We start from the raw sequence: 71,689 nt of genomic DNA on the forward strand, positions 1-71,689 counted from the left end.
ACTTTTAGTCTACCAATCATGGCACAGAATATTGAGTCACTATATAGCATAATAATCTAAGCATTCAAAGGGTACACAATCATAACACAATACTTACTGGAGTTCAACATATTATAGGGTACACATCCATTGTTCACAATACATAGTGGAGTTCAAATGCATAGTTCATCCTTTTCTCACAAAAGGATGAAAAGCATATCTACTACATACATACACAGCCATACTTCACAATTAGTAGAGCCATACACTACACAACCATCATGCCCAAAAGGTCAGCATTGCCCACTAATCTCATATTCATCTTCTTCACTTCTCTAAGATGGCCTGGATCCCCTTGATCTTCTCCTTCAGCTTGTCCTCTGCCTTCATCAGCTCATCAATCTGAAGCTATAGCTGCCCCTTCTCTTCAAATGCTTTTCCTTTCCCTTAAGCAAATCAGCAACCTGAAACTTCAACTCTAGCTTATCTTCGGTGAGCTTCTCCGCAGACTTTGTGAGTTCTGCATTCTTCAACTCTAAGTTCATCTTAGCTTCACTAAGCAATTGCTTGTCTGTCATATTCTTGAACTTCAAGTTCTGTATGACTGTTGCTTGAGCTCTTGTCAGGTTCAACAGCACTTCATACTTCTGATTAAGCTTCTCAGACTATGCATCTTTCTTTGCCATCTCTACCTTCATACCAGCCACCAGTTCACTTATGCATTGCTGCTGATATGTAATGTTGGACTGCAGATATCTGAAATCCACCACCCTCTCCTCCTGGAAGCTCATAAGCTCATGCACATCTTGGACTAACTTGTCATAGTTGGCCTCCAGCTTGTTCTTCTCTTCTGTGAGATGGTGAATAGTCAAAGCACTTTCAAGATTATCACTCGCACTAGCACTCTTGCTATCTTCAACCACTTCCCACAGCTTCAACAATGCATTCTGCATTGTTGAGGGCCACTGGTGATCAACCCATTCAACAAACCCACAATTCTCACCTTCCTACAAAAAGAGCAAAAAGAGAAAAATAACAAGTTAGTTCATACCATAGGTAAATAAAGAAGAAGAGCAATAGCATTGTTTTTCCTTTCTACATTGGTAATAACAAATGCATCACTTATTCCAAATTACAGCACCACTCAACTACACTGGTAATTGTACCTACCCACTAAATAACAGCATGAGCATCCATCAATTACATCACCACTCAACTACGGAATTGAACTATATTTTGGTAATCAGCTACAAAATAAGAGCAAGCTAAAACTGCAAACTTGGTGAATTGCCAAAGCATATGCAGTACATACTATCCATTCAACTAAATATTTGTAGCATTTAGATACATAAAAGCAGGTGCATCCCAACATAAAAGTAATAGTTCACTCAATATTTAGTACCAAACAGGAGCAAAATTAACAGCAACATAATGAACAGTAGCTAAAATGCCACAACAGCTACATATAACCTGTAGAAGTCCCAGACTGAATATTTCACATGATAGCAAGAACAATCCCACTGCAAAATAACAGTACCATTGTACTTAAACTACACAAGCTATTGCTGTTGCAAAAGTGAATAATCAGCCATAACAAAATGACAGTAAAGATTCCACTGCCAACCTAAATATGCCCTAATAATCAGCCCTTGTACTGATGTTCAATATCCCACTGTCATACCAACAATAATATGACACTATCAACCTAAATATAATATCCCACTATCAGCCTACAATTCATACCGGCTTTGCACATGCTAAGAACCTTCTGCCTGTGTATGTTCCTTCAAATGCGACAAGCCTCTCAAATGTCATGCCGTGCTTCTCACATGGGGACATCATATCCAGCTCAAGCCCATGGTAATCTGGATCTTCAACGCTGAAAGGGGCCTACAGAAGCTCGTACAAACAAAATGCCCAAATCAAAACCCAGTGAAATCAACCAAATCAAAAAGGCCCAAATCTGAAACCCTAACCCTAAACCTAGCTCAAAGAAACTCACTTGGTTAAGCCCGTCCGTTGATGAGGTTGAGTGCATGTACGGCAGGCTGGACGTGTCCTCACTACTTTTGTCTTTGAAACCATGGCAGGCGGCGGCGGTCTGGTCCGGCAAAGCTGTCGGTGGCAACAAGGGCGGCGAGAGAGGAGCGAGGAGGGGGGCACGAGCAAGGAGGAACAAAGTGGAGCACGGGTCGGGCCGGTTCGAGCCGGACCACACCTATCGAGCGACGGGGCGGGTGCCAATTCCCCAGCATGGCAGCTGACGCGCAGGCCCAGGCAGTCAGTTCCAGCGTCAATACGTATAAATACGAAGTTTAGCCTGATTTGCAATGGTTCACCCCAAGCTTGGTACTAACACGTAAAAATTATCAAACTTGGTATCAATTCGCCACCACCACACCAAATGTGGTACTATCTTGTAATTAACTCACCTAAGGCTCTCCGGTGTAGTTCCTGGCTATGCCGACCCCCCCCCCTTTTTAAGACTTTCGCATATGGCATTTGCATCATTAAATTTGGAACAAGCTTTTTTCTGCAAGAAAACATGCCACATCGGCCCTTGACAAGCAGGCTCAGCTGGTCAGTTTCTGTTGGGGAACATTGCATAAAATAAAAAAAATTCCTACATTCACCAAGATCAATCTATGAGTTCATCTAGCAACGAGAGAGAGGAGTGCATCTACATACCCTTGTAGATCGCGAGCGGAAGCGTTCAAGAGAACGGGGTTGAGGGAGTCGTACTCGTCGTGATCCAAATCACCGGAGATCCTGACGCCGAACGGACGGCACCTCTGCGTTCAACACACGTACGGTCAGCGTGACGTCTCCTCCTTCTTGATCCAGCAAGGGGGAAGGAGAGGTTGGTGAAGATCCAGCAGCATGACGGCGTGGTGATGGATGCAGCAGGGTTCCGACAGGGCTTCGCCAAGCGACTACGGGAGGAGGAGGTGTAGCAAGGGGGGTAGGGAGGCGCCAGATGTCAGGGTGCGGCTGCCCTCCCACCCCCCCTCTTTATATAGGGACCCCAGGGGGGCGCCGGCCCTAGGAGATGGATCTCCTAGGGGGGGCGGCGGCCAAGGGGAGAGACTTGGCCCCCAAGGCAAGTGGAGGCGCCCCCTCCCCTAGGGTTCCCAACCCTAGGCGCAGAGGGGGGCCCGGGGGGGTGAACCAGCCCACTAGGGGCTGGTTCCCCTCCCACTTCAGCCCATGGGGCCCTCCGGGATGGGTGGCCCCACCTGGTGGACCCCCGGGACCCTTCCGGTGGTCCCGGTACAATACCGGTAACCCCCGAAACTTTCCCGATGGCCGAAAAATGACTTCCCATATATAATTCTTTACCTCCGGACCATTCCGGAACTCCTCGTGACGTCCAAGATCTCATCCGGGACTCCGAACAACTTTCGGTTTGATGCATACTAATATCTTTACAACCCTAGCGTCACCGAACCTTAAGTGTGTAGACCCTACGGGTTCGAGAGACATGCAGACATGACCGATACGGCTCTCCGGTCAATAACCAACAGTGGGATCTGGATACCCATGTTGGCTCCCACATGCTCCTCGATGATCTCATCGGATGAACCACGATGTCGAGGATTTAAGCAACCCCGTATACAATTCCCTTTGTCAATCGGTACGTTACTTGCCCGAGATTCGATCGTCGGTATCCCAATACCTCGTTCAATCTCGTTATCGGCAAGTCACTTTACTCGTACCGTAATGCATGATCCCGTGACCAGACACTTGTTCACTTTGAGCTCATTATGATGATGCATTACCGAGTGGCCCCAGAGATACCTCTCCGTCATACGGAGTGACAAATCCCAGTCTCGATCCGTGTCAACCCAACAGACACTTTCGGAGATACCTGTAGTGCACCTTTATAGTCACCTAGTTACGTTGTGACGTTTGGTACACCCAAAGCACTCCTATGGTATCCGGGAGTTACACAATCTCATGGTCTAAGGAAAGGATACTTGACATTGGAAAAGCTCTAGCAAAACGAACTACACGATCTTGTGCTATGCTTAGGATTGGGTCTTGTCCATCACATCATTCTCCTAATGATGTGATCCCGTTATCAATGACATCCAATGTCCATAGTCAGGAAACCATGACTATTTGTTGATCAACGAGCTAGTCAACTAGAGGCTCACTAGGGACATGTTGTAGTCTATGTATTCACACGTGCATTACGATTTCCGGATAATACAATTATAGCATGAATAAAAGACAATTATCATGAACAAGGAAATATAATAATAATCCTTTTATTATTGCCTCTAGGGCATATTTCCAACAGTCTCCCACTTGCACTAGAGTCAATAATCTAGTTACATTGTGATGAATCGAACACCCATAGAGTTCTGGTGTTGATCATGTTTTGCTCGCGGAAGAGGTTTAGTCAACGGATCTGCGACATTCAGATCCGTATGTACTTTGGAAATATCTATGTCTCCATCTTGAACATTTTCACGGATGGAGTTGAAACAACGCTTGATGTGCCTGGTCTTCTTGTGAAACCTGGGCTCCTTGGCAAGGGCAATAGCTCCAGTGTTGTCACAGAAGAGAGTGATTGGCCCCGACGCATTGGGTTTGACTCCTAGGTCGGTGATGAACTCCTTCATCCATATTGCGTCATGCGCTGCCTCCGAGGCTACCATGTACTCCGCTTCACATGTAGATCCCGCCACGACGCTCTGCTTGCAACTGCAACAGCTTACTGCTCCACGATTCAACATATACACGTATCCGGTTTGTGACTTAGAGTCATCCAGATCTGTGTCGAAGCTAGCGTCGACGTAACCCTTTACGACGAGCTCTTCGTCACCTCCAAAAACGAGAAACATATCCTTAGTCCTCTTCAGGTACTTCAGGATATTCTTGACCGTTGTCCAGTGTTCCTTGCCGGGATTACTTTGGTACCTTCCTACCAAACTTACGACAAGGTTTACATCAGGTCTAGTACACAGCATGGCATACATAATAGATCCTATGGCTGAGGCATAGGGGATGACACTCATCTCTTCTTTATCTTCTGCCGTGGTTGGGCATTGAGCCGAGCTCAATCTCACACCTTGCAATACTGGCAAGAACCCTTTCTTGGACTGATCCATTTTGAACTTCTTCAATATCTTATCAAGGTATGTGCTTTGTGAAAGACCTATGAGGCGTCTCGATCTATCCCTATAGATCTTGATGCCTAATATGTAAGCAGCTTCTCCAAGGTCCTTCATTGAAAAACACTTATTCAAGTAGGCCTTAATGTTGTCCAAAAGTTCTATATCATTTCCCATCAAAAGTATGTCATCTACATATAATATGGGAAATGCTACAGAGCTCCCACTCACTTTCTTGTAAACGCAGGCTTCTCCATAAGTCTGCATAAACCCAAACGCTTTGATCATCTCATCAAAGTGAATGTTCCAACTCCGAGATGCTTGCACCAGCCCATAAATGGATCGCTGGAGCTTGCATACCTTGTTAGCATTTTTAGGATTGACAAAACCTTCCGGCTGCATCATATACAGTTCTTCCTTAAGATAGTCGTTAAGGAATGCCGTTTTGACGTCCATCTGCCATATCTCATAATCATAGTATGCAGCAATTGCTAACATGATTCGGACGGACTTCAGCTTCGCTACGAGAGAGAAAGTCTCATCGTAGTCAACCCCTTGAACTTGCCGATAACCCTTAGCGACAAGTCGAGCTTTATAGATGGTAATATTACCATCCGCGTCTGTCTTCTTCTTAAAGATCCATTTGTTTTCTATCGCTCGCCGATCATCCGGCAAGTCTGTTAAAGTCCATACTTTGTTTTCATACATGGATTCTATCTCGGATTGCATGGCTTCAAGCCATTTGTTGGAATCTGGGCCCGCCATCGCTTCTTCATAGTTCGAAGGTTCACCGTTGTCTAACAACATGATTTCCAGGACAGGGTTGCCATACCACTCTGGTGTGGAACGTGTCCTTGTGGACCTATGAGGTTCAGTAGCAACTTGATCCGAAGTACCTTGATCATCATCATTAATTTCCTCTCCAGTCGGTGTAGGCACCACAGGAACATTTTCCTGAGCTGCACTACTTTCCGGTTCAAGAGGTAGTACTTCATCGAGTTCTAATTTTCTCCCACTTACTCCTTTCGAGAGAAACTCTTTTTCCAGAAAGGATCCGCTCTTGGCAACAAAGATCTTGCCTTCGGATCTAAGGTAGAAGGTATACCCAATGGTTTCCTTAGGGTATCCTATGAAGACGCATTTTTCCGACTTGGGTTTGAGCTTTTCAGGTTGAAGTTTCTTGACATAAGCATCACATCCCCAAACTTTTAGAAACAACAGCTTAGGTTTCTTCCCAAACCATAATTCATACGGTGTCGTCTCAACGGATTTAGACGGAGCCCTATTTAAAGTGAATGTAGCTGTCTCTAGAGCGTATCCCCAAAATGATAGTGGTAAATCGGTAAGAGACATCATAGATCGCACCATATCCAATAGAGTGCGATTACGACGTTCGGACACACCATTACGCTGAGGTGTTCCAGGCGGCGTGAGCTGTGAAACGATTCCACATTTCCTTAAGTGCGTACCAAATTCGTGACTTAAATATTCTCCTCCATGATCTGATCGTAAGAACTTTATTTTTCGGTCACGTTGATTCTCTACTTCATTCTGAAATTCCTTGAACTTTTCAAAGGTCTCAGACTTGTGTTTCATCAAGTAGACATACCCATATCTACTTAAGTCATTAGTGAGAGTGAGAACATAATGATATCCTCCGCGAGCCTCAACGCTCATTGGACCACACACATCAGTATGTATGATTTCCAATAAGTTGGTTGCTCGCTCCATTGTTCCAGAGAACGGAGTCTTGGTCATTTTGCCCATGAGGCATGGTTCGCATGTGTCAAATGATTCATAATCGAGAGACTCTAAAAGTCCATCAGCATGGAGCTTCTTCATGCGCTTGACACCAATGTGACCAAGGCGGCAGTGCCACAAGTATGTGGGACTATCGTTATCAACTTTACATCTTATGGTATTCACACTATGAATATGTGTAACATTACGTTCGAGATTCATTAAGAATAAACCATTGACCATCGGGGCATGACCATAAAACATATCTCTCATATAAATAGAACAACCATTATTCTTGGATTTAAATGAGTAGCCATCTCGCATTAAACGAGATCCAGATACAATGTTCATGCTCAAACTTGGCACTAAATAACAATTATTGAGGTTTAAAACTAATTCTGTGGGTAAATGTAGAGGTAGCGTGCCGACAGTGATCACATCGACCTTGGAACCATTCCCGACGCGCATCGTCACCTCGTCCTTCGCCAGTCTCTGCTTATTCCGCAGCTCCTGCTGTGAGTTACAAATATGAGCAACGACACCGGTATCAAATACCCAAGAGTTACTACGAGTACTGGTAAGGTACACATCAATTACATGTATATCAAATATACCTTTAGTGTTGCCGGCCTTTCTGGCCGCTAAGTATTTGGGGCAGTTCCGCTTCCAGTGACCCTTCCTTTTGCAATAAAAGCACTCAGTCTCAGGCTTGGGTCCATTCTTTGACTTCTTCCCGGCAACTGGCTTACCGGGCGCGGCAACATCCTTGCCGTCCTTCTTGAAGTTCTTCTTACCCTTGCCCTTCTTGAACTTGGTGGTTTTATTGACCATCAACACTTGATGTTCTTTCTTGATTTCTACCTCTGCTGACTTCAGCATTGAAAATACTTCAGGAATAGTTTTCTCCATCCCCTGCATATTGCAGTTCATCACAAAGCTCTTGTAGCTCGATGGGAGCGACTGAAGGATTCTGTCAATGACCGCCTCGTCCGGGAGGTTAATGTCCAGCTGGGATAGGCGGTTGTGCAACCCAGACATTTTGAGTATGTGCTCACTGATAGAACTATTTCCCTCCATCTTACAACTATAGAACTTGTCGGACAATTCATATCTCTCGACCCGGGCATGAGCTTGGAAAACCATTTTCAGCTCCTCGAACATCTCATATGCTCCGTGTTGCTCAAAACGCGTTTGGAGCCCCGGTTCTAAGCTGTAAAGCATGCCGCACTGAACGAGGGAGTAATCATCAGCACGTGACTGCCAAGCGTTCATAACGTCTTGGTTCTCTAGGATGGGTGCTTCACTTAGCGGTCCTTCTAGGACATATGCTTTCTTGGCAGCTATGAGGATGATCCTCAGGTTCCGGACCCAGTCCGTATAGTTGCTGCCATCATCTTTCAGCTTGGTTTTCTCTAGGAACGCTTTGAAGTTCATGTTGACATGAGCGTTGGCCATTTGATCTACAAGACATATTTTGCAAAGATTTTAGACTAAGTTCATGATAATTAAGTTCATCTAATCAAATTATTTAATGAACTCCCACTCAGATTTGACATCCCTCTAGTCATCTAAGTGTTACATGATTCGAGTCGACTAGGCCGTGTCCGATCATCACGTGAGACGGACTAGTCATCATCGGTGAACATCTCCATGTTGATCGTATCTTCCATACGACTCATGTTCGACCTTTCGGTCTCTGCGTTCCGAGGCCATGTCTGTACATGCTAGGCTCGTCAAGTTAACCTAAGTGTTTTTGCATGTGTAAAACTGTCTTACACCCGTTGTATGTGAACGTATGAATCTATCACACCCGATCATCACGTGGTGCTTCGAAACGACGAACTTTAGCAACGGCGCATAGTTAGGGGGAACACTTTGTTGAAATTATTATAAGGGATCATCTTATTTGCTACCATCATTCTAAGTAAACAAGATGCATAAACATAATAAACATCACATGCAATTATATAGTAGTGACATGATATGGCCAATATCATATAGCTCCTTTGATCTCCATCTTCGGGGCTCCATGATCATCTTCGTCACCGGCATGACACCATGATCTCCATCATCATGATCTCCATCATCGTGTCTCCATGAAGTTACTCGCCAACTTTTACTTCTACTACTATGGCTAACGGTTTAGCAATAAAGTAAAGTAATTACATGGCGTTAAATCATTGACACACAGGTCATACAATAATTAAGACAACTCCTATGGCTCCTGCCGGTTGTCATACTCATCGACATGCAAGTCGTGATTCCTATTACAAGAACATGATCTCATACATCACAATATATCATTCATCATTCATCACAACTTTTGGCCATATCACATCACAAAACAATTGCTGCAAAAACAAGTTGGACGTCCTCTAATTGTTGTTGCATCTTTTACGTGGCTGCAAAAAGGTTCTAGCAAGAACGTTTTCTTACCTACGAATAACCACAACGTGGTTTGTCAACTTCTATTTACCCTTCATAAGGACCCTTTTCATCGAATCCGCTCCAACTAAACTGGGAGAGACAGACACCCGCTAGCCATCTTATGCAACTAGTGCATGTCAGTCGATGGAACCCATCTCACGTAAGCGTACGTGTAAGGTCGGTCCGGGCCGCTTCATCCCACAATACCGCTGAAGCAAAATAAGACTAGTAGTGTCAAGAAAGTTGACAACATCTACGCCCACAACAGATTTGTGTTCTACTCATGCAATAGAGAACTACACATAGACCTAGCTCTGATACCACTGTTGGGGAACGTTGCATAAAATAAAAAATTTCCTACGTTCACCAAGATCAATCTATGAGTTCATCTAGCAATGAGAGAGAGGAGTGCATCTACATACCCTTGTAGATCGCGAGCGGAAGCGTTCAAGAGAACGGGGTTGAGGGAGTCGTACTCGTCGTGATCCAAATCACCGGAGATCCTAGCGCCGAACGGACGGCATCTCCGCATTCAACACACGTATGATCAGCGTGACGTATCCTCCTTCTTGATCCAGCAAGGGGGAAGGAGAGGTTGATGAAGATCCAGCAGCACGACGGCGTGGTGGTGGATGCAGCAGGGTTCCAGCAGGGCTTCGCCAAGCGACTACGGGAGGAGGAGGTGTAGCAAGGGGGGTAGGGAGGCGCCATATGTCAGGGTGCGGCTGCCCTCCCACCCCCCTCTTTATATAGGGACCCCAAGGGGGGCCGGCCCTAGGAGATGGGATCTCCTAGGGGGGGCGGCGGCCAAGGGGGGAGACTTGCCCCCCCCAAGGCAAGTGGAGGCGCCCCCTCCCCTAGGGTTCCCAACCCTAGGCGCAGAGGGGGGCCCAGCGGGGGGCGCACCAGCCCACTAGGGGCTGGTTTCCCTCCCACCTCAGCCCATGGGGCCCTCCGGGATGGGTGGCCCCACTCGGTGGACCCCCGGGACCCTTCCGGTGGTCTCGGTACAATACCGGTAACCCCCGAAACTTTCCCGATGGCCGAAAAACAACTTCCCATATATAATTCTTTACCTCCGGACCATTCCGGAACTCCTCGTGATGTCTGGGATCTCATCCGGGACTCCGAACAACTTTAGGTTTGCTGCATACTAATATCTTTACAACCCTAGCGTCACCGAACCTTAAGTGTGTAGACCCTACGGGTTCGGGAGACATGCAGACATGACCGAGACGGCTCTCCAGTCAATAACCAACAGCGGGATCTGGATACCCATGTTGGCTCCCACATGCTCCTCGAGGATCTCATCAGATGAACCACGATGTCGAGGATTTAAGCAACCTCGTATACAATTCCCTTTGTCAATCGGTACGTTACTTGCCCGAGATTCGATTGTCGGTATCCCAATACCTCGTTCAATCTCGTTACCGGCAAGTCACTTTACTCGTACCGTAATGCATGATCCCGTGACCAGACACTTGGTCACTTTGAGCTCATTATGATGATGCATTACCGAGTGGGCCCAGAGATACCTCTCCGTCATACGGAGTGACAAATCCCAGTCTCGATCCGTGTCAGCCCAACAGACACTTTCGGAGATATCTGTAGTGCACCTTTATAGTCACCCAGTTACGTTGTGACGTTTGGTACACCCAAAGCACTCCTATGGTATCCGGGAGTTACATGATCTCATGGTCTAAGGAAAGGATACTTGACATTGGAAAAGCTATAGCAAAACGAACTACACGATCTTGTGCTATGCTTAGGATTGGGTCTTGTCCATCACATCATTCTCCTAATGATGTGATCCCGTTATCAATGACATCCAATATCAATAGTCAGGAAACCATGACTATCTGTTGATCAACGAGCTAGTCAACTAGAGGCTCACTAGGGACATGTTGTGGTCTATGTATTCACACGTGCATTACAATTTTCGGATAATACAATTATAGCATGAATAAAAGACAATTATCATGAACAAGGAAATATAATAATAATCCTTTTATTATTGCCTCTAGGGCATATTTCCAACAATTTCACCATCAAAATACATGTTTATACGCAATTTAGATTAATTTGTGACCGCGCGCCCGAGACTTGGTACCCGCATGCAAAAAAAAGTTAAAAAAAGTGGTACCATTTCGTTGAGACTGCCCGATAATGGTACCATCATGCAATTAACTCTATTTTTGGCTATGCAACAAAACTAAAAACTAAAAGCAAAAATAAAATAAACAGGTCGTTCAGACACATGAGGCTCGCATCGCTGCACAGGCACGACCCCAGTCGTGCTTCTTTCGGCCCGATCCGCATACCTAGGACCTCTTGATGGGCCTGTTTGCCTTCCTCCTCAAGGGTAATTTGGTCATCTGACAACAAGGGGTACATTTGTAATTCCACGTGAATAATGCCCTAGGACTTAGGCCAAATTCTTTCGGCTCGATTCTGGACAATCTTGGTGTGAAAAATCAAAAGCTTAAAAGAACTCGACCTGATTGTCCAGAATCATCTGAAAATAGCTAGAATCGGTACTCCAATCGAAAATCATTAGAATCGGCACTCCAATCGAAGATCATCTAGGAAGCTTCCGGTGATTTCGGGCGCTCCCAAAAACAAAACAAAATGTTTCGATTTAGGAAAAACCTCTGTGCCTACATGCCGGCCGAATCTTCGACCGGTCGCACCATGTCGCTCGGCGTTGCAACCAGCGGTAGCTTGTGATGGAGATGACGAACCCTTGTGCTACAAACCGCTAGTTTTTGTTGCTGGAACCGACCGGGCGCAAAGCTGCAACCAAAAGCTGCCGGCGATGGAGAAGACGACCTCCCGTGCTGCAACCGGTGAATTTTTTTGCTGGAACTGGTCGACGAAAAGCTGCATCCACACATGACCACTGCTGCAACCGGACGACCATTCAAGTCGTTTTGCTGCATCGGCTTTTTGTTTTGCTACAACCGACCAAACATTTTGCTGGATCCGGTGAGTTTTCTTTTTGTTGTGATGGTCGGCATCAACGCATTTTTGCTGAAACTGGTATTGTTTTTTGTTGGGACAATTTCTGGTTTTTGCTACCACCCGTGAATATAATTTTTCTTGCTGATTTTTTTGTGGCGTTTCATGGCGGAGCTGCAACCGGCAGGAGGAAGGTGCTGAAACGGCGACGTCATGCTACGACCGGCTGGGCGAAATGCTGGAACCGGCTTGGCTGCGAGCTGCAACCGCCCATAGTAGAGCTGCAGCCGGCGATGGGAGGGGGTGGTATTACGACATGTGTGGGGACGAGCTGGAACCAGCATGCTCTGCCCCTAGGTGCAACTATCGTGTCGGCATGCTTCCCTTGAACGCCGATGCCACGGTGAGACGGCAACGCGAGGCTGCTGCCGCGCCTTGCTCACACTGGACGTGCGTGCGGCTATTTTGGCAGAGGCGAGCAGGTGGTGTTTTATCCGGCCGTTGACCAAGCATTAAGAGAGGTAGGTAAACGATTCGGGATATCAACGATGGGGGGCGACCGGCCGAAACTTTTGCCCGGCACGCCGGCGCCTAATAGTGCCCTTCGATTTAAGGTAGTACCTATACCTGGCCAAATAGGCTGTGCATGGTGGGCCGGCCCGTTAGCACGCGTGCATGGCCTGTGGTGGGCCGGCCCGACACATGGCCCGCCTAGGGCCGTGCCTGGGCCTGGAGGCTGGGGGCCCGGCACGGCCCATTTAGATTTTTTTTATTTTTATTTTTTTATTTTTACAAGGGAAATAGGCTAAAAATTAGGTGGGCTGACGGCTAAACGTGCCGATGGGCCGGCCCGTTTAATAGTAGTGCCGTGCCTGGGCCTTGGAGGTCAGCACGCGTGCCGGCCCGTGTACTAAGCGTGCCTGGGCGGGCCATGCCGTGCCTTGCCCGTTTAACTCAGGGCGGGCCGTGCCGGGCCGGGCCGGCCCATCTGGCCAGGTATAGTAGTACCCCAATTTGAGAGGCAAATTACTAAGAAACTGCCACTAGTGGCCGCCCGCACCAAACGAGTCGCACGACTCGTCCTCTCTGTTGCTCGATCCCCCAACTCCCCACACTAGGGCTCGCGCCGCCGCCGCCGCCCCGCAGCCCGCCCCGGCCTCGCCCGACTCCGCCCCGGCCGCTGGCCTCGACGCCCGCCTCGCCCGACTCCGCTCCCGACCACTGGCCTCGACGCCCGACGTCGCCTCAGGTGAGCTCTCTCCTCTCTGCCGCCGCTCTACTCTGTCTCCTAGATGGATGGATGGATGAATGGACGAACTGGATGCATGTTTCCTCTCTGATCTACCTCCTAGATGGATCGATGGATGGATGAATGGATGAATGGATGCAACTAGATTTTAGATTGGTTTCTTCTTCCTGCGCTGATCGAATTCCAATCCTGTGCATGGGCGAGTGTTCCTATGGCGTGGTAGGAGCAGAAGATGTAGTCTCCATTGCGTCCCCTCCGGCAGCCCCTCCTGGGCTCCGCCCACAAACCCTTTCCTCCTCTCAGGCCGCTGCCTCTCCCGAACCACGCGGCCCCAAACCCTAGTTTACTGCATCTACCCCTGCAATGTTTGGCCCCTCTAATCTCGTTTATGTGATCAGCGAACTTTTTTTCCCCACTTTTTTCCGGGAATGCGATCGGTGAGTTTGCGCGCTGTAATTTCCGAAATTGATATATGTAGTGTTTATTTGGGTTGTGGGGGGCAGCTGCAGACAGCAGCATGGGCTTGGAGAGTGGGGATCAGTACGATTTTCTTACAAAACTGCAATGCCCTACAAATCATTGTTGGCACTGGCCACTTGTTTGGATGCACTACATGGTGCTGGTTGTCGCAATGCAACCATCATATTTTTGCATTCTGTTGGCTGTTGATTGTTTGGATGTTGCTGCGGTTAGTGTTGGGTGTATGTTTCACTGATTGTTTGGGTGCTCTTGTAGTCTCGTGATCCCTTTACATCCTGTTGGTATGGTACTGAGATGTACCTATGTCATAGTTTAGAAATTACACATATGCATGCATTTAAATTTTATGCTGAAGTAAATGAAAGGAATGAAGGAAGGAATATGGTTGCAAACATTTTTCTTACCACAATCTTTGCAGTGGCTGTACAATGCTTGTTCTAAGAGGATGCCATAGGAAATTGGTGTGTTTAGTGATGATGAATGAAGGCATTGATTTAGTAGGTTTCTGCCGAGAGATATGGTAATGATGATGGAGTGGCAATTTAATTTGCCTGCAGATATCTAGTTTCATCTGCTTCCTGTGGTATGTGCCTGTATTTTGGTCATATTGGTAGTTCTCATCTCAGTGAGTATGTCTTCGAGTTTTTCTTATAGATAAGTATATCTATATAGCACTGACATGGACGGCCCAGTGCTTTGTCCTTTTAGGTACTCTACCCATGCAAATGCAGTTAACCATAATTTAATATCTCCGTGAAATGACCTTACATGATCCGGAAACAGATCCAGATGGGACCGGACTCCTGAAGCAAGTCGTCTATTTGGCTGGCTCCAAGGTGGAATCTGGATGTAGGGTTGAACCCGAAGCATGTAGTATCTGCCGGATCTAGAAATTCCCTGGATACTTTCTTGTATTACAAATCCAGTAGTGATCTCTAGTCGTTCTCATCTCTTCTTACACCTGAGACAGCCCATCTGAGTCGCTGCCAAGATGCCTCAAATTTTCCTTGAACAACCCATGTTTTCACACGTCTTACTTTGGGCTCATCAAACTCCTTCCTGCACATGGGAACATGGCAAGTTTTTCCTTTTCATCTAGAGTTGTCGAGAATGGCACTGTATTTACTTTGCAAGATAATCCATTACTTCTCTATTTGTTTCTAGTGGCTTATGCCCCTTTCCGGTCATTCTTTTGTCACTAAATCACATGCAATACAAACTATACTATGGTGTTGTACATCGACGAGCTGATAATAGCCTGCTACAAACATTTTCTGGTGATAGCAAACTACGGTACTGCATAAACAACTTACGAAGAACGCTGGCCACGTAGCTGATGATAAATAACAATTCGCTCTTCCTTACTCTAATCAGTGCATAAGGTTGATGTGAAATATATCTTTTGTCAATCTTGTTCACATGTCTTTTTTTTTTGTTGCTGGTATTGCCTTTCGATGTGTCACAAAATAGATGATGTTTTAGCATTGACTCGTTCTCAAATATGTATTCTTGACCATGCGTATATGTTAGTAGAAACTTGTAGTTTAATATGATGGAAATATATTTCATGAAAAATCTAATATTTCTACTTTCATCTTACCAATCTAACTATTATTTTATCTACTGCTAGTCAAAGTTAAACAAATTTGACTGCACGCTTTCTAGGAAACTATCTATTTACGAACGGAAGGAATATATCATATGTGGTCTCGTATACTAGGTTTTGCACTTGAGCAATCTTGACTTATTGTTATGGAATCCACAAATGTGTGTTTTTTTAGGTGTTAAATTTTCAGTTACTAAGAATTATTCTTAACTTCTTAAATTTGTAGGTCCTGATGCAGTAAATTTTCAGCCATATTGTTGTTTGAGAAATTGATCCAGATGTGCGCATCCGTTATCTGCTGTGAACCTTGAGTCAGAGGATACTCATTTCCAGCTGATATCACTTCACGTGAGAGCTTCGTGGTATTCTTTTGGCAGTGATTATGATGGAGTGCAACAGAGAAGAGGCTTCCATGGCCAGGGAAATTGCTGTAAAGAAGTTGGAAGATAAAGACTTCGCTGGTGCCCGAAAGATTGCACTTAAAGCTCAGATGCTATTTCCAGAGCTTGAAAATATATCTCAGCTGTTAAGTGTTTGCACTGTACACTGTGCAGCAGAGGCAAGGGTGAATGGAGAGCCGGACTGGTATGCAATCCTTCAAGTGGAGGCAACAACAGATCATGCTAACATAAGAAAGCAATACCTCAGGCTTGCCTTTTCACTCCATCCCGATAAAAACTGTTTTCCTGGTGCTGAAGCTGCTTTCAAGTTGGTTGCTGAAGCTCATTCAATATTGTGTGATCAAACAAAGCGATCTCATTATGATATCAGAAGGCAGTATGCTTCCAGAAAAGTGCCGAAGCAAGCTACACAGCAACAAAAGAAGAGTGGCACAAGCAAATGCGATGTACCTGGGTATGAACTGACTTTTTGGACCATATGTGGTCATTGTCAGATGCGATATCAGTATCACAACCATGTCCTAAACACTCTGATCCGCTGTCTGAACTGCGAAAATAATTTCTTTGCATACAAGTACAACTTGCAAGAACAGTATGTGCCGACTTCATCGAGTGTACCCACTAATTCTCAAGTTCCAACAAAGACGTTTCCAAGTCAACAAGGCCGCCGTGTGAAGCTTTCTTCTGCACAGGAAACCACAGGTCCGAATCCAAGGATGAACGCGGCCCAGTGTGACGGTTACATGAAAGGGTATAGCAGGCCAACCATGGGCGAGAAAGCTAGTCAGTCAAGAACGACAAGTGGGCAAAGTCAATTTTCAGCAATGAATCAAGAAAAACCTGCTGTACCAACTGCAAATGAACATATGGGTGGATGGTCAATACCAGATCCTCCTGATCCAAGCATCATTGGCAGACCAAAGTCAGGTAGAGCAGATGCATCTGCAGCTTCAAATGCTATGAATGTCCCTAGTCAGTCAAGAACGACAAGCGGGCAAAATCAATCTTCAGCAATGAGTCAAGAAAAACCTGCTGTACCGACTGCAAATGAACATATGGGTGGATGGTCAATACCAAATCCTCCTGATCCAAGCATCATTGACAGACCAAAGTCAGGTAGAGCAGATGCATCTGCAGCTTCAAATGCGATGAATGTCCCTGGTCCTGCGAAGCTTTCATCTACAAGTGTAAACACATATGCCAAAATAAGGATAAATGTGGCAGAACGCGATATAAAAGGGCATGACAACCCTAGTGGTGAGAAGGAAGCTAACGAGTCGTATACTACAAAGGGGAAAGTTAAAATTCCAGCAAAGACTGAAAGTAAATCTTCTGCCCAAACTGTAAACATGAAGACAGGTGTTTTTGACAGAAAGAACTCGGGTATAGAGGATGTATCTACAGTGTTAAATGCTGCAGGATCCCCCACTCTCCGGAGATCAGCTAGGAGGACACAAGATGCTGATGGCAGTAGTAGCCTCAGCTATAATAGCAAAAAGAAGCGAAGAAAGAATACTTTTCCAGCGAATGCTGACTTGAATGGGAAGCAAATATTTGATGATAATGTCACTAACGCTGACAGGCAATCTGTTCCATCTGACGTGTCTGGCAAAGTAGACATCCAAGAGGAAGCTAAAACTCCAGATATAGGTGATCAGGACAATATCAGGGCAGAAGTTACAGATACTGTTGGTCAGAGTCAACCTTGCTATTCTGTGAAGCTTTCTTTCCCTGACGCAGATTTTTTCGATTTTGAGAAGTTGAGGGATGCTAGTCTGTTTGCAACTGGTCAGATCTGGGCCCTTTATGATAACCTTGATGGCATGCCAAGATATTATGCTAGAATAAAAAGTTTGGATGCGTCCAACTTTAAAGTTCATCTCACTTGGCTGGAGCGCATTGCAATGAATGAAGCAGAGGAGAAATGGTCCGATGAAGAACTGCCCGTTGCTTGTGGAAGCTTTAGCTTAGGAACAACAGAGATATCACAAGACAGACTCATGTTTTCGCATATTGTTTCATGGACAAAAGGCAAACGAAGGAAATATGAAGTACATCCCAGTAAGGGTGAGGTCTGGGCTCTTTATAAGGGATGGAACATGCAGTGGGGATCAGATGCAGATAATCATAGATCCTATGAATATGAAGTCGTGGAAGTCCTGTCAGATTTCTCAGTTAGTGCTGGCGTTACTGTTGTCCCATTGGTCAGGATTGAAGGCTTTGTCTGTTTATTTGCGACAGTTAAGGAGAAATCTGAAATTGTGGTAGCACCAAGTGAGCTACTTCGTTTTTCTCACAGTGTTCCGTTTTATAGGACAAATGGGAATGAGAAAGTTGGTGTCCCTGGAGGTTTTCTGGAACTTGACACTGCATGTCTCCCCATTGACCTGGATGCAGCGTTTCCTTGTGTTTCTCTTCACTCCTACATGTCCCCTGGCAAGAAAGAGGGCAGCACATCCATTGATTTGAGCACTGGCAGTGCAAGCAGTAGAGGAAAACATGAACATATTTCTTCTGAGCCAAAGACATCCTTGCAGAAAAATCCCAATGGTCCTAATGCTTTAGGTGACTTCTCTGAGCAAAATAGTCCCTCCTTAGTTTATACATATCCTGATTCTGAATTCTATAACTTCGAAGAATGCCGCTCATGTGAGAAGTTTGAACGTGGACAAATATGGGCTTTATACAGTGATGTTGACAACTTTCCTAAGTTCTATGGCTGGGTAAGCAAAGTCGAGCTAGAGCCTTTCAAAGTTTATTTGACCTGGCTTGAAGCTTGTCCCCAAGCGGAGCAGGAGAAACAGTGGTTGGAGCAGGATATACCTGTCAGCTGTGGTAAATTTAAAATTCGAAACTGGACAACCATGTACGAAACAAACGATACTTTCTCTCATTTAGTATGCACCGGACATGACCCAAAGCAGCAGATTGAAATTTTTCCGCAAGTAGGTGAGATTTGGGTCATCTACATGGACTGGACACCTGACTGGACTCCCTCGAGCCCTCATGCTTGTGGATTTGGGATCGGTGAGATCATCGAGCGCACTGAAGCTAGCACAAAAGTTTCTCTTCTTACTCAAGTCAATGGTTACACAGCGGTGTTCAAGCCTGGCAAGCGAAAGAGAGTTGTGGAGATACCTACAAGGCACAATCTGAAGTTCTCTCACCGGGTGCCCTCGTTCTGTCTGACGGAAGAAAATGGCGGCAAGCTCAGCGGCTTCTATGAGCTGGATTCAGCCTCTGTTCCAGATGTCTTCCTTTACAAGCATGCCTGATGACATGCCGATGGAAAAGCTCAAACCCTGCCAATATATTCTGACTAGAATCATGTCTTATTCCGTCGTCAGTTTTTTCTACAGTACTCCCTCCGCAAAGAAATATAAGAGCGTTTAGATCACTGCTGTAGTGACCTAAACACTCTAATATTTCTTTACAGAGGGAGTACATATATATGCCGGTCAGCTTTAGTCTATTTGAAACCATGTTAGCATTCTATTGCAGACTTGCAGTGCCCTCTCTTACTGGTGGTGGTGAAGTATCAGGTAAACTATGCCTACTAGCGGGCGGAGGCGTGTGCCGTCGCGCCCGTCAGTAAAGCCTGAGACAGTCTTTGTCGGTTTCATCTATGGAAGAAAATTTAAATAGTTTGCTCGGGATAGAGTTGACGGTGTGAAAGTTCTTGATCAAAACTGTTCATTTTAGCGCAAAGTTTAGCACATCCGTTCTACTCGAGTGGTTCTTTACTGGGATTGGTCCGTGCCCTAGTTTTTTGTTTTTTTTAAACGGATTTGTGCCCTAGTTTTGGCATATGGGGAATGGCTATAGCTCATTCATCTGTTGCATTCTTAGTACCCAGCAATATGCAGTTAGTGCGTATATGCAGAGCAGGAAGCAACATCTTCAACTACCATAAGATGCTCGATTTGAAACACTTTTCACTGCATCTGCAGATTAGTTGCATCTATCTCCTTCGCTGGTCCCTGAAACTAGCAACTATTTTTTGGCAGATCTGTTGGTAATAAGGCTATCTTATTATATCAGCTATTAGGCATGGCATGGTTGGTGTATTTTGATATAATTAGCATATACTTAATTTTTTCTCTATTTAGACCCTGTAGCAGCATCATTGTTGGTTTTTTTTCTTCTTCTGGAGTAGCTGCGTCGATCGATGATTATTGAAAGAAATTTAGTGCAATATATGAGCAAAACCAAATATGAACGAGTGCAGTGTAGGAAAAATCTGCTACATCTCATACACGTGGCGCTTGCTACAAATCATCCGGCTGATGCCAGGAGAAAGTAAGCCGCCTCGCCCACCGCTCGATTAGGCTGCTTTCGATGGTTGGATTAAGACCTCGAATCGTTTTTCTTTGCAGAGACGCGTTTGTAGTAGTTAGAAAATGTGTTCACACCTCACGTGGCCGGCGCTGGTAGTAGCTAGCTAGCGCGTTGGCAGTAGCTAGCCTATGCATAACTCAGCTAGTCAAAGAAGCCGACCCTGCTTCGCACAGCATGCATCCCATGCCACCAACGCAGCAGCTCCCCTTGGCGTTGCCTGCTGCGATGGTATGAGGTGTGCTGCGATGGCCCGACGATGACACGACGAGATGCTCCGGATGCCCGTGGTGTGCTGCGATGGCATCCCAACTTCTTTCAGGATGTTGCGACTACCGCTGCGGCGATGCTACGAGGCGTGTAGTGATGACCGCCAAGTTAGCACAATGACATGGCCGCGGGTGATGCTACGAGGCGTGTTGCGACGACATACTTCGAATGTCGCGATGTGCTCCGACGGCCGCAGTGATGCTGCCACGGCATGCTTCGAGTGCCTGGTGTGCTTCGACGGCCATGACGATGCTACAAAGACGCGCTTGGTACAGTCATGGTGATGTTGAGGCCTTGTGCTTCGACAACCATGGTGATGCTACAACGGATGCCTGGCTACTTCGATGATGCTGCAATGACGTGTTTCACGGACGCGACACTGTTGTGACGACGGACGTGGCAGCTTCAAATGATGGTGTCGCGACGTGCTTCGATGGCAGCAGCGATGGTCCCGACTACTCCAGCGATGCTGCGATGAGCTGATTGGAAGCTCCACTGCAACTGCACATGGAGCTCCAACGACCCCGGCGACGCTTCATTGCAACGCCGACGAAGCTCCACTACACGGTGATGCTCCATTGCAGCGTTGGCGAAACTCAACGACACCGGCGGCGCTTTATTGCAGCACTGGGCACGGTTCATTACAAAGCAACCATTAGCTTGGTAGCTAGTGCCAAATCCTTTGATACTCGTTCGTGCTTCTCTTGAGGTTATTCGCAGGCTCACTCACGTGTAGCTAGGTGGCAAAAGAACTGCATGTAAAGTACTTCCTCCGTTTTCAATTACTTGTCTCACGTATGAATGTATCTAGATATATTTTAGTTTTAGATATGTCCATTTCAGTGAGGAGTAATTTGGAACGTAGGAAGTAGTCATTAAAAAACATGAAAATGGGTAGTCACACTCACGTGTTATGCGAGCTTCAATCTCCGTTCAACCCCACCACGCGCAAAACCTGCGACTATGGAACTCCCTCGCGCGGTGAAAGCGATGCGCTCCGCGCCGTACGATCCAGGGAGATCGGACCGTGTCGGACGCGACTTATGAAGCCAAGAAATAAGCCGGCTGTTTTTAAACCTTTTCCCTCGTATACCTTTTCTTGTTTTGCTTTGAAAGACGGACTTAAGATGGCGCTGTTTCAACAATGGCCTTGTCTGCTGGATCGTGTAGAGGATGAAGAGCCTGCAGTGTCCACTACCTAAATTTATACAAAAGTGAAGCCAGTTTTTCAGATCATTTGTTTACTTTCGTGACCATCTTATTGTGGAAACCAAAAATTCCCTTCCAAGTCCATTATAAACAGAATTTACCGAATCCCAAAAAATGTTGATGCAAGTAGAGAAATCCAACATCCTTTGTACATCATGATCTCCTTAAATAATTTGAGGTCATCGACTCGAGGAAACATCATATTTCACCAAACCTACCAAGTAAGCATGTGTACTACTCCCTTCGTATTCATAATATAAAACGTTTTTTTTGACGCATCAAAAAACGCCTTCCCATCTAATCTCATATAGCAACTCCGTAGCAATATCAATCACCATTGTAAACCCCTTGCACGAGGTAAATCTCCACCATGAAATATCAAAGCAAACTGGATGTAAGGTATTACTCTACGGAGGCACAAACCTGGGTAAAACCTTTGTGCAACCTCTGCTCTGAGACTTCCAACTGCGCTTGGAACCCTACCGAGGGATCTGGCGGTATTTTGCACCGTCAACTAGCACTCCTAGGTACTTCGCAAAAAAAAAACTAGCACTCCTAGGTACCAATATGATGTTTGGTACAAAGATTGAACACAAAGGACGAACTATGGTTTGAGATGAGATGGTGCTGGTGAAGATGATGATTCCCACAATGAGAGGAGTGTTGGTGATGATGAAGACTTCGATTTCCCCCTCTCGGAGGTAAGTTTCCCTTGTGGAATCAATCGGCCATAGAGCAAAAATGCTCTATCTCTGTTCCGCCTCGCAAACGGTGGTAGAAAATCCCAAAATTGTTCTCTTGATTTTTTTTCTAGGGTAATTAGGATTTTAGGGCCAAAGGACTTCAAGAGGAGAGCCACTAGGGGCACACAAGCTTAGGTGACGTGTCGAGTGGCTGCGCCACCTGCCCATGTGTGGTGGCTGGTGGACCACTTTTGGCATATCTTTGCTCCATAATTCATTATATATTCCAAATAATTCTTCAAAAATCCACGCTTCAGTTTGAGTTCCGGAGAATTGCTATCTCTTATGTTGTTATTTTAGGTTCAGAATTTCAGCTGCCGGCAAACTCCCTCTCTTTGTATAACTTGCATTTTAAGAGAGAAAATGCATTAGAATTGGACTATAATGTGAACTATAACACTGAAATAAGATAAACTACAATAGGAAATAATGATGCAAAATGGACGCATCAACTCCCCAAGCCTAGACTCTGATTGTTATGAAATCCATAAGCACGGCTTATTCTCCAGTAGTTTGCTTCACTACCTCCCATTTAAGATACATAAGTTGTCAGTACTTCGACCTTGCCACCTACTCTGAATTTAAGGCAGCATGTGTTAAAATACATAATTACCATTTATAAAGTCTATTTTAAGATCCATAAACCATTTTAATGGGGAGGTGGTTCTACTGAGGCAAACCACATCTAATAAGACACTAGAAAGTATATAAAGATATTGTTGCTAGACAATAAGCTTCTGAGATTGGAACCGGGATATTTAAGGATATCAAAACTCTTTTAGCAAAACAAAAGGATATCAAAATATGCGCGCGCGCACACACTCCATTATTCATGCCTACGTGATTGCACATGCATTACAATGGGGGCATAATTGTTTTAGTAGGTTGTCTACAACTGTGTTTCCGTTGAGTCAACACTTGTTCGTTTAACAAAGAAAACATAATTTTATTCGGTTTGCCAATAAAAAGGAGGGTAGTTGAGGCGCTTTTTAGGAAAACCGATAAAAGTGGCGTATCCAGTGCTGAAAGCTCCCACAAAAGGTGGGGTCTGAGGAAGGAAATATCTAAAAAACCTTATCTTTGCATAATAATTCTGCAAGGAGGACAGTTCGAAGCCAAGACCTCCAGGCCACAAGCGGAAAGACTGCCACTGCACCAGGCACGCCCTTCTTTCTTAGTCATCGGTTTTTAAGAGAAAACCGATGACTAAAATCCCAGAAATAGGAGGGTAAAGAATCAATATGATGAAGGGAGAGGGGAGGAGGTACATATGGTTGGTTCGGCGAAGAAAGAAGTAAAAGAGGGAAATGTGTTCATTTCTTTAGTAAATGTTCGTGTGTTGCTATAGGGAAAAAGAATCACTCGGACCTCATCAAGCCAAAATCTAAGCTCTTGAGGTTTGCATCTAGCAAATATGCCTTTCATGCAAGGTTTTTCTACAACTTGGGATGGCGGAAGATTTCAACTAAATTTCACGTTTCTAAAGAAGAACCACAAGTTTCAGAAATAACGTAGGGAAGATCAAAGATAAAACATGAAGGCAAATGACACTACATATCCCAGAACAACTACTATGAATATGAGTAAATTTTACCCAAAAAGGTTTTCGCCCCGCTTTATATATAAAGCACCGATTATCAAGCATCCAGTACAAACACACGCCACCGCAACACACGCACACATGCAGAGCAGGATACAAAGGCGCTGAGTGCAGCAACACCACCCCTAGCACTACGACGAGGAGATGAAGCTACATATGACGGACCATGAGCTCCAAGGCGGCGCCTTCAGGAAGGACACGACACCGGAGCGCCACCACCGCCCGATCCGAGGATCAGAGTTTTCCCTGGAGCCACATGCCGGGCAGTGAGAACCGCGACGACGCCTTCAAGAAGAGAACGGTCTTCGCCGTCGCTGGTCCGTCCGAAGATAGAACAGGTTTTCACCTCGGCCAACACCCACTGCCACCGACCGCCACACCCCGGCCACCACGCTGCCCACACGGCCATGGTGACTGGGCAGCACCAAGGCACGGGCTCCGCCCAAGAGCACCACGCTACCACCACCAGGGCCACCGCCCCGGCATCCCCGACCTTGACACCACCTCGCCCGAGACCCGCCGCACCCCAGCGAAAGAGACGAGCAGAAAGGTCCCACCTTTCGCACCCCTGGGCGACCCCCAATGACGAGACCCAATAGGCCGGCCAAAGCTGGCATCCACCGATCCGTCCTGCTGCCCCGAGCGCGAGATGAGCTCGGTCCTGCAGCACAGAGAGGGGGACGAGGTCAATCCTGCTGCACCGTGCGCGAGACGAGCTCGGTCCTGCTGCACCGTGCGCGAGACGAGCTCGGTCCTGCAGCACCGGGCGCGAGACGAGCGGTGGACCGCAGCTGGGAGAGGACCAGCCCTTTGATGGGAGCCGCGCTCGGGCACCGAGGAGATGGGCCGAAGATCGAGATGGTCTGAACGCAGACGAGCCGACGCCGGAGAAGCCGGCCGCTGCCGCGAGCAGAACCGTCGAGCCACCGTGAAGCTGGCACGCCACTGGGAGGCCACCACCGCCGGACCTCCCCACGCCGCCGCCCATGGCCGGAGCAGCGGCCACGCCCGGCCGCTGCCCTACCCGCGTCGCCCGGCGAGCTCCAAGCGCCGGAGCCACCGGGCACGAACCACCGGTGCCACGGGCCGCCGGCCGTCCCCCAACGCCAGATCCGGTCGGATCCGGTAAGAGACCGGCCGGCCCCGCCGCCACCACCAACCAGAGCCACCTCCACCCCCCGCACCCCGCCGCCGAGTCCAATCGTCGCACCGCGACCACACCGACAACCAGCGCCACCACCAAAGCTGCCCCCACCTCGAGGACCAGCCAGAGCACCTCCAGCCCAAGCCAGCCACCGCCGTCGGGGGCAGCCACGCGCCACCCGAGATGCCAACGACCAGATCTGGCCACGCCAGATCGAGGGCTGCGGGCACCACGGGCACCGCGTGTAGCCATCCCCGTGATCCCCAGGGGCCACAGCGGCCATGGGCCGCGCACAGGAGCCTGCCGTCGCCGCCCGAGATCACGCCAACGCACCCCGCTGCCAGAGCGCCGCCACTCATCGAGGAGACCGCCCGACGAGCCCACCAGCAGAGGGGAGAGAGGGTCCCGCCGCCGCCGACGCCGACCGGGCTTTGCCCGGCGACGCGCCCCGGCGGCGGCGAGGAGGAGAGGAGGGGGGAGGGGCGCGGGGCCGGCGGCGCTAGGTTTTCCCCCTCAGCCTCCGCGGGAGGGACGTGAGAGGGACGAGATGCCGTCTCCTAAATTTTACATGCACAACGGTATGAATTACAGAATTGTTAGACTTTCCTTTTGTATTTTCCTTGTGTTGTTTCAGTAAAGTAAGTTATATGCTCAGTTGGTCTACATCATTGAAGGTTATTGTTTTTAGCCCCTGAACAAATTTGCAGGTCAAGAGTAGGTAGCAGTATAGGTTACGTTATTCAGACAGATCCGCTCCATGAACAAACTGAATTTAGCTCTGCGGCACTAAATGCAACCATGAAAATATAGTAGTGAACTTATGGCATATACATGCTGTTTCAAAAATTTGATTCTGATAGTTTAGTGGCCTCACCATGCTGGACGAATGGTATTTTATTATCTTAACTCGTGAAGGAAGCCATGCCGGACGAATGGTATTTTATGATCTTAACTCATGAAGGGAAGTCATGCTTACAACAGTGTTGATTGTAATGTCGATGAAAAACTGTCATGTATGCTGGACTATGCTACATGTTATTTGAAGTTCTAGCATCAACATACAATAATGTTTTCTCTTGCTAGTCGTGTCAGTTCATTCAAGTGAACAAGGCGCTCCTCTAAATTCCAGGAAAATAAATGTTGACGTCTGCACGGACGTTCTCACCAATGAAGCTATGCATTTAATTGAAATAAATCTTCAATTCACTCTTAGGAGGTGTTTGGTTCAACTCTGTTAACGTAAACGAAACTACTATGCACACGACAAAATCACATCTGATTTATGTATGATAGTACAATGAAAGGTGAGGATGCTGCGTCACTTTCTAATCAACGCTCCACGTCCTGAGTCGTATGGGAATCAGACAGTTTTTGTCGTACGTGAAGCAGTGCTCTAACGTAAATGGTACTGGAATCAGATCACGGGCAGAAACGTGATCTGTTTCCTGAGGGGATCGACCGGTATCGAAATTGACTTACCATGGAACTCGATTGCGGGGGATTTATTTCCGCTCAAAGTGAACCCAACAAAAGTTGAAGGCATGAGGTTGCGCTGTAATCAAATGACGGCTGAAAATGTACGAATCAAACACCTCCTTAGGTTCATGTAGCTCTTTATATATACTCACCACAAAATTTTTTGAATTTTTCTAGTATTTTTTTTTTGAATTTTTTACTGAGCAGGAGCAGATGAGCCCGGGCTCCAGGATGAATTATCGCATATAAGAGTGTTTATATCACTACTCTAGTAATCTAAACGCTCTTACATTTCTTTACGGAAGGAGTATATGGCACCACACCCACACCCACACGTGACGATCAATGAATCGAAACAAAAAATAAACATACACATTGCAACTTGACAACCACAGTTCAAGTACTCCCTCTGTCCGGAAATACTTATCCTCGAAATGGTTGTATCTAGACTTATTTTAGTTATAGATACGTCCATTTCGAGGACAAGTATTTCCGGAATGAGGGAGTATTAGTCAACAGAAGGTGCCACATCAGATACCACCAACTAACAATGCCACACGGGCTCTCTGAAGTTTCTCAATGTAAGCCGTTCGGTTTATTGTCTCCTTTTACCTTTACAGACAGAGCAAACGACTGAATGACAACACAAAAGAAATCATGTACGGGAAGTAGGTTCCGCCCCACGCTTTCCACCCATGGTACATATGATCACATGGTGATATACAACATAAACCTAAGCTAATGCATCTAAACAAGCCATGCTGTCTGTCTGTCTGTCTGTCAACCTAGTGGCAAGGTAGACAATCACCTTGTTGTCCATGAACATAATATACACAGCACAAAGACGGGGCCGAATGGGCCGAACCATGCCACGATAAATAACAACCCGCAAATAAGGCATTCCCAAGTACCGAGAGCTGGACAGACGTGCTTTGCGTAGGATGCAGTGATGTGAAAACCCCGAATAGGTTACAGTTTCCACCACTTCTTGTTCTCCATTGTTTTCGCGAGCTCCTGGGCGAGCGAAGCAAAATTTTCCGCCCCGTCTTGAAGCTCCGCGGTCCGCTGGCTTATTCTCTGGTACAGAGGCGATTAGCTAATGAGGCTTTTCTTGTTCAAGAAATGGTTACAAGAGAAGACGAGTTGACCAACGAAAATCAGAAACATATAGTCTGGGGCTACTAGCCGGTGTGCGTAAAGAGTGCGTTACGGAATTCATTATTTTACCTCGAGTTTCTCCTGCCGCTGCATGAGCTTATCCTTCGCATGGGCAGCTGCTGCTGTTGCATCCTGCAAAAGGACCTTAAGAGTCAGCTGAGAGAGAGAGAGAGAGAGAGAGAGATCATGACGAATCGCAATGTTGATGGAATTACCCCGCCAAACTTATATTTGGTGAGAATTTCTTGGGTACTTCTCATTCTTGGTTTGTCAGCATCACTTGATCCTTCAAACAGTTTCGCTCTCTCGTCCTCTACTGCAGAAGTGTAGGCATAAACTGATAAACATGAAGAGTTCAAAAGGCGTGTTTCCAAAAATCAAGACATATGCCCAACCTGTTGCTTTCTTATTCATGTGAGAAGCAGAGGATGATGCTGGCGGAGGGGGTAGGGGCACTTCATCATCAATTTCTATGTCATCTGCATTGAAACACTTTTGGATAAATAGGCAGCACTACAGGCAAATGCTTTACAAAAACAAGGAGAGGGGGCGAGACCAATTGACAGTTCTTCTATTTGATCATCAGGATTCGCTAGTGATGGTTCAACATATGGTCCTTTCAAGAAAATTGACTCCAATAGTTCACTGGGGGTTTGGGAATTGAAACTTTTTCTCAGGTTTGCATTTTCATCCGCTTTTCCTTTTAATCCTTTAATAATGCCACCAATAACTCCTGCTGCTGGATTCTGCACCAGAAGTTTCATGTTAAGTCAAACTGTACAGAGTACTCCATCCGTCCCAAAATAAGTGTCTCAAGCTTAGTACAACTTTGTACTAAAGCTAGTACAAAGTTGAGACAATTATTTTGGTACGGAGGGAGTATCATATAGGTTTGAGGAGATTAGACAATTGCCTACCTGCTTTCCTTTCTGGTCTATTGAGATGCTCATAGCTGCTTCAGCTGCTGCTGCAAGTACCTTATCATGAAGGCATGGCAATGATTCTGGAATCCTAAAATGATTATCATGGATACGAAACATTAGTTTAATACCACTGGGTCGGGCATCAGAACTATTGAGTTAAATAGACTCAAACTGAACCAGACGTGGGAAGCAAGCAAGAAAAATTCAAGTACCTGAAGTCATTCTCTGAGTTTATAAGAGAGATGATTGCAAATTCAGATCCATTAACCTGTGGCGGGGGACATACGAGAAAAGTGAGGGAGGTATTTTACAGCACAGTCGAAATTGAAGCTAACATAACTGAACGAATCTGAATTAATGAATAGAGATGAAACAAAGTTGGGCACCCTCAACTGTGCTTGCCACAAAGAAAACATGTCACTCATTTTAGGGACCGTTATTCGAGTGCAGCGTTTCGGCGCCCAGGCTCATCTGCACCCGGTCAGAAAAAAAATCACAAAAAATTCTAAAAAATTCTACAAAAATTGGGTGGTAGAAAATTTATTGCGTGAGGTCCGCTCCAATTTTCAGGTTATTTAGACATTTGAGTAGCTCTCAGCAAAAAATACAAATCGGGTCAGAACATTGCGTGAATAGTAAACATTTTTACAGACCCCGAATTTGTCTTTTTTGCCGAGAGCTGCTCAGATGTCCAAATGACTTGAAAATTGGAGCGGACCTCACGCATCAAATTGTCTACCATACAATTTTTTTTGGAATTTTTTTAATATTCCTTGTATTTGTTTTGATTCTTTTTCATCAGCCTGGGTGCAAGCTGAGCCTGGGCTCAGAAGTGGATTATCTCCGTTATTCTGGCTATTTATGCGGAGAACTAAGCTAAGGTTACCCAGCTATTGATGTGGAAAACCAACACTAGTATAGAACATAATCCAAAATAATGTTAAGATACAATGTGGTGCTAAAATTTAGTGAACAGTCAAAAGTTGAACATCAAGTTAAGCAAGCAGAACAATTTACCAGAGCAATTTGTCCATTTGAGGAGCTCATGGTTTTATCCATGCCTGTCTTGTAACTCCACCTTAGTAACTCCATCAAGGAGCTCTCAGCGAGAATATCTAGGCTTGGCAAAGATCTGTCATGAGAAACGTAAAACAGTTAAGGTATGTGCATAACTTCACGAGGCCCTTGCATGGATGTACACACCTACAGGTAACAGATGATGACACCTGAAAAGTCTTCCTTTTGAAATCTTTAAAATATACCAAGATGTTCTAAAAGAAACAATACCGTGAAGATTTACAATCAAAGACTGTCTTTTATCTATAACAAACTCATATTCCCAAGAGATTCTTCATGGTGATGCACATGAGACATAGGGAACAACAAATATGATGATGATCGTATTACCAGGTTGTACTTTATAGATTTATTAACTATTAGCAATCTAAATTTTGACAAGCATGTGAAAAAAGAAGTCAATGTAAACTTGCAGTAAGAGGATATAAATGTAAAGGGGGGATCCGCTCTCCACCATCATACTTTGACAATAAGTGTCGTATTAGATAATCCACATGATTATAATATGTAATTATAAAGACAACATGGCAAACACCTTCGTATCAAAATTTCTAGCATACAAAGCCAATAACATGACAAAATAGTAACTACCTCAATTCTATGATGCCTGTCTGATAAAATAATATCAACCCACAAGCTTTATCATCCTTATTCTTGAAAATTGCTGACCAGCAGCATTTTTTTGTGAGCTTGGTTTTATGTAGATGCTTGTTGCTTCCCTGATGGAAAAAAGAACATCACAAATAAGCTTTAGAAGTTTGAAATTTCTAAGAAGTAGTTCGCATATGCCAAGTATGCACCTGAATCAATGATGCCAGAGAAAATAAAAGCACCACATCCTCAAAGCAGACCAAAAGAAGTGAATCTGAACCGCCACTCTGTGGATGTAGAGAAGCATTTTTCTTGTTAGTTTCGGCTCCTTGTACTTGCTTTTGGTCAAGAACATGTTCTTCTTTCCCTGTCTGACTTTGACATGGGAGCTTGTCTTCTGGTAATTGGGCTTGCTCTTCATCTGAAGCTCCATCTAAACCCAGAACTTGCAGAAATTATGAGTTGATCTAGGGGGGTGGGGGTAGAAATTAGCATAGTGAATAGAAATCACTTACCTATGAGGACATACATCAAAAGTGCAGAAGATTGCTTCTCATCTAGCAGAAGTGAATTTATGATCAAACCACTTGTGCTGTCAACTACAGTAAGACGTGCATCCTTACTTAAGGAAAGTACAACATCTGTTGGAAATTTTGCACTTGTAGCAATCTCTTTCTGGGATGGGCCTGCTTTTGCAGCAGATGCACCTACACTGTAGATGCTTACTGAAACCACAGGAGAATTTGTTCCTGATGTACAATCCACAGAGAACATCACGGACAGTTGACTTGCATCAAACATTGCCACCTTTGAGAAGACAAACCAAAACATAATAATAATAATTAGTTAATAGCAAATGGTACGTACAAGCTTCAAATAAATAGTGAAACTTCAGAGACCTTAAGGAAAATATACCTGGCCATTTTGATACCCTACTGCAAGGGCCTCTCCTGAAGATGTAAATCTGAGAGATTGCACAGGGGAATTTGATGCCACAAAGGCAATATGGCAATGGAACCCTCTCCCATGATGAACAGCATGAACTGAAAGGAAAACACCAGAAGGTTAAGAAAAACGAAATGAACCACATACGGACATACCCACCAGAAGTGGTTTTTATAACTGCCCTGGTGAGATTCTCTAGCACGGAAAAAAGTAAACACAAACATGAGCAGGTCCTGTTTTATGGATGCCTCTTATACCATAACAAAAGAAGGCAAATTTGACATGAACTTGTTTTCATAAGGATCTGGCAGCAAAAAGAGCACATGGAAAATATATCTTGAACAAAAAAGAACACTTAGAAATATGTCCTTTTACGAGATGGCACTTACGCATTATCTTGTTATCAGGGTTTTACATAGACTTGGATTGCGACTGAACCAGATGTTGAATAGTAAAACAGGCAGCACCAAACACATTTTTACCAGAATACCAGCAAAATTACTACTCCCTCTGTACCGAAATATATGTCGCTGGAGTAGCTGATAGCTGAATCAGCTACTCCAGCGACATATATCTCAGTACAGAGGGAGTAGGATATAATGGCCTATACTATCATTATAGAATGATTAAGCACTCAAAAGATTTATTTTCTCTGCATATAGCTTGACAGTGAGTATGGTGCAGGTGAGACCGTTTCCTGCCTATAGACAGGTTGCATCTGTGCCTCACTGCCTCTACAAATATATTGCCATCTCTCAGACTGACCATCAAGAAAGAGTGTGTGACAATCAAAGCAAACTGGAAGCCCAGAAGGCAACATCATGAGGGCAACTTCGCTGTTGTCTCGTATTGACTGACCTAATTCTTTTAATATATACGGGATGGTGGAGAGGAAACAAACAAAGAAAGAGGAAGTGCAAATATAATTTAATTTGCACTTATGCCTTCATGTGCAGTATTTACCTTCCTGCTTAGATCCACTCACAAAGTGAAAGCTGGAATCCCCAGTGTTCTCTTGAAGTTTATACATACGGACCTACAATGTTACAAAAATATACAGTATTGAATATGCTGCTGACAACCAATAACTTGGAGTGACCCATAAATTTTAATAGTAGGAACTAACCAGACCACTTGTTGTGCCAACAGCAAAAGTCATGTTTAATGAACAAAAAGCCAGCGATGATACAGAGGCATTTGCTCCATCCAAAATAACATCAGGCACCTGCATTAATAATAGTTTTAGTATTCTTGCATTGATCTAGTAGTCATCAGTCAACAACTAAGAACACGTAGAAGTGACCTTTGCATCCAAGACAAACATTGGCATCAGAATGGGAAAAGTTGCATCCCATATTCTCACAGAACCATCTTGATAGCCTGCAACGTATATTCTTTCAACTGCATGATCTTTCTTCAGTGACATTTCACTAGGAACCCCACCAGTCAAAGGCCATTTCATATTCCCTGATATTGGAGGTGCGACAATTTGCCTAGCACAAAATTTCTACCAAAAAACATGAATATACGATCTGGTAAAAAGGTTGCAGTTAAGTTAAGTAGAGTAAAATGTCGAGAATCCACACAACAATGTACCTTCAGTGAAATACTTGGATGCTTTCTCCCATTTAGTGAATACATATTCGTAACTGTTATGCTGGGATCAATTGTAGGAACTACGACTGGAAATTTCTGTGCCTCAGGCTGAGCATATTCCTCTTCTGATTTCCGCGCAGAAAATAGAGCACCACCATCATAGAAATTTAACTGTCCAGGATTTGTCAATATAAAAAGTGCAGAAGTTCGTATTTTATCTGGAACACCAGTATCTGGAATAAGAATCATATCAGCAAAGGATCCATCAAGCTTGAGGTCCACCCGCGACGCGCATCTTACTGACTCTAGTCCATTAGATGATTCCAGACTAAGAACCTACAAGAGAATACAATTTTTCATTGAACAAGGTAAAGTTTTCCACAGTCAACCGCTGAAAAACAATATGTCATACTATTTTTCTGTGCTCAGAAAAGTAACTTTGCTAGATATATGATACACATATATTTGTAAAGCAAAATCTAGATACATAATTGCTCGCATCTGAACAAAACATATCTACCAAGTTGTTTCGACCTCCAAATTGGTTGCCTCTTAAGGCATACACTCATGCCCATATTTGTTATCGCTGGAAATTATCTTGTATGGGAAACATTTGCCCTAACCTGTGTACGCCATGTAGCCATGCAAATTAGTTTAGTGGTTCTACATTAACATATCAACAGCCAGATGAACCAAATGTGGGTGTTCTAATTGAGTTCAGATGAGCAAGAAATAGTTTTTTGCAAGTTGGTAAAGGAACAAACAGCTATATTTGAGTACACTTTTTGATGCATCAGTTGCATGCCTGCCTAGAAGATTACATGAAATAGAAAAAATGGATGAGAATGAAACAAGACACAAACCGTCAGAACTTCTTCAGACCCCATATCATCGCCACCATATACAAAAAGTTTTCCGCCTTTAGTGGTGTCTTTTGCTGACCCAGCAGACCAGTGCAAGACAATAACAGGAAGCCTGCGACTTCCAGAAGCCAGCTGCAGCTTAACAACATTAGACGAAACATCAGTTTGTTTGCCTTGTCTAGAGGATACTGCAGTCATATCCCATAGAAGTATGTCTCCAGTTATATAGCCAACAGCAACAGTTGAACCCCCTCTCGATGCCCAACAAAGAGAGCAGATTTCTCTCTCTTCCTCATTCTCATCAAAATTATCTACTTGATCTTCACTAGCATGTGTTTGAGCGCCAGTGACTTGACCCTTCATATGCAAGTCACCGTAGCCTCGAACAGCAATTGCATGGTCCTCTGACACATCCCAAAGAACTAAGAATCCTTTCTCGTATGCAATTAGCACCCTGAAGCATATAAAAAAGCAGTTCATTCATGTGTTTCAGATTGGCGAACTGAATTGTGATGACTTGTCCCTCTCATTAGAGGAATTTGATGAAAACAATGGAAAGTTCATCTTTCAAATTTTCTGCTTCAAAACATTGATTATTCACGAATTGTTTGCATAGTAACGAAGGTAGCTGAGAATCTATCTGTGTTTTTTCATATAATTGACCATCCTAATATGATGTAATATCAGCATGCACACTATTTACTAATAAAAAAACTCATATAGTTCACGGTTATAACAAAAAATCCAGGAGTTCCATTTCATGATGATCTTACCTGGTGCCCAAGGTGTTAGGTTGAGGCAATATTCCAACGATAGGTTGAGTATCAAGCAAGGGAACACCAGCTGCTTCTGTGAAGAAATTGGACCAATAAAAGCATGATTAAGCCTCAAAGCAGTATAAGATAGGCAAAAAATATGTTGTGTTGGTTTATTTAACACTTTCAAGTCCAGATGTAAAAGGTGAGATGAACTGATGGCGTTTTGTTCACAATTTTGACTTCATGCTGCTATAATATCAACATGAACTTTGATACATAAACAGAAGCAAATATAAAAAATGGTACTTGACATCTGTTGAGGGAGACACGTAAAAACAGCAGTATACCAGCTAAGGAATGTATAGAAACATTGTAAGGCATCTTTTGAAGCTTCCCATCATATACATCATACTTTAATACAGAAAGCAGGCCATTCTCATCTCCAAGGTACCTGAATGTGATGGACAAATTTAATATACGAATAAAAGGTTAGAAAGTGGTCCAGACAGCTACTAACTTAAGAATGTGAAACAAACAAAAATCTGTTCAGAACTCACATCAGAAAGGTCCCCTCTATGACTGAAAAAGCAGTTATATTGGCATCCCACTGGGAAGAATGAAATAGCTGCCTAAATTCAAGGTTCCATACCTACAAGAGTAAAAAGGACACTTATATTACATGCAAACTTCTAAAACAAGATAGAGCAAACCATACTGTATGAACATCATAATATTTTAACATTATGAACATGCTATTTAGTCAAAGGTACAGGTGATGTGCAAGTGATTTTGCAAAGTCACATAGGCTGAGCATGTAGCAATTTTTTTTGTATCGTATGCGCTTCTTCAGCACCATATAAATAGTTATTTCCTTCGGAGCCTCTTTCCCAATATTGCACAATTCAGATTGAGGATTATCTATATTTTTGGTGAATTATATTCTAACAAGAATTACTGTCGATATCTAACTGCACTTTAGGCACTATAAAAAGATGGCAAGGACCTTGTGGGGACACAGAAAAATTGCCCCAAATCAATAAGCAGAATGCATTCTGACATGCTGAAATGAGCCTCGAATCTTCACATGTTGTATTTAAACAGCATATAATGTGGAAAGTTGGTGGGTGAACCAATCCATGAGCATGAATGCATTGCACACCTTATTTGTACATATAAGAGTAGTGGTAACCTCCAAAGTAAAAGGGAAAAACTTTCTCAAAATAGCAGAAGGGTGAAAAAGGAAAGAAAATTGAATACAACAAAGAGCTATCTCTCAATGCCATACCTGGATTTCATTCTCATTAGAAACTGCAATTAGTAGCCCCTGGTTTTGTATAAACTGCAATACATAACAATCCATTACTCACTTTTACAACTGGCAATCAGATTTATGGTTTTAGAGATTACGAAAAACGCAAGCAAGTACAAAGTAGCTAGTTACTAGTGTAACATGCAAAAGTAGCTTCTGGTGGCATACAGTTGCTTCAGAGAATTATATAATTAAGGCAGACGGTGAAAGTGTATAATTTACTGAGGCAAGTAACATGGAAGGAACCCCAAGGACTGTACTGGCTAGAGTTTCAGTCAAAGATAAAATCGACTTCACTAGAACAGGAACACCATCATCCACTTCATACCAACCCAAACAGGGGGAAAAACGACTCGACATTTTTCCATGGAGTTCATTGTCTACACACACGCATTGTGAAAGTAGAGAATGACCAGTCATTGGATGGAGTGCCAAACCTGAAGATACTTGTATGGCATGCTCTTTGGCGATATGAGGATGCCTTCGATATTATCACCTCCAAAGATTTTTATCCTGCCATCCCTGCAGTTTGAAGCGCAGTCACCATCAATTCAACATGAGGCGAACATAACATGGACGCAGAAAATGTGCGTGCTCAAGGGCTTGCTGGTATGTTGTATTAACTTGAGCACTCGACTCGAGCAACGATCTGAACCGCATTAAGGCCTCAAGCTTAAGAGTTGAACGCATGACCGCACACTACAAATGACCTAATTTACATGCTTGTTTGGATGTCTTGCTATATGACACAAGAAATGGCTGGTTGCTCGGATTCAGAGGGTGGTAACACAACTTGACAGAGATATCAGCTTCGGTTTTACTTATTTTGCAGTGTAGGCAAAGTTGGGACGAGTGGAGGGAGGTTGGGGACTCACAGCGTCCCGACGGCGAGGAGCCGCTGCACGGGGTCGAACGCCATGACGGAGGCGGCGTAGGGGACGCCGTAGTGGAGCGCGATCTGCGCGTCCAGCTGGGCCACATCGCCGGCCGCCCCTCCTCCTCCTCCTCCACCTCCTCCTTTTTCTCCGCCTCCTCCCTGCAGCAACAGCCAAAGCACACGGAATCACCACCACGTCCACGGGCAGCGCCAGAGGAAAGCCCCGACGGCCAGCCCCGGCGAAGATGATCTGGCCGACCCCAGGGGAGGGGTTCCCCCAAATCTGGCGGGATAGAGTGGGAGAGGGGACGGGGCGAGACCTGGTGCAGCTTCTTCAGCAAGAAGCGCTTCGCGAACATCGGGGACGGGGCGGTTCGATGCCGGCGGCGGCGGCGGCGGCGACGGCGGCGAGGACTGGTGACTGGTTCGCAGGGGGAGCAGGTGAGGTGAAGACGAAAGGGGGCGAGAGCGACTATGGTAAGCGGGTACGGCAACGCAGACGTGCCGGTGGGGGTGGGGCTCACCGGAACCAGTCGGAGGCCCAACCACGTACCGAGATGGGCCCGCTGCGGCCCATGGCTGGTCAACCCAAAGGCATCGTAGGAGCCTTTTTCGTTTTCCTTCTCTCGCTTTTCCACATTTGGTTTTCTTTGTTCCTTTTTTGGTTTTTCTCGATTTCTTTTTGTTTCTTTGTTGTCTTTTTTCGGTTTTACTTTCTTTCAACACATGTCTACTCCCTCCGTTCCATAATGTAGTGCCTATAGATTTTTTGAAAAGTCAAACCTCACAAACTTTGACCAGGTTTGTGGAGAAAAATATTTACATCTAGAGTGCGAAACATATATCACTAGATTCATCATAAGATGTAGTTTCACATTTTTTATTTTTTGCTATTGTATAGATATAAATATTTTTTTTTATAAACTTGGTCAAAGTTTGTAAAGTTTGACTTCTCAAAAAATCTATAGGCACTGCATTGTGGAACGGAGGGAGTATAAGTCCTTTTAAAGATTTCAATGCGGACTATATACAAATGTATAAAGACATATTTTAAAGTGTAGATTCACTCATTTTACTACGTACGTAGTCCCTTTTGGAATCTCTAGAGAGACTTATATCTAGGAACGGAGGGAGTAATTTTTTTAGAACAGAACGTAAATTTTTAGAGCACATGTGAAACATTTTTTTGTATACATGTTGGACATTTTTCAAATATAATACATGATATTTTTTAAAAATATGTGTTTTAAAAAATGAATACATGGTAACATTTTTCCAAATACATGGTGTACATTTCTTAAATGATAAGAAACATTTTTCTACATTTAACTTGAAAGAGCAAATATTTGTTAACATGTCAAGATATATTCTCTAATGGAAATAAACTTTTCTTTAACTTTTTTTTGAACATCAGTACAGACACAAGCGCTTATATACACGCGCATACACTCACCCCTATGAACGCACACACGCACACCCTACCCCTATGAGCACCTCCGAGAGACTGAGCCGGCATATCATCTTGAAATTTACGAAGTCATCGTAGGCGCCTCGTCGTCGACGGGAACGTCTCCTCCCACTGAAAGCGCATCGCCGGAAATCCTGAAATAAATCCAGGAATAATGCGAGCACCAGGATTTGAACCCTGATGGGTTGGGGATACCACTGTTCACCTAACCAACTCAACCACAGGTTGATTCGCAACTTTTCTTTAACTTATAGGGACATTTTCTACATCTGTATATAATATTTTTAAATGTCATGAACATTTTTTTAATCATGCAAATATTTCCATAAATATCACATACATTTTTTTAATGGCACATTTTTTTAACATTACACAAACATTTTATAAAATCATATACACATTTTGTAAAACAAAACCAGATTTTTTTTAAAACATGGGAATGCTTTTTCAACATTTATTTTGAATGCGGTAACAATTTTTTTATACTATGTTAACATTTTAAAAAAAATCCTTTCCAAATTTTGTAAGTTAATTTAAGTTTTGAAAAATATGCATTTAATTTAAAATAAAAGAAGAAAAAAACTCGAGTGACATTAGCAGGACGAGCCACGTCTCACGGGGGCAGCCCACCACAGGCACCATGTACGTGAGGCAACCATGTGCCTCGCAGTAGGCAGCACATATCCACACCCAGGCTCTTTTGTCTTTTCAGGGCTCATTAGGTTTATAGGATTTTTAAACCTGATCAAAATGAAAAGTAGAGGATTAGGGTATCCTGCATACTCTGATACTTAGAAAGTTTGCCATGTGGTCTCATCTAATGATACCTCTATTTCTAAAAGAGTGAATGCTAAATGTAGGGAAAACTTCCATTAGTGAAAATCCCGTAGAAATCCTCCAAGCCAAATGAGCCCCTTCGCAACCCGTACTGCGACAACGCCTAAAGAGAAACATCATGGGTCGAGCCTCTCCACCGTCACCCACGCCTAACGCCTCCCTCCTGCTACTTTCATCGGTCTAGCCATTCCTTTGAATCCCCTCTTTTTCAACGTCCTTGAGCCTCACCGCACACGTACCTCATGTAAGTTTCTTCATTGTCTCCTGTTGACGCCTCGTTGAGCGGGATCGTCATTGAATTCGACGAGGGCTCATCCTCGACAACACCTGCACTGTCGCCCGTCGCGGCGGACTGTGTCGTTTGCCGGCTCAATCTTAGTGCGTCATGCTCAGTCTCCACGTCGCCTTCATTGTTGTCGGTGTTGTAGACATAACCCATGTCCCCTTGGCCGCGGCTAATAGAGTTCTATCGAATATTTGGTATAAGGTAGGTTATAGTTGGACTTGGATTCAAATTGTGTGAAAACAGGGTATGAAGTCGTATCCTAATAGAACACTTGTATCCTAACCCTCATATATATGCGAAGGTAGACCCACGATATAATCTACGCCGTCATAATAACCCAAACACGCAAGGGGGGCTGGCGGCATGTGCCGGCGCCCGGGTGGCCGGAGTCGGAGCGCCCATAGTACAACCCCGGGATGTAGCCCAACTCAACGTACCTCGTTAACAGATCTCGGTGTCATGCCTCTGTGATTGTCTGGTCCTCGACAGATGGACGGCGCACCTCGGATTAATTCTGACATTTAGTAGCACTTTCGACACTATTTGGCACCATCATGGCAACAGCACTGGCCGTCGTCGCCATGGCCAGACGCGTCTCCGAGTCCGGCTCGCGGCAGGTCGCCGCCGTCTCCGACTCTACTCCGGCCATCTTCCTACTTTTCTTTTCACGAGATTTTGTTTTCTTACCAAAAAAGATTTCCTTAAAACCAGAATCCCCGAGGCTTATGTGTCCGACTCGCACGAGGTGTTTCGCTCGCGCGATATACCGGCTCGTAACCGACGCCAACACCCGCGATCCGCCGGAAAAACTCGAGTTTGGTAGCAGTATTCATCTTCCCACCGCGTCCGCCGGCCGGAAGCATCGCATCTGTGTCCCGCGCCGGTGCCGGACGAACGATCATGGACATCGCGGAGTACGTCGCGTTCATGGCCGGCGGCGGCCGGGGCCCGCGGGGCGACGAGCTGCGGCGGCGGGCCAGGGAGCACCTGCTCGCGTCCGGCTGGACCCTCTACAAGTTCGCCAAGTGCGACGGCCGCCAGGAGCTCCGCTACCGGGCGCCCCACGGCGCCTCCTACATCTCCCTCATCGTCGCCTGCAAGAAGTTCCAGCTCTTCACCACCGCGCCGCCGAGGACCCCCGCGGCCGCTCGCGGGAAGCCGCGTAGGAAGAGGAGCGCGTCGCCGGGTTGTTCGTCCGGGAAGGGGATGGGGAAGGAGATCGCTCGTGTGATAGGCCCGATCGGTGCGGAAAATGGCGGCTGTAAGAGGGGGTTTGGCGACGGCGAGGAGGACGGGTGTGGGCCGGCCGTCGGCAATCCGTTCGCCGGCGAGTGCCGCGCGAGGCACAGGAAGGTGAGGAGGGTCTCCGCGCTCTACGCCGACGACGCCCTCCAGAAGTACGCCGCCAAGAAGAGGAAGAAAGCGTCGGCGTCGGCGTCTCCCGCGGCGTCTCCCCAAAGCTCTGCGTCTCCTGCGGCGTCGCCGTCGCGCGTGCTGCGGCCGAGGCCCAAAGACGGCGACAAGGCAGAGGCGGCGGCGGCGTGCCGGCCGACCCGCGCGAGGACGATCCTCGCGGTGCTCATGGACAAGAAAATCTTCCCCCCGACGGCCAAGCTGTCCTACAAGCGATCCAGGGACGAGCCTCCGGCGAAGCAGGGCACGGTCACCGCGCAAGGGACCATACGGTGCGCGTGCGGCTGCGGCGGCAAGGCCTTCACCGTGGCGGAGTTCGCGGCGCACGCTGGCGGCGGATGCGGCGATGACCGCCCGTCGGCGAGCGTGTACCTCAACGACGGCAGGTCGCTGTCGCAGTGTCTGGTGCAGCTGATGCGCGCCCACGGCGGCGGCAGCAGCAGGGCCATGGGCTCGCCGTCGCCGCGCGCGAGGCTGAAGCGCAGATGCCCGCCCGAGCTGGGGGACGGCGACTGGGTGTGCTCCGTCTGCGCCGACTTCGGCGACATGCTGATCTGCGACTGCTGCCCGTCGACGTTCCACCACGGCTGCGTCGGCCTCGACGCCACCCCGCACGGGGAGTGGTTCTGCCCTTCCTGCCGGTGCGCCGTCTGCGGCTCCAGCGAGTTCGAGCTCGACGACGGCCAGTTCACCGACAAGACGGTGATCTACTGCGACCAATGCGAGCGAGAGTGTAAGTACATTCAACACATCCCAAATTACTCCGAGAATCTACAATGTGCATCGAATCAACTACGTAGATGCTTATTCATCTCTGTTAATTTTACAGATCATGCCGGCTGCGTCAGGGGCAGGGGCGACCAGCTCGAGTGCTGCCCGGAAGGGCCATGGCTCTGCGGCCATGACTGCTCGAACATTTTCCAGCGTCTGCAAGGGCTGGTTGGCAGATCAATGCCTACATCAGCGGAAGGCGTGACCTTCACCGTGTTGAGATCAACGAAGCTCCCCGAGGAGGAGGCCATGGCGGCGGAGGAGCACGGGAAGCTGTGCGCGGCGTTCGACGTGCTCCATGAATGCTTCATCACCCTCATCGAGCCGCAGACGCGGACCGACCTCAGCCACGACATCGTCTTCAACAGAGAGTAAGCAAATCTGAATTTTCTTTTCAACATCTCATTTCATTTGTGGAAATCTGAATGTCTTTTCGACATCGTCTTCAACAGAGAGTAAGTAAATCTGAATGTCTTGCTGACAGTTCTTGGATGATTGTGCAGATCGGAGCTGAGACGGCTAGATTTCCGGGGATTCTACGTGGTCGGTCTCGAGAAAGGCGGCGAGCTCATAACCGTGGGCACGCTCAGGTACCCCGGCTACTTGATCATCTTCTTCTTATGTAGTACTACATGAAATACATTTTGCCTTGCAAATGCTGAATATAAATCGTCCTTTGTTGGTGCAGGGTGTACGGGAGGAAGGTCGCGGAGCTGCCGCTCGTCGGGACCCGGTTCGTGCATCGCCGGCAAGGGATGTGCCGCCTCCTCATCATAAACCAACTGGAGAAGGTACGTCTGAAGTTTGATCGTCCAAGAATTGTCTTCCATGATCATCGTCAGAGCTAAACATTTCATGTTTACTGAACTTGCAGTTGCTTGGCGAGTTAGGGGTGGAGAGGCTCGTGCTGCCGGCGGTGCCCGAGCTTCTACCGACATGGACCGGATCCTTCGGTTTCCAGGCCATGAGCCATTCCGACAGGATGGAGATCGCGGAGCACACCATCATGTGCTTTCAGGGAACCACAATGTGCCACAAGTTCATCGTCAGCGCCGCGACTCCATGAAGATGAAACATGCTGCTACTATGTGCTAGAAATCAAGAGTTCAGGAGAGGATCGCTACACTGACAGACCGGTTGTACATTAGTTTGGTACTAGTGCTGCACATGTATGATGTAGGATGTAGGTGAAAAGTTAAAAGTCCATTTTCTGTCGTGTGACTGATGCAGTAATTTGGACTTTTATGAAGGAAATTACTAGCGGAGATCCTATTATTTATAATCTGCTGAAAAGCATGGCATGTGCGACAACAGACCGGTCCAGTAAACAAAAGCAATTTCATCCTGATGATATGCAGAAACATCAAACTGACAACAAAGAATAGAAACAACGGCAAGGAACTCGAGTCATCCTCTCTCGGAGCCAAGTTCAATGTTAATAATGGGGCTTCTACGCGGTTTTGGCTCGACCACTGGCTTGGTCCGGAGCCCCTCTGGCAGAGCCATTTTGCCATCTACCAACTGGCTACCAATGTTGACATTATGGTGGCCGATGCGCTTAGATGTAACCCTCCCGCCATCTCCTTCAAAAGGCCACTCCTCACTCATGAACGCGCCAGCTGGGATGGGCTCCTAGCTAAGGTGCAAGGCTTCACTCTTCTCCCCGAGAAGGACACGGTCTCTTGGTCCCTCACGAACTCTGGGAAGTTCTCGGTCCAATCACTCTACAACAAGATGACCGAAGGACCGTCACTAGACATAGCTAGGGGGCTATGGAAAGCGGCCATCCCTCTGAAGATCAAAATTTTCCTTTGGCAACTCTTCCGAGATCGCCTTCCTTCTTCCAACAACATTGCCATTAGACATGGCCCTTCGGATGGTACTTGCACGCTCTGTGGTCAGCATGAAGATGCCAACCATATCTTTTTCAAGTGCCACCTGGCCCGTTTTGCCTGGAGTGCCGTCCGTTCGGCTTTCGACCAAACCTGGAACCCCAACTCGACGTCGGACCTGCGTAGGCTCCTTCTTGCGTATAGGGGCAGTTTCGGTCGTGTATTGTGGCGATGCGTAGGGGCGCTGTGCTGGTCTCTTTGGACCATTCGCAATAAGATGACGATCGAACACAAGTTCCCTAACCACCCTGCTGACATTATTTTCAAATGCCATGTGTTCCTACAGACATGGACTCCGTTGGGGAAACGGCGTGATGCGGATCGGATGCGGGAAGCCATGGAGCGGATCCGCACGATCCAAGTGGAGGCCCGAGCCTAAGTTGATGCTTTTGGAGCTTTTTTGGCTACCCTTTGGCTGGCTGCCCGTCGCACTGCTATTTATGTTATATCTCCTGGCGGCGGTCAGCTGCTTGTCCTTTGTTTTTTGGCTTCGGCCCTTTTAGCTTGTTAAAACTGTTGTCCCTGTTATGTATTACCTATGGATGCTGCCTGCTGGTGGGCTTTATTAATTTGAAGCCGGACGCATCGTGCGTCTCCGTTCTAAAAAAAAAAAAACTCGAGTCATCCTCATGTAAGCTATCATGCATCCAACAAGGGCAATTCAGATATCCAGCTCAGGTTAAGGATGTTTGGTTTCTAGGACAAAAAGCTTGAAATGTTAACCTATTTATACACTACAGGAAACGATCGACCAGCCGTCCAAACAACATGGAAGTTAACACCCACCCAAGTAAATTATTGAGTGAAGCAGATGGGTCTATCATGAATCCCAAAATTATTACATACCGTACTCCACATGTAAGCAGCAGCTGAGCAAGAGAAAAAAAAAGATGATTTATAGTTTCAAATTCCTCACAGAAACTGCATGTGAAATCACCCACCCGCTTCCTTTTCTTCATATTGTCTTTAGTGGCTATGGCATTGTGCCAGATCATCCATAGCCAGATTTTAGTTTTAAGAGGGATTCTAGCTTTCCACATCGGTTGAAAGTCTACTAGGGATCGATCGGAAAAGTGATTATACATCGATTTCACAGGTTTCTTTGCTACAACAGATGCTACTATGCAAACCCAAGTGATTCATATATATAGAGAACTCAACAGGGAAGCTCACAATTGCGCATCAATTTCTTTTACTCCCTCCGTTCCCAAGTATAAATCTTTTTAGAGATTTCAACAAGAGACTACATACGAAGCAAAATGAGTGAATCTACACTCTAAAATATGTCTATATATATCCTTATGTTGTAGTCCATTTGCCTCTAAAAAGACTTGTATTCAGGAACGGAGGGAGTAGAATATATCACGATTCAGGAGTAACAATGAAATGTTGTAGCTCGGTACACAGTGGAGTTCAAAGCCCTTATATGCTTTCAAAGCTAGGCAATCTCAATGTACATGATTTTTGAATCCTGGTTGTAAACCGTGTCTACTACTCCTGCGAGTACGGGTATGTCCCACTTCGCTGCCACATGATCTGTGTGTGTTGTGTGTGGGGTAAAAGGGACAAAAGAGGCGGCCCAGCGCGCGGCCTCAAACGGACAAATGTCCGGATTCCGTCCGTTTTTGACCCATCCCCGGCCCAAACATGCGCTCGGTTTGGGGTGAAACGGACAGCGCGCGGACGGGCGGGACGCGCGCGCTTGTCCTCCCCTGGCCCGCCTGTCGGTGGGAGAAACCAAAACTCCCCCCACGCCCATTTGGCGCCATTTGCCCCAAACCCTCCCACGTCCCTCCCGCCGCCCCCTCTCTCCCCGGTCCATGGCCGACGCCCCGCCGAGTTCCGACGGCCTGGCCTTCGACCCGCCCGCAAAGGTGAAGAAAAAGGCGCCAAGGAAGCCTCGGTCGGAGTGCACGCCGGAGGAGATCGCCAAGTTGGACGCGAAATCGGCGAAGAGGAGGGAACGGAGAGCGGTCGTCAAGGTCAATGCCGCCGCGGCCAAGTTCGCCGCCCAGCGCGAGGAGCTGGAGGCCGCGCGGCGCAAGGCCGCTGCCGACGAGAAGGAGGACCTCGTCAACAAAGCGCACGCCATCCTCATGCTTGGCATGGGCCGTCCTGCCGGGTTCCCTGCAGCGGCTGTCGGCCCGGCGAGGACAGGCTCGTCGGTCGCCCGGCCTACGCACTGCCAGCCGCCGACATCGCGCACCGCGCCCATGTCGCCCTGCTTCCCTCCGCCAAGGCACGACGGCCAGACCCGTTTCTCGGGGTCGCCGGACGTGTTCGCGCTGTCCACACCGCGCCCCGCGGTCGTCATCGACCTCAACATCACGCTTGGGTCCAGCAGCGGCGGGCGGCCGTCCGTCGAGATGCTAAAAAAGCAGGCACGAGCACCGTTCACGGGCACCATGCCGGCCCCCCGCGTCTTGTTTGACGAAATGCTAACCCCAACGCCAGCGGTCGACGACCCCTTCTACAACCGCTACATGGAGGACGTGATCTTCGACGGTGGGCATGGCCGTGCCTACGACCCCGATGAGACCCAAAGTCAGGATGGCCGCGCCGAGTACGTCCCCGATGAAGGTGGGCACGACCGTGCTGACTACGACCATGGTGACTCGTGGCATGAAGACGATGACATCTATGTCGAAGGTGATGATGAAGAAGAAGAAAGCAATGATGTTGATATTAGTGGTGCGCCATTGTTCATCGACGAGCTCACCCAAAGAGCGGAGGCACAAAAGAAGAGGAAGAGCATTCGCGCAGGTTCATATACACAAGATGAGGACAAGTTGATTTGCCAAGCTTGGATGGAGATTAGCCAAGATCCGAGGACCGGCGCGCAACAAAAGGGCATTGTTTTTTGGACGAGAGTCCACAAAACATTCCATGAAAGGAAGATGTTTGAGCCCTTCCAAATTACAAGCAACCGTGGCATCGACTCGATTCAAAAAAGATGGTTGTTCATCCAACAAGAGTGCAACAAGTATTGCGCCGCATTTGAGAGCGTTGAAGCACGGCCCGTGAGTGGTCTCGGTGTTGGGAACATGGTATGATCTCCTTTTTCTAGCCCTTTCCTTGCTACGGCCATGAGACTTCGGCCGTGTATATGCTTGCATGTTCACTTGTTGTTGATCATGTGGTGTAGGCATTCCAATCTTTGGAGGCATTCAAGGCCCTGCACAATGACAAGCCATTCACTCTTACGCATTGTTGGACACTCATCAACATGTGCCCTAAGTTCAAGGACCAATACCGTGAACTACAAAGGAAGAGAGGACTGAAGATGGCCAAGTTCGCCGGAGGTGGAGATGGCGAGGCGTTGAAGAGGCCGAGGGGCAATACCAACTCCAAGGTGGACGAAATACGTGACGCCTCATCCATGGCCTTGCATGAGACTTTGCATGGCATGATGTCTCAAAAGGATGTGAGGGACGAGAAGAAGCGGCAAAGCAAGGACGAGCAAATGAAGCAATACCTAGACCTTCAAAGACAGAAGCTTGAGATGGAGGAGGTGGCCAAGAGGAGGAAGATCGACATGAAGGAGGCGGCCCGGCAAAGGCAGCTCGACATGGAGGAGGCGGCCTGGCAAAGGCAGCTCGACATCGAGGCCGACAACGTCAAGGCCAGGTAGAGGCAGCTCGACATCGAGGCCACCAATGCCGCCACCAAAGCAAAGAAGGTGGCCCTTGCGATCATGAGCGTGGACTTGTGGAAGATGAGCGACAAGACGAGAGCCTGGTTCGAGGCCAGGCAGAAGGAGATGCTCGACGCCGAAGGCCTGAACTAGGTTGTCCGATCGGCATGGCCGTTCTTTTTTAGGCTGGCATGGGTGCCGCCCGTCCGGCCGCTGGTAGTGTGCCGGCGAGAAAACATTCATTTTGGAGGCCGACTGTGTTGCCGGCCGCTGGTTGTGTTGCCGACGAGGAGAACTATTCATTTTGGAGGCTGGCTGTGTTGCCGGCCGCTGGCTGATGCCGGCGATGGACGTGTAGGCCGCTGGCTCTGTTGCCGGCGTGATGAACCGGGGCCGCCGCTGGCCTGAACTAGGGCTTGGCATTTGAAATGTTGCTTTTAGTTTTTTAAGTATACGCGGACAAGATGGGGCAAATGGATGCGGCCGCGCGCTGGGCGCACGGCCACCGCATCCCAGGACACGCCCGGACACTACCCCAAATCCCTATCCAAACGGACAGAATCCGGACAAAACGGACGTCCGTTTGGGGTCGCGCGGTGGAGTTGGCCTTAGGCAAGGAAGAGCTTCAGAATTGAGATTGGAGGCGGGGTGATTGTGTGAGCTAGGGGTTCTGCGGTTCGAGTGCACGTGCAACGGCGAGGAGGGTTTATACGACGACCACAAAATGGCAAAGCAAATTTGTAGGCTTATACAAAATGTTGTCAAGTTCACAACCGCAAATTATGACAAATTTAACTCTGCGGAGGACACAAGGAAGGTTATAAACAAAGTTAAAATTTAGAAAGTATGAGTTTTAAAAATATATTTATGCAAGGTAACTTGGCAAGGAGGGAGTATAATTGCTAAAGCATTAGTATTAAATATAAAGTGCAACTCATTTTGGAATTTTAGAAAGCCCCTAGATGGCTATTTCCTATTTTGAACTATATGATGGTCGTCGTTGTTGAAATATATTGCATGCCCTTTCCATCAATTCACACTTTTGAAGGAATTGCGTGAAGCATAAATTCAATAGACACTACTGCAGTGCCCTGCCCGAGACTAACCTTAATTTCACCTCTCATTGCACATGTGCCATTGGTGTGTGGATCAGAGCTGAGATGGCTCTATTTATGGGGATTCTACATGGTGGATCTCGAAAAAGGTGGCTAGCTAATAACCGTGGACACGCTCAGGTACTCCCAATACTTGATTAGGTTTTTCGCATGTATTGCCTGAATTACCTTTTGTCTTGCAAATGCTAAATATATCAATATATATATATGCTGGAATTTAGTCTATATTGGGGCAGCCCAATAACTATTTCAGAAATTCCTAATAAATCCTAGAGGCCCACTTAGCCCATTTGTGCAAGGCAAGGGATACTACTAAAGTTTAGTCCCACATTGCTAGTTTAGAGGGAGTTGGACCTTTTTATAAGGGAGGCTCCTTCCCCACTTGTATGAGCATGAGAACAAGAGTGACATCCACGCGCGCTCCTCCTCCGCCGCCCGCCTCGTCACGACGCATCGCGGGAACGAGCCTGTTCGCGTCGCGGGAACGAGCCTGTTCGCGTCCCTCTGTTGTGCCTTCTAGATGTGTTTACCTCAAGTTCATATATGCAGATGATGTTTACCTTCTCTCTGTCAGATTGCATGACTTGCTTTATATTTGCTATTTTAGTAATGCTTTATCTAGTATTTTTGTTAATAAAATCATTCGGTAAATTGCTCATATTTCCAACAATCCAAAAACCTTATTATAGGCAATTTACCCCGAGTGGTTTTGCTGCTTCCATGAGACCTCCTATGTTTGAGGGTATCCACTATAAGAGGTGGCGCGTGAGAGAAGTCTTATGGTTTCAGACCATGAGCTGCTATGACTCCACTCTTGGCAAACCTGAAGGAGAGCAAGATGCCCAACAGGCACAAGCTTTTCAGAAAATGGATACCTTGTTTAAGGCTGCTCTCTTGAGTGTTCTTGGTGAGAACATAGTTGATGCTTATGCGTCAATTGATAATGGGAAAAGATATGTGGGACGCACTCGAGGCCAAGTTTGGGGTCTCAGATGCCGGCACTGAGCTGTACATCATGGAGCAATTCTATGATTACAGGATGACTGAAGAGCGCTCCGTGGTTGAGCAGGCTCATGAGATACAGTCATTTGCTAGAGAACTTGAGCACTTCAATTGCATGCTACCGAACAAGTTTGTTGCCGGGGGTATCATCACTAAGCTTCCTCCTTCATGGAGGAACTTTGCTACCTTACTGAAGCATAAGAGACAGGAGTTTTCCGTTCGGGATCTCATTCGTACTCTTGATGTGGAAGAAAAGGCGAGAGCAAAGGACACACGTGCTCGAGGTATTGAGGGAGGATCTAGTGCCAATGTGGTACAGAAGCAGAACTTCCAGCCCCACAAGTTCAAGAACAAGGGCAAGTTTGATGGTGAAGCAAAGTTTGATGGGAAGAACAAGGCTGTGCAACACACGAACTTCAAGAAGAAGAATAGCAAGAAGAAAGATGCTTGTCATGTGTGTGGAGATCCTGATCATTGGGCTCCTAGTTGCCCTAATCGCTATGACAAGCGTCATCCTAGGAAAGGCGGCAAGACCGCTAATGTTGTCATTGGAGACACTGACATGAAGGATGTTGGGTATGGTATATTTCCCATTATTCTTTCAGTATGTCATTCTCCTGATTGGTTGATTGACACGAGTGCTAATGTGCATGTATGCGGTGATATTTCCATGTTTTCGTCTTATCAGACCGCAGGGACTTCAACTATACTGATGGGCAACGGTTCAAGTGCTTCTGTTCGTGGTGTTGGCACGGTCGGTCTGAAGTTTACTTCGGGAAAGATCGTGCAGCTGAAGAACGTGCATTATGTCCCCTCCGTCAATAAAAATCTTGTTAGCGGATCTCTTCTGTGTAGAGATGGCTACAAGCTTGTCTTTGAGTCGAATAAATTTGTAATCTCCAAGTATGGAACCTTTGTTGGTAAAGGCTATGAGTCAGGAGGCTTGTTTCGTTTATCCTTATCAGACGTTTGCAATAAAGTTGTTAATCATATTTGCAACAATAGTGAATCAAATGTGTGGCATTCACGTCTTTGTCATGTTAACTTTGGTTGCATGTCGCGACTAGAGAAGTTGAACTTAATCACTAGTTTCACCACTGTCAAGGGATCTAAGTGTCAAGTGTGTGTGTGAAAGCTAAGCAACATCGTAAGTCTCACATGACTGTGAAGACGAGAAATCTTGCACCACTAGAACTAATACATTCAGATCTATGTGAAATGAATGGTGTTTTGACAAAAGGTGGAAAGAAATATTTCATGACGTTAATTGACGACTCCACTAGATACTGCCGTGTGTATCTTCTGAAATCTAAGGATGAGGCTTTGAACTTTTTCAAGATCTATAAAGCTGAAGTGGAAAACCAACTTGATCGAAAAATCAAGAGGCTTAGGTCTGATCGTGGTGGAGAGTATTTTTCCAATGAATTTGATGCTTTTTATGCGGAACATGGTATAATCCATGAGAAGACGCCTCCCTACTCACCTCAGTCAAATGGGGTGGCCGAAAGAAAGAACCGTACTCTAACTGATTTGGTTAACGCCATGTTAGACACACCGGGTCTCTCCAAGGCATGGTGGGGGGAGGCGATATTGACAGCATGTCATGTCCTAAATCGAGTCCCCACAAAGAACAAAGAGATAACTCCATTCGAGGAATGGGAGAAGAAAAGGTTAAAACTCTCTTATCTGCGAACATGGGGCTGTTTGGCGAAAGTCAATGTACCAGTTCCAAAGAAGCGGAAGCTGGGACCAAAAACTGTGGATTGTGTTTTCCTGGGATATGCTTTTCATAGCATAGGCTATAGATTCTTGGTTGTAAAATCTGAGGTACCTGACATGCATGTCGGTACGATCATGGAGTCGAATGATGCGACTTTCTTTGAAGATATCTTTCCCATGAAGGATATGTCTACCTCATCTAATCAGGAGATGCCTAGTTCATCGAATCAGGAACCAGTTACAATTACCGAACCTGCCATTTCGATGGAACACTTTGAAAGTCCCGTGGAGGAGAACAATGAAGTTCCTATTAGGAGCAAGAGACAGAGGACTGCAAAGTCCTTTGGTGATGATTTTCTTGTGTATCTCATAGATGACACTCCCAGTTCTATTTCGGAGGCCTATGCATCGGAAGTTGAAGACTACTGGAAGGAAGCGGTTCGTAGCGAGATGGATTCCATCTTGGTGAATGAAACCTGGGAGATAACTAATCGTCCTTATGGGTGCAAACCTATAGGATGCAAATGGGTATTCAAGAAGAAGCTTAGGCCTGATGGTACTATTGAAAAGTACAAGGCTCGGCTCATGGCTAAGGATTATACCCAAAAGGAAGGTGAAGACTTCTTTGATACTTACTCACCTGTGGCTCGACTGACCACTATTCAAGTTCTACTTTCACTAGCTGCCTCACATGGTCTTTTCGTTCATCAAATGGATGTTAAGATTGCTTTCCTAAATGGAGAGTTGGATGAGGAAATTTATATGGAATAACCAGATGGGTTTGTAGTAGATGGTCAGGAAGGGAAAGTGTGCAAGTTGTTGAAGTCCTTGTATGGACTCAAGCAAGCACCCAAAAAGTGGCATGAGAAGTTTGAAAGAACTTTAACAGCTGCAGGCTTTGTTGTGAACGAAGCTGACAAATGTGTGTACTATCGCCATGGTGGGGGCGAGGGAGTTATGCTTTGCTTGTATGTTGATGACATACTAATATTCGGAACAAATCTGAATGTTGTTAAGGAGGTCAAGGATTTCCTATCTCGCTGTTTTGAGATGAAGGATTTAGGAGTGGCTGATGTCATTTTGAACATCAAGTCGTTGAGAGATGATGATGGTGGGATTACATTGCTTCAATCTCACTATGTGGAAAAGATCTTGAGTTGCTTTGGCTATAGTGACTACAAGCCTTCTCCAACACCATATGATGCTAGCGTGCTGCTTCGAAAGAATCGAAGAATTGCTAGAGATCAATTGAAGTATTCTCAGATTATTGGCTCGCTTATGTACTTAGCAAGTGCTACAAGACCTGACATCTCTTTTGTTGTTAGCAAACTGAGTCGATTTGTTTCAAAACCAGGAGATGTGCATTGGAAATCTCTAGAGAGAGTTTTGCGTTATTTGAAAGGCACTGCGAATTATGGAATTCACTACACTGGGCATCCAAAGGTGCTTGAAGGGTATAGTGACTCAAACTGGATCTCAGATGCTGATGAGGTAAAGGCCACGAGTGGTTATGTATTCACTCATGGAGGTGGCGCTGTTTCTTGGAAGTCTTGCAAGCAGACCATCTTAACGAGGTCAACAATGGAAGCAGAACCCACATCACTAGATACAGCTACCGTTGAAGCAGATTGGCTTCGCCGACTCTTGAATGACTTGCCGGTTGTTGAGAAACCTGTATCGGGTGTCCTTATGAACTGCGACAATCAAACTGTGATCACGAAAGTGAGCAGCTCAAAGGATAACATGAAGTCATCAAGACACGTTCAGAGAAGGTTAAAGTCTGTCAGGAAAATGAAAAACTCCGGAGTTATTGCGTTGGATTATATCCAAACGTCTAAAAATCTGGCAGATCCTTTTACTAAGGGTCTATCGCGTAATGTGATAGATAATGTATCGAGGGAGATGGGTATGAGACCCACAATATGAGTTGTTTACAGTGGTAACCTATTCTTTGTGATCGGAGATCCCGTGAATTAGATGTGGAAGACAAGCTGTTGGTCAACTGAGAGGAGAGTATCCCTACTATTCACAATACCACTCCATGAAGATGCAATACTCTCCTAATCTGCATGGCAGGTTGATGTATATCTTAATGTGTTCTAAGTGGCTTATTGAAGTAGAGATGTTATCCTGCAGAACATCTTTTGAAGAACGCACCTATATGAGTCTGATTGTTAAACGACGCAATCTATGAGAGTAGAGTTCTCTCTAGTAAACTCATGAAAGGTCACGGAGTATGACGCATAAGCTCCACCCGCGGGGAAGACCCACAGTAGCCACGTATCGGTCAAGGCTTTATGTGAAGCTAGATTCACAGAAAACTTGCAGTTCAAGGCCCAGTCCACTATTCAAGTTGCTTACTAGTGTAGCATAGAGTTCTAGGTGGAAGTTCAACTTAACAGTTTCCACTGCAGTACCGGTATATAAAATAGTGTTTTGGAACCAAAGGCAAATTTCTGTGTGCCTCTGGGATCTGGTGGGGGATTGCTGGAATTTAGTCTATATTGGGGCAGCCCAATAACTATTTTAGAAATTCCTAATAAATCCTAGAGGCCCACTTAGCCCATTTGTGCAAGGCAAGGGATACTACTAAAGTTTAGTCCCACATTGCTAGTTTAGAGGGAGTTGGACCTCTTTATAAGGGAGGCTCCTTCCCCACTTGTATGAGCATGAGAACAAGAGGGACATCCACGCGTGCTCCTCCTCCGCCGCCCGCCTCGCCACGCCTCGTCACGACGCGCCACGGGTTGTGGGAATGAGCCGAGCCGATGTCTAATTTTTGCCACGCACTACGGGTATACGAAAGGTCACCTGGGAGCTGAAAAGTTTTGCGGTAGTGGATAATGAATACGAACGGTGCACCTCTTCGCGTGCTGCCTGTTCACTTCGTCTCCCTCCGTTGCTTCACCTCCCGGCGCAGCCTGTTCGCGTCCCTCTGCTGTGCCTATATAAGAGAGGTCGCTCCTCTCCCGAGAGACACATCAGAAGGTTCTCTTCCTCTCGCCACACAGTTCCAAATTCTGCGCTACTGCTGTCTTCCTCATCCCAGCTTGCGGCGTGCACCGCGCGTCGGGACAGTAGGCCTCTAAGACCGCACCTTTTGAGTCCTGTACGGGAGAAGGGTAATAAGGTTTTTGGGGAGCGCTCAACGCGACTACTGGTTGCTTCATCACGGACGATCCGGTCGCTGACGACTACTTCCCCGATGACGACTTCTTCCCCGACGTCCACGACCTCCTTGACGACTTGGCAGGCGAGGACACCGACCCCAAGTCCAGCGCTTCTGCTGCTGCTGTGCCGTACGTGTTCTTCTCCTTTCTGTTAGAAGTCCTCCTACAGTTCTTGGCTCTAGTTTCTGCCCCACGTATGTTAGGTTCTGTTTTGTATAAGCAACTTCATCTAGTGTCTGTTCTAGATGTGTTTACCTCAAGTTCATATATGCAGACGATTTTTACCTTCTCTCTGTCAGATTGCATGACTTGCTTTATATTTGCTATTTTAGTCATGCTTTATCTAGTATTTTTGTTAATAAAATCATTCGGTAAATTGCTCATATTTCCAACAATATCCTCGTAGGTGCAGATTTTATAGAAAGGAAGTTGCGCCGCTTGTCGGACCCAGTTCACATATTATTGGCAAGGAGTGTGCCACCTCCTAATGAACCAAATGGAAAAGTTATGTCTAATGCTTGGGGTTGTTTAGTGCATATTTCTTGGCTTCTACAAAATGTTTTCAAGTTCACAATCGCAAGTTATGACAAACATTGACTTTGCTAAGGACATGGAGAGGGTTTATACACTTGGTCATAGTTTACAAAGTTTGACTTCTAAAAATTATTATATGCACAGTAATTTGTCAAGGAGGTAGTATAATTCTCGCAAAAAAAGGAGGGAGTATCATTTAGTGTAAACATCATCATAATTCCAACAAGGCGATCGGCCAGAAAAACTCGAGTTTGGTAAAGAATCCCATCTGTGGGGGCTAATGCTGATTAGCTTGGAGAGAATGTCAGCGCATTTAGACATATCACCAAGTCCTCTTACATTCCACGAACAGACAGATAGGGTGGTGCTACTCATAAAGGTAGAAGTACACCGGACACTTAGACGAGAACAAACTACTGATAGGAAACGAAAGCAAGCAATAGACTAAGGGGTAGATGAAGCAAACGCAAAGCTTGCTCCTAGCACACATGCGAGGGAATAAGTAGACCCGAGCAGACGGGCCGCTATAAGGGCGGCATGTCGCCGATAGGACGCCACATGGGCGTGCAAGGAGAACTGAGGGCATCATGGCAGGGCGCAGCACAGCCGACGTCGCTGCTGCTCACATTAGCATTAAAGTTCTACATCAATAGTATTAAATACATAGTGCAAATCATTTAGGAATTTTAGAAAGGGGGGCCATGCCCCCCTCCCCCCCTCGATGCGAACACCCGCAATCAGTCAGAAAAGCTCGAGTTTGGTAAAGCATCCCATCTGTGTCTCGCGTCGGTGCTAGACGATCATGGACATCACGGAGTACATCGAGTTCATGGCTGGCAGTGTCCGGACCCCAGGCGGCGACAAGCTACGGTGGAGGGCCAAGGAGCACCTGCTCTCGTCCGGGTGGACCTTCTACAAGATTTAAATAACTAACGGTGGTCCTATATTTGTTGAAAAACATGGTATGTGCAACAAGGGACAAGTTCAGTAAACAAAAACAATTCCATCCTGATGATATAAAATATAAATAAACATCAAACTGACATGAAAGAACAGAAACAATGGCAAGGAACTTGAGGTAGCCTTTGTTTGGGCTAGAGATAGTGATTCTTGGATTCTAGCACAGTCAAAATCGGATTCACAAATAAACAGGCAGATTCCAACATAAGATGCCTAGAATCGATTCTCGAACTTGCACTGGATGCGGTCGGAAGCTGGAATCAGCGATTTTGCTGATTCCCGAGCTGCCACTTACCCCCTTCGAAATATGGGCCAACTTCTACCCGTTATTACGATGGAAATGCCACCGCATGCCCAACCCAACCTCTCCATCGACAGGGTCATCCTTTCGTTCGCACACATCCACACCTACCGAACAGAGGCAGAAAAACAAAGAGGGGATGGCTCTCCAGGGTTCGCCCGCCACCACCGTCGCCGGCCGCGTCGCCGACAAGGCGTGTGGATCCGGTCTCCGCCGCCCCGGCCATACACCGGCCGCACCACACTGGAGGCCCCCCTTGCCCCGACTCCACCTCTTCCTGCCCGACTACACCAGCCCTGCCCCATCTCCTACCTTTGAGAAGGTAATTGTTCATCAGTCCCAAAAAATTTATTTTTTGCTTGATGCTCTGAATTATGTTCTTATGTACGAACTGCTTCAGTAATAGGCCTTGATTGGAGCAGTAGCATTGTTCAGATTTAGTAAAATGTCAGATTTAGTAATAGTCCATGATTCGCTGGATATATGTAAATTGCCCTTATGAATGTCATATGTTATAGATGTCAAAAGCTAATTGGAGTCCAGAAATGACCACCATTTTTTGCAATCTCACTGCTAAGGAGAAGGAAAAGGGGAATAGGCCTACCAAATTTTTGAACCCTGTTGGATACAAGAATGTAGAAGTTGGCTTCTTTCAGCAGACCGGAAAACTTTACAGTAGGCTGCAGTTCAAAAATAAATGGGGCAGTTTGAGGACCTTGTATAGGGATTGGCTGATCCTAAAGAATACATCTACTGGACTTGGTTGGAATGATGAAACGAACACCGTGATTGCTGATGACGAATGGTGGAAGAAGGCCGGTGAAGTAAGTCATCTTTGTAAGATCAAATTGTCTTGTGGCTAATATTGCACTAGATTTTTTTGTTGACAAGTGCCAAATGAATTACTTATGCAGGAAAACAAGGACATCTTGCAGTTTCGTAAATGTGGTCCTGAAAATCTGAACCAAATGAGCATCATGTATGCGAAGATCAATGTTATAGGAGGAACTTCTATGATGCCAGGTGGTGAGCATGAAGTGCTTGATCTTGAAGAAGATGAAACCGAGGAGGTAGAAGTGCAGACTACACAAGCCAAGAAGGCAAATAAGGGGCCATGGAAGATAGATGGAAGCTCTAGTAAAAAGAATCCTATTCAAAGGGACTTCAAGCGCATGGTTGACCACTTGATTAGTGAAGATGTTGCAATGAACTCACATAAGAATAGTGTTGCTACTGAAATTGAAAAGATTATGGAAGAAGTTCTGTCATGTGGAGCTGATGAAACAAGTGATGAGTACTTCATAGCAACCAAGTTGTTTGCGAAGTTTGAAAATCGTTGTTTCTTTAACAATATGAAGACTAGCGAAGGGAAGATGAATTGTCTTAGGAGGATGTATGAAGAGCAAAATAGGCATTAGGATTACACTTTAGACGTGTGATCATGAATAAGTTATTCCCTTCCTTTATGTTATGTCGCTTGAGACTTGTTGAACTATATTTCATTTCTTTTTATGTCACTTGAGACCTGATGAACAATATTTCCCTTCATGCTTTGTCACTTTAGATTGCTATAACATGTTCAGGATGTACAAGCCTTGTTTTGATAGGTTGCATCGTACACTTGTACACACATATGGCTTGAAAGGAACAAGAAACATGAGTTCAGAAGAAGCATTGGGTATGTTTCTCTGGACGATTGGGGGCCCTCAATCCGTAAGTCAAGTGGAGAATCGTTTCAAGAGATCAACCGAAGTTATACATCGCAAATTCAATGAAGTATTGAAATGCTTGAATGACATGGCTGTAGACATCATTCGACCAAGTGATCGAGAGTTCAGAGTTGTACATGATAGGCTTCGAGATGCAAGATTCGCACATCACTTTGATGGTTGCATAGGTGCTATTGATGGGTCGCATATTCCTGTAATAGTTCCAAATGATGAGATCGTCAACCATATTGGTCGACATGGATACCCAACACAGAATATCATGGCAGTGTGTGACTTTGACATGAGATTCACTTCTATTGTCGTGGGATGGCCAGGGTCAGCACATGACACAAGGATATTCAGAGATACTTTGGTGAAGTATGCAGATAGGTTTCCACATCCACCGATAGGTATCCATTTCATTTACATGCGCATGACAATGTTGTTTTAGTTAGCTTGTTCATCCCTTGTGTAAAACTAGTACTTTATGCAGGGAGGTACTATCTTGTTGACTCGGATTATCCCAATTGTGATGGATATTTAGCTCCATACAAAGGGCAAAAGTACCATGTGCCAGAATTTCGCCAAGGTCTCCCACCGAATGGGAAAAAAGAAACATTTAACTTTGCACATTGATCTCTATGCAATGTTATTGAGCGTTCATTTGGTGTCTGGAAGATGAAATGGCTTATTTTACAGAAAATGCCAAATTACCCTCCTGAGAAGCAAGCTCGAATCATCATTGCATGCATGACACTTCATAATTGCATTAGAGAAAGCAATTTGAGAGACTTGGAGTTTGACAAATGTGATCGTGATGAGAACTACATGCCAGGGAATTTACAACCCCGGCCCTACCCACGCGACATGTGTCCCATATTGTGGTTGGTGATGATGCGACCATGAAAGCAACTCGTGAGGCGATTGCTGATGGATTGATGGCGGATCAAGTATAGTTTCACATATTACTTGATGAGACTGATGATTGGTGCATATTTTGGATGATATGTGTACGTATGTAAGACTGATGGTTAGTACATATTTTGGATGATATGTGCATGTATGTAAGACTATGATGGTTGGCCCGTACTAGGATGATATATTTCGTATGAAAGACTACGAGGGTTGATTCTTTTTTTGGATGTTACGTTTCATATGCATGTTTAGGATGATATATTCATACATCATGTCATTTCTCGAAATAAATATTCTATATATTATGTTTTTGTGCTAGTTCTCACTTTATCAAGTCAAAACATATAACTTGTGCTTTAATCTGCATATAAACATCATAGTCAGTAGTCGAGGGTGTTACTGACATTTCACAACACCCACAACTCCTAAAGTTGACAAACAACAGGGTAAACAAACAGTCAGATTCCGATTCTCAGGAATCCAGAGCCACAACTGATTCTCAGGAATCCATAGCAAAGTGATTTTCAGGAATCTGTAGCCCAAACAAAAGGGGCCTGAGTCATCCTCGTGAAAGCTGTCACCCAACAAGGGCAGTTCAGATATCCAGCTCGGGTTAAGGATCTTTGGTTTCTAGGCCAAAAAGCTTGAAATGCTAACTTAATTTATACACTATCTGCAAGATTTGCCAATAAAGGACACACTTGCAAGATTTACAGGTACAAGGGGAGCATCAATGTAAGGTTGTACCTTCAGTCACTACACAAATTTTAAAACAGTTCAGGAGCAACAAACAAATGGCGCCTCGAGTGCAAACTTATGCATGGAGACTTGTTTGAAGGGCAATGCCAACGGGTATGCAGATTATCTTCGCACATAAAGACATACTGCTCCAGGTGTAAGATGGGAGAAGATGATACACATATATTTTTCCTATGCCCTTCTGCCAAAGCGGCCTGCTGGTTCTCTGAAGTCTGGACACATTGTTCCTTGAAGCCACATTAGATCTGAATATGTTTCTTTCTTCGGAACTTTGGCAACATTCCTGCAATTGTCAAAGCTATACTAGATTCCAATCACTTGATAATATCATGCTTTACTATGGTGTATATGGAAGTCCAGGAATGACAACCTTTTTCGGGGAAAGGATAATGCACCTATGTAGCTACTTTTGCATATCATAAAAACTCTTCCTTGAAACCATCTTCGATGCAGAATGAAACAACTAGGAGTAATTAATAGTGTTCCTAAGCAGGGAACTTCAATCTGACCAGATTCAACAATAATTACAGATTGTAGGTCTGTCTACCCAGATGCTGCAGGGACAAAGAATACAAGCAATCGGAATGGCATTGCAATCCAAAGAAGCAGGGTGAAAGACCGCTATCCTCATTTCTTCAACTAGCAGAGCAGCTTCTTCCCCTTTGCAGGTGGAGGTCAGGGCACTTTAGCTTGCTGCTAAGGTTACCACTTACCACACAGGTTCACAGCAGGGCAACCACCTGATTAGTGGGCAACCTCAGGCTTGCACAAGAAGCAGCTTCGAAGAATTTGCGCCTCTGACATGGGCGTTGGAAATGAGGAGTAACAATGAAATGTATCAGGAGACATATAGTAGAGTTCAATGTCCTATGCTTTCAAAGCTAGGCACCTTGTTGTAAACAGTGTCTGAAGGGGCGCCTCCCCTTGGCCCTTGTTCAATAAATTAATAAATTGTAATGTCCTCCGTATACAAAACCAGCTCCTGCATTTACCATGTACATACATTGTCATATGTGCATGATATTGGTTATTTTATGATCTAGCCTGCTGCTTACGCTGATATCCACTGACACCGCGAGTAGTTTTACACACCAAGAGCATCTCCAACAGCCGCACAACACGCCACGCGCAAAAACACATTTTACAGCGCGGAAAGAGCGGTTTTTTGCGCGTGGAAGGACGCTGGCTCCAGCGGCCGCTGTAGAATATTGCATGCGCGAGCTGCTCCAACAGGCGCTGTAAAAAATCGGCGCGCGCGAGCAACCAGAACACATACAAACGATATTTTGGAACAACATATAGATAAAATTCAACTAGACAAATAGCATAGTTCAACCAAACACCACAAACTAGTCCGATACAAATAAAATAATAAAATAGATAAAAACTACGGTGCAACTAAACTAGAAACTACTCCAAGTCGTTCTCCTCCTCGCTGGTGTCGTCCGACGTCGACAGGAATGCGTCTTCCCACCGAGGATCGTTGTCGTCAAACAATGACGCCTGTCCCAGGTCGCACCACAATATCACCAGTGCCTCTCGCCGACGCATGTCAGCCCGTTCCGCGCACCGCTTTGCTATCCTCTCCGCCCAGAAGGTGTTCTCGTCGGCGATGTCCCGCGAGTAGCGCTGGCGCCACTCCGCCATGGCTTGCTCATCCGACTCAGTGATGAGGAGGCAGCGCTGCTGCCTATGGTGTTCCTGACGGTCGCCATCGGTTACTAGCCGCGGTGGAGGCGCGAGTTCCTGCGCCTGCGCGCACGTCCACACATCCTCAAAGTTCATCTGTGAGCGCGGCCTCGAGCGGCGCCACACCGTCGCGTGCTACGTCTTGAGCTTGCGTTGGTTTTCCTTGAAGAGGAAAGGGTGATGCATCACAATAGCGTAAGTATTTCCCTCAGTTTTTAAGAACCAAGGTATCAATCCAGTAGGAGGCTCCTCACAAGTCCCACACACCCACACAAACAAACAAAGAACTCGCAACCAACGCGATAAAGGGGTTGTCAATCCCTTCACGGCCATTTGCGGAAGTAAGATCTGATAGAGATAATATGATAAGATAAATATTTTTTTGATATTTTATGATATAGATTGGAAAAGTAAAGATGCAAATAAAAGTAGATTGAAAGCTTATATGATAAAAGATAGACCCGGTGGCCATAGGTTTCACTAGAGGCTTCTCTCAAGATAGCATAAGTATTACGGTGGGTGAACAAATTACTGTCAAGCAATTGATAGAAAAGCGAATAATTATGAGATTATCTAGGCATGATCAAGTATATAGGCATCACGTCCGTGACAAGTAGACCGACTCCTGCCTGCATCTACTACTATTACTCCACACATCGACTGCTATCCAGCATGCATCTAGAGTATTAAGTTCATAAGAACAGAGTAATGCTTTAAGAAAGATGACATGATGTAGAGGGATAAACTCATGCAATATGATATAAACCCCATCTTTTTATCCTCGATGGCAACAATACAATACGTGCCTTGCTGCCCCTGCTGTCACTAGGAAAGGACACCGTAAGATTGAACCCAAAGCTAAGCACTTCTCCCATGGCAAGAAATATCAATCTAGTAGGCCAAACCAAACCGATAATTCAAAGAGACTTGCAAAGATAACTCAATCACACATAAAAGAATTCAGAGGAGATTCAAATATTTCTCATAGATAAACTTGATCATAAACCCACAATTCATCGGATCTCGACAAACACACCGCAAAAAGAGTTACATCAAATAGATCTCCACACGAGAGGGGGAGAACATGGTATTGAGATCCAAAAAAGAGAAGAAGCCATCTAGCTAATAACTATGGACCCGAAGTGTTGGGAATATGCCCTAGAGGCAATAATAAAAGGATTATTATTATATTTCCTTGTTCATGATAATTGTCTTTTATTCATGCTATAATTGTATTATCTGGAATCGTAATACACGTGTGAATACATAGACCACAACATGTCCCTAGTGAGCCTCTAGTTGACTAGCTCGTTGATCAACAGATAGTCAAGGTTTCCTGACTATGGACATTGGATTTCATTGATAACGAGATCACATCATTAGGAGAATGATGTGATGGACAAGACCCAATCCTAAGCATAGCACAAGATCGTGTAGTTCGTTTGCTAGAGCCTTTCCAATGTCAAGTATCTTTTCCTTAGACCATGAGATCGTGTAACTCCCGGATACCGTAGGAGTGCTTTGGGTGTACCAAACGTCACAACGTAACTGGGTGACTATAAAGGTATACTACGGGTATCTCCGAAAGTGTCTGTTGAGTTGACATGGATCGAGACTGGGATTTGTCACTCCGTATGACGGAGAGGTATCTCTGGGCCCACTCGGTAATGCATCATCATAATGAGCTCAAAGTGACCAAGTGTCTGGTCACGGGATCATGCATTACGGTACGAGTAAAGTGACTTGCCGGTAACGAGATTGAACGAGGTATTGGGATACCGACGATCGAATCTCGGGCAAGTATCATATCGATTGACAAAGGGAATTGTATACGGGGTTGCTTGAATCCTCGACATCGTGGTTCATCCGATGAGATCATCGAGGAGCATGTAGGAGCCAACATGGGTATCCAGATCCCACTGTTGGTTATTGACCGGAGAGCCGTCTCGGTCATGTCTACGTGTCTCCCGAACCCGTAGGGTCTACACACTTAAGGTTCGGTGACGCTAGGGTTGTAGAGATATTAGTATGCAGCAAACCGAAAGTTGTTCGGAGTCCCGGATGAGATCCCGGACGTCACGAGGAGTTCCGGAATGGTCCGGAGGTAAAGAATTATATATGGGAAGTCGAGTTTCGGCCATCGGGAAAGTTTTGGGGGTCACCGGTATTGTACCGGGACCACCGGAAGGGTCCCGGGGGTCCACCGGGTGGGGCCACCTATCCCGTAGGGCCCCATGGGCTGAAGTGGGAGGGGAACCAGCCCCTGGTGGGCTGGTGCGCCCCCCCCTTGGGCCCCCCTGCGCCTAGGGTTGGGAACCCTAGGGGAGGGGGCGCCTCCACTTGCCTTGGGGGGCAAGGCACCCCCCTTGGCCGCCGCCCCCCTTGGAGATTCAATCTCCTAGGGCCGGCGCCCCCCAAGGGTCCCTATATAAAGAGGGGGAGGGAGGGCAGCCGCACCCTTGCACTTGGCACCTCCCTTCCCCCTTGCTACACCTCTCCCTCCCGCAGACGCTTGGCGAAGCCCTGCCGGGATCCCTGCTGCATCCACCACCACGCCGTCGTGCTGCTGGATCTTCATCAACCTCTCCTTCCCCCTTGCTGGATCAAGAAGGAGGAGACGTCACGCTGACCGTACGTGTGTTGAACGCGGAGGTGCCGTCCGTTCGGCGCTAGGATCTCCGGTGATTTGGATCACGACGAGTACGACTCCCTCAAGCCCGTTCTCTTGAACGCTTTCGCTCGATCTACAAGGGTATGTAGATGCACTCCTCTCTCTCGTTGCTAGATGAACTCATAGATTGATCTTGGTGAAACTGTAGGAAATTTTTTATTTTCTGCAACGTTCCCCAACAATGGCATCATGAGCTAGGTCTATGCGTAGTTCTCTTTGCACGAGTAGAACACAAATCTGTTGTGGGCGTAGATGTTGTCAACTTTCTTGCCACTACTAGTCTTATTTTGCTTCAGCGGTATTGTGGGATGAAGCGGCCCGGACCGACCTTACACGTATGCTTACGTGAGACAGGTTCCACCGACTGACATGCACTAGTTGCATAAGGTGGCTAGCGGGTGTCTGTCTCTCCCACTTTAGTTGGAGCGGATTCGATGAAAAGGGTCCTTATGAAGGGTAAATAGAAGTTGACAAATCACGTTGTGGCTTTTTCGTAGGTAAGAAAACGTTCTTGCTAGAACCCTATTGCAGCCACGTAAAAGATGCAACAACAATTAGAGGACGTCTAACTTGTTTTTGCAGCAATTGCTATTGTGATGTGATATGGCCAAAAGTTGTGATGAATGATGAATGATATATTGTGATGTATGAGATCATGTTCTTGTAATAGGAATCACGACCTGCATGTCGATGAGTATGACAACCGGCAGGAGCCATAGGAGTTGTCTTAATTATTGTATGACCTGCGTGTCAATGATTTTATGCCATGTAACTACTTTACTTTATTGCTAAACCGTTAGCCATAGTAGTAGAAGTAATAGTTGGCGAGCAACTTCATGGAGACATGATGATGGAGATCATGATGATGGAGATCATGGTGTCATGCCGGTGATGAAGATGATCATGGAGCCCCAAAGATGGAGATCAAAGGAGCTATATGATATTGGCCATATCATGTCACTACTATTTGATTGCATGTGATGTTTATCATGTTTTTGCATCTTGTTTACTTAGAACGACGGTAGTAAATAAGATGATCCCTCATAATAATTTCAAGAAAGTGTCCCCCCTAACTGTGCGCCGTTGGGACAGTTCGTTGTTTCGAAGCACCACGTGATGATCGGGTGTGATAGATTCTAACGTTCACATACGACGGGTGTAAGACATATTTACACATGCAAAACACTTAGGTTAACTTGACGAGCCTAGCATGTACAGACATGGCCTCAGAACACAAGAGACCGAAAGGTCGAACATGAGTCGTATGAAAGATACGATCAACATGGAGATGTTCACCGATGATGACTAGTTCGTCTCACGTGACGATCGGACACGGCCTAGTCGACTCGGATCATGTAACACTTAGATGACTAGAGGGATGTCAAATCTGAGTGGGAGTTCATTAAATAATTTGATTAGATGAACTTAATTATCATGAACTTAGTCTAAAATCTTTGCAAAATGTCTTGTAGATCAAATGGCCAATGCTCATGTCAACATGAACTTCAATGCGTTCCTAGAGAAAACCAAGCTGAAAGATGATGGCAACAACTATACGGACTGGGTCCGGAACCTGAGGATCATCCTCATAGCTGCCAAGAAAGCATATGTCCTAGAAGGACCGCTAGGTGAAGCACCCATCCCAGAGAACCAAGACGTTATGAACGCTTGGCAGTCACGTGCTGATGATTACTCCCTCGTTCAGTGCGGCATGCTTTACAGCTTAGAACTGGGGCTCCAAAAGCGTTTTGAGCAACACGGAGCATATGAGATGTTTGAGGAGCTGAAAATGGTTTTCCAAGCTCATGACTGGGTCGAGAGATATGAAGTCTCCGACAAGTTCTATAGTTGTAAGATGGAGGAAAATAGTTCTGTCAGTGAGCACATACTCAAAATGTCTGGGTTGCACAACCATCTGTCCCAGCTGGACATTAACCTCCCGGACGAGGCAGTCATTGACAGAATCCTTTAGTCGCTCCCACCGAGCTACAAGAGCTTTGTGATGAACTACAATATGCAGGGGATGGTGAAAACTATTCCTGAAGTATTTTCAATGCTGAAGTCAGCAGAGGTAGAAATCAAAAAGGAACATCAAGTGTTGATGGTCAATAAAACCACCAAGTTCAAGAAAGGCAAGGGTAAGAAGAACTTCAAGAACGACGACAAGGATGTTGTCGCGCCCGGTAAGCCAGTTGCCGGGAAGAAGTCAAAGAATGGACCCAAGCCTGAGACTGAGTGCTTTTATTGCAAAGAGAAGGGTCACTGGAAGCGGAACTGCCCCAAATACTTAGTGGACAAGAAGGCCGGCAACACTAAAGGTGTATGTGATATACATGTAATTGATGTGTACCTTACCAGTGCTCGTAGTAGCTCCTGGGTATTTGATACCGGTGCCGTTGCTCATATTTGTAACTCAAACCAGGAGCTGAGGAATAAGTGGAGACTGGCGAAGGACAAGGTGACGATGCACGTCGGGAATGGTTCCAAGGTCGATGTGATCGCCGTCGGCACGCTACCTCTACATTTACCCACGGGATTAGTTTTAAACCTCAATAATTGTTAATTAGTGCCAGCTTTGAGCATGAACATTGTATCTGGATCTCGTTTAATACAAGATGGCTACTCATTTAAATCCGAGAATAATGGTTGTTCTATTTATATGAGAGATATGTTTTATGGTCATGCCCCGCTGGTCAATGGTTTGTTCTTAATGAATCTCGAACGTAATGTTACACATATTCATAGTGTGAATACCAAAAGATGTAAGATTGATAACGATAGTCCCACATACTTGTGGCACTGCCGCCTTGGTCACATTAGTGTCAAGCGCATGAAGAAGCTCCATGCAGATGGACTTTTAGAGTCTCTCGATTATGAATCATTTGACACATGCGAACCATGCCTCATGGGCAAAATGACCAAGACTCCGTTCTCTGAAACAATGGAGCGAGCTACCAACTTATTGGAAATCATACATACTGATGTGTGCGGTCCAATGAGCGTTAAGGCTCGCGGAGGATATCGTTATGTTCTCACTCTCACTGATGACCTAAGTAGATATGAGTATGTCTACTTGATGAAACACAAGTCTGAGACCTTTGAAAAGTTCAAGGAATTTCAGAATGAGGTAGAGAATCAACGTGACCGAAAGATAAAGTTCTTGCGATCAGATCGTGGAGGAGAATATTTAAGTCACGAATTTGGTACGCACTTAAGAAAATGTGGAATCGTTTCACAACTCATGCCGCCTGGAACACCTCAGCGTAACGGTGTGTCCGAACGTCGTAATCGCACTCTATTGGATATGGTGCGATCTATGATGTCTCTTACCGATTTACCGCTATCATTTTGGGGATACGCTCTAGAGACAGCTACATTCACTTTGAATAGGGCTCCGTCTAAATCCGTTGAGACGACACCGTATGGATTATGGTTTGGGAAGAAACCTAAGCTGTCATTTTTAAAAGTTTGGGGATGCGATGCTTATGTCAAGAAACTTCAACCTGAAAAGCTCGAACCCAAGTCGGAAAAATGCGTCTTCATAGGATACCCAAAGGAAACCATTGGGTATACCTTCTACCTTAGATCCGAAGGCAAGATCTTTGTTGCCAAGAACGGATCCTTTTTGGAAAAGAGTTTCTCTAGAAAGGAGTAAGTGTGAGGAAAGTAGAACTCGATGAAGTACTACCTCTTGAACCGGAAAGTAGTGCAGCTCAGGAAAATGTTCCTGTGGTGCCTACACCGACTGGAGAGGAAATTAATGATGATGATCAAGGTACTTCGGATCAAGTTGCTACTGAACTTCGTAGGTCCACAAGGACACGTTCCACGCCAGAGTGGTATGGCAACCCTGTCCTGGAAATCATGTTGTTAGACAATGGTGAACCTTCGAACTATGAAGAAGCAATGGCGGGCCCAAATTCCAACAAATGGCTTGAAGCCATGCAATCCGAGATAGAATCCATGTATGAAAACAAAGTATGGACTTTGACAGACTTGCCCGATGATCGGCGAGCGATAGAAAACAAATGGATCTTTAAGAAGAAGACGGACGCGGATGGTAATGTTACCATCTATAAAGCTCGACTTGTCGCTAAGGGTTATCGGCAAGTTCAAGGGGTTGACTACGATGAGACTTTATCTCCCGTAGCGAAGCTGAAGTCCGTCCGAATCATGTTAGCAATTGCCGCATACTATGATTATGAGATATGGCAGATGGACGTCAAAACGGCATTCCTTAACGGCTATCTTAAGGAAGAACTATATATGATGCAGCCGGAAGGTTTTGTCGATCCTAAGAATGCTAACAAGGTGTGCAAGCTCCAGCGATCCATTTATGGGCTAGTGCAAGCATCTCAGAGTTGGAACATTCGCTTTGATGAGATGATCAAAGCGTCTGGGTTTATGCAGACTTATGGAGAAGCCTGCGTTTACAAGAAAGTGAGTGGGAGCTCTGTAGTATTTCTCATATTATATGTAGATGACATACTTTTGATGGGAAATGATATAGCACTTTTGGACAGCATTAAGGCCTACTTGAATAAGTGTTTTTCAATGAAGGACCTTGGAGAAGCTGCTTACATATTAGGCATCAAGATCTATAGGGATAGATCAAGACGCCTCATAGGTCTTTCACAAAGCACATACCTTGATAAGATATTGAAGAAGTTCAATATGGATCAGTCCAAGAAAGGGTTCTTGCCTGTATTGCAAGGTGTGAGATTGAGCTCGGCTCAATGCCCGACCACGGCAGAATATATAGAAGAGATGAGTGTCATCCCCTATGCCTCAGCCATAGGATCTATTATGTATGCCATGATGTGTACCAGACCTGATGTAAGCCTTGCCGTAAGTTTGGTAGGCAAGTACCAAAGTAATCCCGGCAAGGAACACTGGACAACGGTCAAGAATATCCTGAAGTACCTGAAAAGGACAAAGGACATGTTTCTCGTTTAAGGAGGTGACGAAGAGCTCGTCGTAAAGGGTTACGTCGATGCTAGCTTCGACACAGATCTGGATGACTCTAAGTCACAAACTGGATACGTGTATATGTTGAATCGTGGAGCAGTAAGCTGGTGCAGTTGCAAGCAGAGCGTCGTGGCGGGATCTACATGTGAAGCGGAGTACATGGCAGCCTCGGAGGCAGCGCATGAAGCAATATGGATGAAGGAGTTCATCACCGACCTAGGAGTCATACCCAATGCGTCGGGGCCGATCACTCTCTTCTGTGACAACACTGGAGCTATTGCCTTTGCCAAGGAGCCCATGTTTCACAAGAAGACCAGGCACATCAAGCGTCGTTTCAACTCCATCCGTGAAAATGTTCAAGATGGAGACATAGACATTTGCAAAGTACATACGGATCTGAATGTCGCAGATCCGTTGACTAAACCTCTTCCGCGAGCAAAACATGATCAACACCAGAACTCTATGGGTGTTCGATTCATCACAATGTAACTAGATTATTGACTCTAGTGCAAGTGGGATACTGTTGGAAATATGCCCTAGAGGCAATAATAAAAGGATTATTATTATATTTCCTTGTTCATGATAATTGTCTTTTATTCATGTTATAATTGTATTATCTGGAAATCGTAATACATGTGTGAATACATAGACCACAACATGTCCCTAGTGAGCCTCTAGTTGACTAGCTCGTTGATCAATAGATAGTCAAGGTTTCCTGACTATGGACATTGGATGTCATTGATAACGAGATCACATCATTAGGAGAATGATGTGATGGACAAGACCCAATCCTAAGCATAGCACAAGATCGTGTAGTTCGTTTGCTAGAGCTTTTCCAATGTCAAGTATCTTTTCCTTAGACCATGAGATCGTGTAACTCCCGGATACCGTAGGAGTGCTTTGGGTGTACCAAACGTCACAACGTAACTGGGTGACTATAAAGGTATACTACGGGTATCTCCAAAAGTGTCTGTTGAGTTGACATGGATCGAGACTGGGATTTGTCACTCCGTATGACGGAGAGGTATCTCTGGGCCCACTCGGTAATGCATCATCATAATGAGCTCAAAGTGACCAAGTGTCTGGTCACGGGATCATGCATTACGGTACGAGTAAAGTGACTTGCCGGTAACGAGATTGAACGAGGTATTGGGATACCGACGATCGAATCTCGGGCAAGTAACATACCGATTGACAAAGGGAATTGTATATGGGGTTGCTTGAATCCTCGACATCGTGGTTCATCCGATGAGATCATCGAGGAGCATGTAGGAGCCAACATGGGTATCCAGATCCCGCTGTTGGTTATTGACCGGAGAGCCGTCTCGGTCATGTCTATGTGTCTCCCTAACCCGTAGGGTCTACACACTTAAGGTTCGGTGACACTAGGGTTGTAGAGATATTAGTATGCAGCAAACCGAAAGTTGTTCGGAGTCCCAGATGAGATCCCGGACGTCACGAGGAGTTCTGGAATGGTCCGGAGGTAAAGAATTATATATGGGAAGTCGAGTTTTGGCCCTCGGGAAAGTTTCGGGGGTCATCGGTATTGTACCGGGACCACCAGAAGGGTCCCGGGGGTCCACCGGGTGGGGCCACCTATCTCGGAGGGCCCCATGGGCTGAAGTGGGAGGGGAACCAGCCCCTGGTGGGCTGGTTCTCCCCCCCTTTCCCTCCCTACGCCTAGGGTTGGGAACCCTAGGGGAGGGGGCGCCTCCACTTGCCTTGGGGGTAAGGCACCCCCCTTGGCCGCCGCCCCCCTTGGAGATTCATTCTCCTAGGGCCGACGCCCCCCAAGGGTCCCTATATAAAGAGGGGGGAGGGAGGGAAGCCGCACCCTTGCACTTGGCGCCTCCCTTCCCCCTTGCTACACCTCTCCCTCCCGCAGACGCTTGGCGAAGCCCTGCCGGGATCCCTGTTGCATCCACCACCACGCTGTCGTCCTGCTAGATCTTCACCAACCTCTCATTCCCCCTTGCTGGATCAAGAAGGAGGAGACGTCACTCTGACCGTACGTGTTTTGAACGCGGAGGTGCCGTCCGTTCGGCGCTAGGATCTCTAGTGATTTGGATCACGACGAGTACGACTCCCTCAACCCCGTTCTCCTGAACGCTTTCGCTCGATCTACAAGGGTATGTAGATGCACTCCTCTCTCTCGTTGCTAGATGAACTCATAGATTGATCTTGGTGAAATCGTAGGAAATTTTTTATTTTCTGTAACGTTCCCCAACACGAAGGTCTGTGGTAAACTACTCACAACTCATCGGAGAGGCCTTGGGGTTGAAGTAGAGGCCCTCCGTGGTGGATTCCCCCTCCGACAGAACGCCGGCGATGGCTCCAAGATGGGATCTCGCGGATACAGAAGGTTACAGTGGCGGAAATAGTTTTTCGGTTGCTCCCCCAATGGTTTTAGGGTATATTGGTATATATAGGAGGAAGAAGTACGTCGGTGGACGCCCGAGGGGCCCACGAGATAGGGGCGCGCCCTGTAGGGGGGGGGGGGCTCCACCCTCGTGGCCGCCTCGGGAGCTTCTTGACCTGCACTCCAAGTCCTCTGGATCACATTTGTTCCAAAAATCACGCTCCCGAAGGTTTCATTCCATTTGGACTCCGTTTGATATTCCTTTTCTTTGAAACACTGAAATAGGCAAAAAAGCAGCAATACGGGCTGGGCCTCCGGTTAGTAGGTTAGTCCCAAAAATGATATAAAAGTGTAAAGTAAAGCCCATAAACATCCAAAACAGGTAATATAATAGCATGGAACAATAAAAAATTATAGATATGTTAGAGACCTATCAAGCATCCCCAAGCTTAATTCCTGCTCGTCCTCGAGTAGGTAAATGATAAAAACAGAATTTTTGATGTGGAATGCTACCTAGCATAATTCTCACTATAATTTTCTTTATTGTGGCATGAATGTTCAGATCCAAATGATTCAAAATAAAAGCTTATAAAACATAAAAATAGTAATACTCAAAGCACACTAACAAATAATCATGTCTTATCAAAATAGGATAGCCAAATAAAGCTTATTCCTACAAAATC

The 71,689-nt window shown here is 45.9% G+C and overlaps 4 protein-coding genes across 8 annotated transcripts; 3 read left to right on the forward strand and 1 right to left on the reverse strand.

Moving 5' to 3' along the window:
- Window positions 1–13,333: 13,333 nt before the first annotated feature.
- On the forward strand, window positions 13,334–19,618 carry LOC119362212. The gene is made up of 2 exons (XM_037627410.1): window positions 13,334–13,473; window positions 15,786–19,618. Exon 2 carries the CDS (start codon window positions 15,942–15,944, stop codon window positions 19,233–19,235), a length of 3,294 nt encoding a protein of 1,097 aa, XP_037483307.1. The 5' UTR covers window positions 13,334–13,473; window positions 15,786–15,941; the 3' UTR covers window positions 19,236–19,618.
- Window positions 19,619–27,272: 7,654 nt separating this feature from the next.
- LOC119362213 lies at window positions 27,273–37,293 on the reverse strand. Of its 5 annotated transcripts, none has more exons than XM_037627412.1 (24): window positions 37,155–37,293; window positions 36,833–36,993; window positions 36,395–36,479; window positions 35,934–35,987; window positions 35,206–35,297; window positions 34,996–35,099; window positions 34,664–34,736; window positions 33,891–34,344; window positions 33,028–33,363; window positions 32,735–32,938; window positions 32,558–32,656; window positions 32,395–32,467; window positions 31,402–31,529; window positions 31,002–31,293; window positions 30,696–30,919; window positions 30,487–30,614; window positions 29,836–29,950; window positions 29,031–29,086; window positions 28,813–28,906; window positions 28,452–28,641; window positions 28,291–28,374; window positions 28,111–28,211; window positions 27,965–28,027; window positions 27,273–27,814 (listed from the first exon to the last, which is right to left on the reverse strand). In XM_037627412.1, exons 1-24 carry the CDS (start codon window positions 37,191–37,193, stop codon window positions 27,707–27,709), a joined length of 3,357 nt encoding a protein of 1,118 aa, XP_037483309.1. In that variant the 5' UTR covers window positions 37,194–37,293; the 3' UTR covers window positions 27,273–27,706. The 5 variants fall into 5 exon arrangements, 3 of the variants coding, with proteins under 3 accessions (XP_037483309.1, XP_037483310.1, XP_037483308.1); XM_037627413.1 differs by having other exon boundaries at window positions 28,111–28,208; window positions 34,664–34,739; XM_037627411.1 differs by having other exon boundaries at window positions 34,664–34,739.
- Window positions 37,294–40,325: 3,032 nt separating this feature from the next.
- Window positions 40,326–42,891, forward strand: LOC119360497 (increased DNA methylation 1-like). The gene is made up of 5 exons (XM_037626112.1): window positions 40,326–41,571; window positions 41,668–41,980; window positions 42,113–42,210; window positions 42,297–42,400; window positions 42,484–42,891. Exons 1-5 carry the CDS (start codon window positions 40,326–40,328, stop codon window positions 42,673–42,675), a joined length of 1,953 nt encoding a protein of 650 aa, XP_037482009.1. The 3' UTR covers window positions 42,676–42,891.
- Window positions 42,892–56,075: 13,184 nt separating this feature from the next.
- On the forward strand, window positions 56,076–57,472 carry LOC119360499 (L10-interacting MYB domain-containing protein-like). The gene is made up of 3 exons (XM_037626113.1): window positions 56,076–56,258; window positions 56,455–56,760; window positions 56,851–57,472. Exons 1-3 carry the CDS (start codon window positions 56,076–56,078, stop codon window positions 57,352–57,354), a joined length of 993 nt encoding a protein of 330 aa, XP_037482010.1. The 3' UTR covers window positions 57,355–57,472.
- The last annotated feature ends 14,217 nt before the right edge of the window (window positions 57,473–71,689 follow it).

Source organism: Triticum dicoccoides, chromosome 2B (genome assembly GCF_002162155.2).
Source record: "Triticum dicoccoides isolate Atlit2015 ecotype Zavitan chromosome 2B, WEW_v2.0, whole genome shotgun sequence".
NCBI classification, from domain to species: domain Eukaryota; kingdom Viridiplantae; phylum Streptophyta; class Magnoliopsida; order Poales; family Poaceae; genus Triticum; species Triticum dicoccoides.

Coding starts and splice junctions, on each gene's coding strand:
- LOC119360499 (XM_037626113.1), top strand. CDS start 56,076: ATGGCTCTCCAGGGTTCGCCCGCCACCACCGTCGCCGGCCGCGTCGCC. Junction 56,259..56,454: donor CATCTCCTACCTTTGAGAAG/GTAATTGTTCAT, acceptor CATATGTTATAG/ATGTCAAAAGCTAATTGGAG. Junction 56,761..56,850: donor GGTGGAAGAAGGCCGGTGAA/GTAAGTCATCTT, acceptor TTACTTATGCAG/GAAAACAAGGACATCTTGCA.
- LOC119362213 (XM_037627411.1), bottom strand. CDS start 37,193: ATGTTCGCGAAGCGCTTCTTGCTGAAGAAGCTGCACCAG. Junction 31,294..31,401: donor TAGGGTATCAAAATGGCCAG/GTATATTTTCCT, acceptor GTCTTCTCAAAG/GTGGCAATGTTTGATGCAAG. Junction 29,951..30,486: donor ACAGGCATCATAGAATTGAG/GTAGTTACTATT, acceptor TTCTCATGACAG/ATCTTTGCCAAGCCTAGATA.
- LOC119360497 (XM_037626112.1), top strand. CDS start 40,326: ATGGACATCGCGGAGTACGTCGCGTTCATGGCCGGCGGCGGCCGGGGC. Junction 41,981..42,112: donor GACATCGTCTTCAACAGAGA/GTAAGCAAATCT, acceptor ATGATTGTGCAG/ATCGGAGCTGAGACGGCTAG. Junction 42,401..42,483: donor TCATAAACCAACTGGAGAAG/GTACGTCTGAAG, acceptor CTGAACTTGCAG/TTGCTTGGCGAGTTAGGGGT.
- LOC119362212 (XM_037627410.1), top strand. CDS start 15,942: ATGATGGAGTGCAACAGAGAAGAGGCTTCCATGGCCAGGGAAATTGCT.